This window comes from Mytilus trossulus, chromosome 9 (assembly GCF_036588685.1).
Source record: "Mytilus trossulus isolate FHL-02 chromosome 9, PNRI_Mtr1.1.1.hap1, whole genome shotgun sequence".
NCBI classification, from domain to species: Eukaryota; Metazoa; Mollusca; class Bivalvia; order Mytilida; family Mytilidae; genus Mytilus; species Mytilus trossulus.
This window is the reverse complement of record NC_086381.1, coordinates 42,106,586-42,167,533: the sequence shown is the minus strand read 5'-3', so window position 1 is coordinate 42,167,533 and position 60,948 is coordinate 42,106,586. Positions and strand designations below refer to the sequence as shown.

The 60,948-nt window shown below is 32.0% G+C and overlaps 1 protein-coding gene across 1 annotated transcript; it reads right to left on the bottom strand.

Moving 5' to 3' along the window:
* Positions 1 to 4,749: 4,749 nt before the first annotated feature.
* LOC134684634 (uncharacterized) lies at positions 4,750 to 60,154 on the bottom strand. Its single transcript, XM_063543936.1, has 49 exons — positions 60,130 to 60,154; positions 57,367 to 57,543; positions 56,410 to 56,574; positions 56,058 to 56,177; positions 53,068 to 53,339; positions 50,493 to 50,654; positions 46,881 to 47,229; positions 45,951 to 46,245; positions 43,831 to 43,957; positions 42,369 to 42,593; positions 41,467 to 41,667; positions 40,910 to 41,184; positions 39,581 to 39,704; positions 38,909 to 39,127; positions 35,616 to 35,772; positions 34,937 to 35,217; positions 34,450 to 34,647; positions 34,067 to 34,196; positions 33,807 to 33,841; positions 33,166 to 33,304; positions 32,542 to 32,768; positions 31,985 to 32,143; positions 31,072 to 31,267; positions 30,400 to 30,654; positions 27,475 to 27,695; positions 27,134 to 27,239; positions 26,779 to 26,895; positions 26,136 to 26,271; positions 25,468 to 25,648; positions 23,954 to 24,230; positions 21,934 to 22,120; positions 21,258 to 21,469; positions 20,577 to 20,809; positions 17,711 to 17,864; positions 16,746 to 16,924; positions 16,232 to 16,375; positions 15,593 to 15,755; positions 14,952 to 15,096; positions 13,786 to 13,907; positions 12,399 to 12,541; positions 11,719 to 11,866; positions 11,343 to 11,546; positions 10,072 to 10,278; positions 8,949 to 9,722; positions 8,182 to 8,394; positions 7,445 to 7,540; positions 6,769 to 7,100; positions 6,084 to 6,291; positions 4,750 to 5,318 (listed from the first exon to the last, which is right to left on the bottom strand). Exons 1-49 carry the CDS (start codon positions 60,152 to 60,154, stop codon positions 5,041 to 5,043), a joined length of 9,693 nt encoding a protein of 3,230 aa, XP_063400006.1. The 3' UTR covers positions 4,750 to 5,040.
* Positions 60,155 to 60,948: the final 794 nt, after the last annotated feature.

Below are 60,948 nucleotides of genomic sequence, written 5' to 3'. Positions count from 1 at the left end.
TGTGTGAATAAAAGCGTTTCACACTCGATGCAGTGATATAATTTATATGTAATTAGATGTGGTGAAACTATAATAAAATAGTGAATCTATTATATTTTAGGCAATTATCCTGATTGGCGGAGATTCTTACGAGAAAAGATTTACAAAAATCTGCTGTTCTCTGCATATTGATTTAAAGATAGAGACATATCTAAAAACTTTGTGTTCGGAGTGAACGTTTAGGTATATTGGACTTTTAATATATTTTTCTGTGGTCAGTTTCCTTCTGAAACAGAATATTTTCTCCTTTTCTTAATACTTTGTTCTGTTATCAGAACTTTCTCTTAATATCGCACAATTTTTTTTTAATAAAATCATAACATTTTGAGGTTCTTGAATGTAAGTGCGTTATACCTATTATCATGATTATAACTATTATGACATTTTTAAGGCAAATATCTTAAACGTTCTTAGAAGTTAGTTATGTAATCATAAAATCTATTGGAAGAGAGGAAGTTGTGATGAAAAATGTCTGTACAAATCTTAATCATGTTAACGAAGTAACTGAATGCAAAAGTTAGGATCATCAATCAATCAATGTGTATCACTCCCCTCTTGATTGACACATGAACAGCATTGTACCTCTGTGGGAAAAGTTGCATTACACAATTTATAAACATGAGAGCCCTTTGTTACTTACAAATTCGTTAATAACAAATATCTAGGTATTTCCAACCAATAAATACATATACAAGTCTATAAAAAAGATATTCTACCAAATTTAATAGGTTTAGTTGAAACAGTTATGTATACCAATTGTATATAACCAGCTTACGTATGTATAACTATCACAGAAATCCAGCAAGAGATACAAATTAAAAGTGAAAACAAAATGTATTGAAATCCGAAAGGAGCCAGATCCAATGCGTCGCCCGAGTAGAAGTCTTCTGCAATACATGTATCAACAGACTTTAAGGTTAAGAAGAAAAAAACCGACAATCGCGAAAAGGACACATTTGTTAATTTGAGAGAACTATTCAAAATACCAAGACTTTGCTATCGAAATGTGTTTAAATAATATGAGCTGCATTTGGCACTTATTTTTGCATTTTGTTGTTGAAACGCTTTTTTACAAGTTTTGATTTTGCCTGCAAATGTTTCGATTGATATGTATTGTTGTACACAAATCTGATTTACCACATTGTTAGCCTTGTTTATTTGGTGACTGTATACACATCAGACATTTAATCTGCTATAAAAAGATTCAAATAATTGAAATTGAGAATTATCATTTCATTTTTTATCTCTCCCGTGTTTCACTGAAAAATTATAAAAAAAAATAAATGCATGTTATTGTTAATTATGTTTCTTTTTTTCTTTAGTTCATTACTTTCTATGTGCTAAAAATGCTTTACACGTAGGAAAAGAACAGAAGAAAGAATATGAGTACTGTTGTATGTCTAGTTGTAATTACTGAAATTATTAGAAGTCTATAAAAGCATTTTAAATTAACATTTAAAAATCGTAGACATTATAGTATGGTAGATATAGAAAACTACAACAACAACAACAAAATAAAAATGAGAACAGGGTTTAAAAGAATAATATTTCAACTTTATTTTTTTGTTATTGAAATAATATTTTTATAATGAAGAAACAATTACTCATGTCTGGTGTTCAAAAAATCAAAGAAAGTTGAAATTGTAATATTTATGTTATATTTTATTTTTTCTTCCTTTTTACAAAGTAGTCAAATTTAGAACAGCTGAGTTATATAACATCGTGTGTATTTTAAGATGAGAACAATTTAGAAATATTATAAATATTAAATTGTGCCAGAAACAGAAAAAAAATCCCAAGTTTTCAGTAAGTTATCATGACAAAGCTATCTTTTAATTATTTCATTCCATATGTTTAAATGACCTTATTAAAATATGATTTACATAACGTTTACTAATATAAAAAAGAAGATGTTGTATGATTGCCAATGAGACGACTACCAACAAAAAGACAAAAATGACACAAACACATTAACAAGTATGTTATCCATGTTATCCCTTTAACATAGATCACATAAAGGTTTTATTATAACAATTCGGTATGTCACTCGAAGATGAGAATATGTTCTTAATTGGTCAAACAAGGCTTCAAATATCTAACAAACATTATAAAGTATTATATAACCTACACCTAGCCATCGGTCATGTGATTCAACTGGTATTTTTTTGTAACACTAAAAATTCAATAATTAGTTAATACTGACATCTGAATTAAAAGCGAGGGTATGTAAATGATTTGAACAGTCCTTTTTGTAAGTATTCCTCTATCAAATATTTTCTTGAAATAGAATTGAAAGAAACATATTGTATTGCTATATAAAAAAGAAGAAGTGGAATGATTGCCAATAAGACAACTGTCAACAAGAAACCAACATGATACAGTCATTCTGACATTAACAAGAATAGGTCACGGCCTTCAACATTGAGCAAAGCCCATACCGCATAGTCATCTATAAAAGGTCCCGATATGACAATGTAAAACAATTCAAACGAGAAAACTAACGGTATTATTTATAGAAAAGAATGAACAAAAAAAATATGTCACACATGAAGAAACGACAACCACTGATTTACAGGCTCCTGACATAGGACAGGCACATTCATAAATAAATTTGCGGGGTTAAAAATGCTAGTTGGACCCCAACCTTCCCCTAACCTGGGACAGTGGTATAACAGTACAACGTAAGAACGAACTATAAAAATCAGTTGAATTAGGCTTTACTCATCAGATGGAAAAAAAGGAGACTTATGTTTGATATTGTATTGAAAAAATGAAAAGCAGATATTTTTAAAGCATCGTACAATTAAAGAGTAATATAACTGCAAAGTTGGATACATATTTTCCGCACAAAACATTTTTCAAATCGAAAAATATCTAGATACTTAGAGTTTTCAATTATGACAAACATTATATAAATTTTGAAAACCACGAACGAGTGTAAAAATAGCAAAATGTCCATTTTAGAATACATTTCTTGAATTATAAATGCACAAACTGATTGATATGTCAACATTGTAATAATTTGACTTCAAATCAATATGTTGATGGTTAAAGAACTATGACTATAAGGTAAATACTTGAACATTATGTCATTTGTATATGCACAGGTTCAAATTGAGAATTAACAGTCTGGTAATGCTTAATTCCCTTATATTAGTCGATCTACATTTATTCAAATTTTAAACAATAATTTACTTTACTCTATCGATGTGTATGCATCATACGTCATCTTTGTGTTAAAGTGTCATCCTGTTTGTACATGCTACATGTAGTGAACATAATTAATTTGTAATAGTAGATCCATGCAAATTGGAGAAAAGTACCATGAAATCAAATTAGTTGAGGCGCTTTTTTTCATTCTGTCAACAATATAACAACTTTAATAATTTATAACTTACTGTTCAAAGAGAAACAATCCTTTTATTATTAATTCATTGTATTCCCTTCCTTATTATATTTCTCTCTCGTGTGCATACACCGACTATCCGTTGTTCAATACTAATATGAGACAGGTATTACCTGTAAATGGGGACGAAGTCTGTATGAATAATTTGTTTGTAACTTAAATATTTGTTAAAAAAAAAAGGAACGGAAATACCGTAACGTTTCCGATTTTGGTTCTGTTGTTTGGGATTTTAATTGTGAAGTTATGACGTCATATGCAATGTAAACAACGAAACGCTATCATCAGGTAACGTTTTTTCATATCAAGGAAATATTTAAAAATAAACTTGGTATTCCTTCCTATTCTATACGACACTGAAAAATATATATTTTACTCAAAGTTTCATACAAACGAGAGAGAGAAAGGAAGTACATTGTAGATTTATGCACAGATGGAATTCAAAACATAACCTCAGAAAACATTAACGACTTTGAGTTCATTAGTACAATACAAATTTCCCTGATTTCTTTTTTTTTTTATGATTTTTCTACTGTTATTGGGGACTTCGTCACCATATTATATATCACTAATTGTCGTTAAAACATTGTACTCATTGTTTGTAATTAAGAACCAGCAAAGATGCAAGATTTTTTAATAAAGAATCTTTGTTCAATGTTTTTGATTTTATTAAATACATCTCACCACTACATGTACATTTATTTTAATGATCTTGTATAACTGATCTTTAACTCGGTTTAGTTTCTCTCTATTTTCATTAGTTTTTTCTCTAAACAGAAACGAGTGTAATCGAATACATATTTAAGGGAAATAAGCAAAATTTGACTTGTTAACTAATCTTTCCTTGCTGATCATTTAAAGTGTCTATTTATCTTTTATAATTGAAATCATATTACGCAAAACGAATAAAAAACACTCCTCTCTAAATATCGTAGTTTTAATGATTATTACTATAAAAGGCAACAATGAGAAAACTAAATAATAAAAAATGTCATTTATGGTCAATAAATCCTATTAAATTTGTTTAACAGTTTTGACGTATATGGAAAATTGTTTACATGTAAGCACAATGCTTATAATAATTTTGAAAAAAATAAGATGTGGTATGATTGACAATGACAGAATTCTCCACAAGAGACCAACGACTTTAAAGCTATAAATATAGGTCATTGTACGCATGTCGACAATGAGCATAATCCGTACCGAATAGTTAGCTATAAAAAGGCCACGAATCAACAAACGTAAAACAATTAAAACGAGACAAAAACGACATAATGCATGGACAAGAACAAAAGATAACCACTGAATTACAGCTTTCTGACATGTCTGTGATAGTCATAACTTTAATGTTTGTAATTACATTGCCTATCATGGATACTATTCTATACAGCTATACATTTGCCAGTGATATTTTGCTACAAACCAAAACAATTATTATAATAAAGTTTTAGATAATTTTTTACTTTATTTACATAATTCATTCAATGTATTTGCAAGAATTCATGATAAAAATTACCTTAACAAAAATCAATATAATCAAAATTAAATATATCACAGCAATTATAAAGGACGGCATCAGCATTACACATTGTCAATTATCAGAGTTTAACAGCTGCATTAACTAACGTTGTCATTCCATTGGCGGACACACCTCGAACTGATATGTATCCTGTTAAAGCCTTTACTGATTTGATCTTTGGAGGAAGCTGGAATTCAAGGAATGTGTTTTTGGTTTCCTGCCACTGTATAATGTCAGCGCCCCCTAAAATAGTTCCTGCCGATACTTCATAATATATTGGCTGCTGTGTTTTGAAATGATCTTTCCATGTGGCTGTAATTGTACGGTTATCTAAATCAAGTTGTAAATTTGGGTTCTCTGAAATTTTAAAAGTTTACTTCATATTATATAAATCAATTCATATGAAAAATATAATGAGAAACACACAGAAATAAGCTTATCTAAGAACAATATTTGCAGGATTTTCCATGACTGTGCTTTTCTATTGTATAGAATCTTTATTGGTAACAACCGATTCTTATATATAAATGCGTTAACTTCTCAAAACATATGTACACATTTGCCTATAAATATGTCATGTACTGTAATAAAGAAACAAATGAGACACTTAAAATCTTTAAGTTTAAAAAGAATTGCAAATTGCATTAAACAATCTTAGCAGTACCGTTTTATTATCTAAGTATTAGCACTACTTATAACGTTAAACATATGGTAATGCTTTTAAAACATAATTCCTTAAAATCCCATTGTAAATAAGTTCTCTCTCCTTTTTGGGATGCATTCAATTCCATCAGTTCTTACTTCTATCTAGATTTGTCTCTACTTATAGATTTACGATACGATATTTGATCATTGGTCTCCTAAATTTATATGTTTGTTATGAACTATTGGATAGATGTGATCGAAATATATGTATTCATAGCTAGGTATAATGTCCGAATTAAGGAGATATTCTTTTTAGCCCAAATGCCATGTTTAAGAATATTGATATCTGCACTGCATTATACTAGAAACATTTCATTTTTTGTAACGAATAACAAATTTCAAAGGTCTGATTTGACGTGAAGAAACATGTCCTTTAGGAGAGTTCCTGTTTTTATATTGTAAATTGTTATAACATACCTATTAGCAATGGCGATATTCGAGAAACTACAATTTGTGAGGACACTCGAGTACTCCGTAAGTACATTTTATTTACTGCATTAACACTGGCTGAATAGTTTCCATTTGATATAGCCAATCCCTCCAACAAGCAATAGGACATATCTTGGTTTTCGGCAATGATTGACTTAGAAATCTGTGTAGATTTATCATGGCTTTGAAAGGTCAGCTACAAAAATACAGAGAGTTGTTTTCAGCTAAAGTATAATCAAACACTTGCATCATACGCACGTCAAGAAAATGTATTTATGTATAGCAATATAATATTTCCCACAGAAAGTAACCAAAATGTAACGTGCAATATATTCTAATATTGCACTAGTGCAATAAATCCTCAATATTCATGACGTCATCAACGACAAAATCTTAGTTTAAACCAATGTTTACTTTCAAATATTATATTGCAATACAATAACAGGGTTATTGCATGAATATTGGGGAAAATTGTCCCTCATAGAACATATATTGCACTCGCAAGCTCAAGCAATATAAAATTCTACTCGGGACAATATTCTCCAATATTCATTTATTATTATTGATTTTCATTCTCGAATAGTGACATTGAAATTTTATTGTAGCAAGTAAATAAAACATAATTGATTATATGTAAACTAAGTAACACATCTTAATATATGAATTGACTTACTAGGTAGGAATCTAGACCTGTCAAATCCTCAAACCCTGTCCATTTTACCCTGATAGAGGATGTGTCTCCTTGATAATGATTTCTTGGATTGTATTCCGTTAAGGAATGTGGTAGAATTTGTACCTCGGCAGATGTTGTATGTGGCGGGAGACTTGAAATTTTAACACCATTTGACGACTTTGAGGACTGCAATCCTGCCTCATTTTTACATCGTAATGTCACGTGTATCATCTGCATAGACACTTGGCTGCTTGTGAATACTTTTGATATTATTTTCACTCCACTTGCTAATGACTGGAAAGTTTGAATTTCATTCCCAAATGGTTGATAACCTGCAATTCAAACGTAGCTTATACAAATGTTAACATAACACATCTAACTCAATATGTTATTTTGGTAGCACATCCCATTCGTGGCTATATTTATCAAAATGTTAAATTCAACAACTGTGGGTATTTAAAGGCATTGTGTCTTTTAAGTATTAAACATGTGACAGTCATTCCATGATAAGAAATAATTTAAGCCTAGCCTATATAGCTGAATGATAGTTAAATACAACACATAATTTACGATACAAAAATCATGCTTCAGAGACTAAAATCAATTAAAATTTAAAATACATTCAAGGGATTAAGTGCTTTATTGCCTCGGATTAATTTAAAATGAATGTACTCACCAACTGCCCATTCACAGACATCTATTCCGGATTCAGCGTCATCTACATCCCAGTTGGCAGATACTTCTTCTGTAGTTTGTGCATCAATATCAGAACCTACAAAATCAGATTTGGATTAAATATATTGCAATACAAAACTAAGTTTTACTTTTATAGAATCAAAACAGCTTTAAAAAAAAATTAGACAGAAAAAATGTATTTAACGCTAGAAACTGTAAAACACCTCTCAAACTTTAATGTAAAAAATAATGGTACTACAGTAACGAAAAACTAAAATGTAATAAATATAACATTCAATGATTAAACGATATATCCAACAAGGTCTCCATCTACGTGTGTGTTCATTGTTTCAGACACTACTTTATACTAAATAGTTTACCTCAAATTGTGCCATGTGTTTTTCTTATTGTATATTCACTATTACTCTATCGTATTGTATTAACAACTCATACAATTGGAGGTAAATTACTTCAGGGAAACCTTTATCTTAGGAAACAATTGACAGAAGTGTTTTCAGTATTGGCGAAGTTCTAATACAAGCACAATTTATAATTTATCTGAGTGTGTAAGAGTACAGTTTATTTTTATACACTGTTAACAGGGGCAGATCCAGTCATTTTAAAAAGGGTCTAACCGTATGTCCCCGTTCAAAAGTTTTGATCGTCATTGATTTTGTTTCAACCCCCTCCCCCCGGAATATCCCCTCACTTTATCCGCCACTGGACTATTACACAGACCTATCCCATCATTAACAAATCTTATATCTGGTGCTGTTAAATCCACGAGAAGATCCTCTGCGTGCGCTTCTCTCCGTAATCCGGCAGCATTTGTAGCTATAACAGTGATATGGATGACTGACGTATGAGCTAGACTGACATTGTAATTATAGGCAAAGTTATTCAAACCAACACTTGTAAAACCTTGGACCTCTGTACTTCCCTCTGTATAGCCTAGAAAATACAATATTTTGTTAAAATAATTTGCAGTTGATTACACATCAATATTTCTTCATTTTTTCTTAAAATATCATATGATTACTTTATAAGATTCATGAATTCAGTTTTTATCTTTTATTTGTGATGGCAGCATTTCATCTAATGCTCTAATGCTTTTAAGTGGGAATTGTCGTCGATTTGTCAAAATAGAGTTTCAAACAAGATTTAAATATTTTCCTTTTTCTGCAATTAAGGTCTATAACAATTATTATTTCTGACACTTTGAACGGTGGTATACTCTTGTATCGTTCATACGAGTGTTGTGTATCAAATCTGACATACCACGAGTATGTTTTTCATTTTTGATTAACGAGTCTTCATTCGAATGTCTTCGTCATTCAACAAAAATATAATTTTCTTTAACACGTTTAAGCACATTTCGATTCACCCAGGGTTGATAGAGATTGTAAAACTTAAACTCAGCCAAACATATTCCGGAATCATAGGCAAAATAAAATCGATATTTATGTATTATACAATGGGCCCAGAAAGGGTAAAATCATATTTACCTATAGCCCACATATAATCTACTATAGGACTTTCTAAATCAACAAAACTCCAGGAGGCATGGATTGATGACCACTGATGTAAAGCCACCACGTGAGCGTGAATATGTTTGCCATTTTTTTTGACTTCATCATGATTATGGAGAAAAGTTTCCTGGATTTTCAAGTCATCAAAAAGAATACCAGTATTTCCAGTCATGCTGCCAAGAATGATTGTTTCTGCCGTTCTGAAAGGACGGAAGTAGAATGTGTGATGGTGCCAGTTTAAATCTTTCGACGCACTTCCGTGTTTATCTTGTTTTGTATAGACCATAAAGATGTGCCTTGAATTACCAAATTCTATATATCCCTCTTTATTTGCCAAAACAGCACCAAGAATGGGAGGATGTGCTGTTACAAAAGTCACGCGATATAATTGTCCAACATTTAAATTTTTCAATGACTGTGATATCTGTCCTTCAACAAATATAAATGACCTCCCGTCTATAGCTACATTTTTACCAGATTTTAAAACTCCTACACAACTTCCTAAAGAGTTATTCCATTGTAAAGCATACACAATGTTGTTGCAAAAATTAACATTGGTTATATTATCCCAATCAATTGCTTGACCATTTATGTCTTCAAACGAGGGATTTGCTGCAATATTTTGATCCAAATGTTCCATAAGTGTTGGTTCTGGATGTGTAGTGTCAATCACGACACCATTTGATTTCGATGTTTTGGATCTATATCCAATACCGTCTAATGCATACACTAGACTTTCAACTTCCTCTCCTGTAAAAATGAAGCAACAATAAATGTACAACGTCATTTTCTCATGTCATTAGACATAAAATATATCGTATGTCAAATGATACTTGCTTGGTCTGAACTTCTTGGAAACGGTATGTGATGGTTCCCCATATTATAGCATTTTATTGTGAGTCTAAATACGATATTAATGAGGTCACAGAAAATAGCTTGGTGAGAGCAAAGTTTGCTTATATTCAATTATAATAATAGAAATATCAAGGAGGTAAGAAAATGCTATATATCCTGTACAATTTTATCTTGAGTAGTTTTGGGTTACTCAACAGCTTTTAATTCATAATTCTTACGTCATAGCTTTTCTACAATTATTTACCTGTATGTATGTGTGAACTGTTAATAACCCTGGACACAGAATGGTGAATCCCCACATTTTCCCAGTCTTTAATGTCGCAAGGCACAGAGGAAGATTTAGTTTGTACACACCACATGTAGTTTGTTATTCCTGAATCTCGATCAGAAAACCCATGCCACGAAGCTCCGACCAATTTTGAATTATTCTGATATTCTGTGTCGTGAATCCCTAAAAATCAATAATGTTTCAATGATAAATTCTGGCTTAAACTTTATTATACAAGGCATTCCAGTCAGACTTTAACACAAGATACAAGTTATTTCTGCTAAGATACTTGTTGCAGCCTCACTATGAACTTAAGACAAGGTATTGTATAAAAATGCTGAGTCTTTTGATTTTCATGTTTGGCTGAGCCTTTAATTACTCATTTTGTGTTATGTAAAGATTCTCTTTTTACTTAACTTTTCGTTTGTAATATTTAAAAGACTAATGCAAAAAGATTAAGAAAACCTACTAATCAAATCCATATATTGCCTAATTTTGATTACGATGCATTTTTGTCAATTAGAAATAATGTAGACATTGATAGGCCTGGGCCACATATAGGAAGCAATATTGATGAATATCACAGAAATGTACGTACTATTCATTAAATAAGGATGATAATATGAAGATAATAAAAACAAAAGTAAGTGGCAACTATTCAAGAGAAGCTATACTGTGCCAGCATACATACATATATATATATTTAGTATACATTGTTCAGCATAACGAGTACCTAATACTTCTATTTATAATAATGCAAACATATTGTGTTTTTGTATCGGTACGGGATAATCATATAATTTTATAACATTAGTCCCAACATAATTTTGATATCATTCAATGCGAGGAATACTCAAAATAGTACCTTTTTACTAGAAGTTTAGGCTGAGTTTTAACTAATGTTATTCAGTACACAATGAAATAGTACAGAAAAAGTATGATGATTCATGATAAAACCAACAATAACAGAGATACGAAAGATTCCAAAGGGCATTCAAACAAACTACCCGAAAATAATTTACATTGCCATGGCAATTAACGAGTGATCAGAAATGACAAGAATAAGAATATATATAGTACAACTAAAAATATTAAGCATCACGAAACTAACATAACATAGGTGACATCTCAGATAACAGGTAAAATGAAAAACATATTTCCTACAATAATCATACATGTAAACGACATAATTAAAATGACACTAGATTTGCATTTATAAATTGGTATATTCTTTATATAATACCTACCAATACCATCGAAAACAGTACCAGTTACTGGTGGCTGAGAGTCAACCATTATACCGTCTGATGATTCAGTAGCATGGATACCAGAGTAACTGTATCCTACAACATTACTGTAAAAAACTTTCCCTGGAGATAATGGCACTCTGCTGATGTTATGAGACGTTACTGATCCTGGTAGATCCAATTCTACTTCATGTATATCATGACCTTTAACAAAATTTGGTTCATTATTTCTACTACGTAATATAATACACAAGTAGCTAATTTGATAGTTTTAAAGCATTGGCTATCTTTTGAAAAAGGAATTGACATTGAAATAGATGAATATATGCCAAATTTAGACAATGTAGTGGTAGCAAAATATAGTATTAAATCATACCTCCTGGATATGTACTAAGATACACTTTAAACTTGTCAATGATATTAGCATCATCCTTAAACACATTTGTCCATCGGATTGTGAATGGAGCTCCAGGTTTGAGATAATCAACATCCTTCTTCCAGTGACCAGGTATTTGTTCCACGACCTGTAATGGTTGGACATCGAATAAGTTTGTATATAACTTATCAACAAATCAGATTTTTATCAAATTTAAAATGAAAGAACAAATAATTCAATGTTGGATGCAACGCATCTTCTGATTGGCTGACGTCGTTTGGTTTATCATATCATAAACACAAGTTTGCAATGTGATCATGACGTCATCAACGTTTTTACATGAGTTATGCCGGTTTGAAATGGAATTTAGAATTTAATTATAAGAAATAACTGTAACATTTTGTCAGTCTATTGGAAATAACAAAAAAACATGTAGTGCATCGCGCGTTATTCAGTGTGCACATCAATTTTAATGTTATTTCTTCATAGACAGAAAAAATATTACAGTCATTTCTTAAATAAAATGTAATAAGGGTTTATATCTTAGCGCTTCGATCATTTTTTACATTGATTATTGTCTGCGCAATTAAAATAACTTTCAATCAAAGTACTAAGTTTTAATGTAAGATATGATCTTTTTAAATATTCGGGATTAGGAAATTTGAATTTAATGTACAAACCGCTGATCCTTTGATTTTTCGCCTGGGAAGCGGAGTTGACATAACTAATATGCCATCTGTTTTAAAATCTGCATACGTGTCGTCATTGTACCATACTCTCACAAACATTGCATACGATACTGGTGATTCTTTTAACTGTTGACCTACATTCGTAACATGCTTATAAGTTTATATCACAATTCATCAGTTGACAGTTAAAAGACAAAACCACAGCTTCAAAACGACAAACATATAATCAACAGTCAAGAAATGAAAAAAAAAACATATAGAAAACTGATAGGTGAGGTACAGGAACCCCGCGAAAACCACAGAACTATAACATTAAGGATGATTTTTTTAGATATGATAGAAACAGTCGAATAATAAAAACCTTTATGATATTAACAGATATAATGCGCCTAGAAGGTCTTTCATAAAGATTTTTTCAAAGTCACTTGAACTTTTAATATACACGTATGGACGCTGACATCACAGCTGGTAAATAAAGATTTTACCACTGCATCGAGTGTGATACGATTTTTATCCACCCGAGACAGTAACATTTTAAAATTTTAAACGCGAGGCTCGCTCCGGTATTACACGAGCTTTGGTGGTGGAATCTGTTTCTCTAATGATTTTCAAACATTTTTTCGATTGATCTGCAAAAAGAAGTATTCCTTCTGTGTGACGTTATCAGACATGGTCGCCTTTGTCATGCCGTCACAAAAGGAAATTCAAGGAATCAAGAAAAGTCGAAGAAATAATCGGAATTTAACCAAAGAAGAACTGAGATCAAACAAACAACATGTTGATTATTTTTTTTATACAGATGGGTGCAGAAAGGGATAAAATGACGACAAATTAAAACAAATAGTGATTCACACTACATCATCAGCAGACTTGGTTGGTTTAACCGAGTTATATCAATAGAAGAGCAAAAAAAATTAAAGACAGGTTCAGAAAAATAAACCGACAACGCCATGGCATAGGGCTACATATATATTGATATTGGCAAAATGATAATTACTGAGAACAACTTACATTCACGAATATTTTTTGAATATAGCCCCATTAAAGCAAGATTACTATTGCAAATATATATATACGATTTTTGACTAGATTAATAGCATTCTCATTTTTAGTCTTATATGAAAAGATAATTGTGATGTTAATCAAATCTATGATGGAATTGATTTGGATCCTTTATGTTTATAAAATCAAGACACTCAACGCGCATAACTGACACATCAATTGATATGTAAAACAAAGTAATGGAAAAACATTAACATAAGCACGTTACCTAAGGATACACAATGGTCTTTGATTGCATGTCGTGGTGCAATCATTTTATTTTGCACCATTCTTAAACATATAAACAAATTTACTAAAAATGAAAAATTAAAATTACCTCGTTTAATGTTCAATATTGCTTGGTTCGTTTGTCCTGCATGATGCCATACATCGTCGTTCAAATTATCAAAGATTCCTTCTGGTTCATCTTTATCTGAATATCCTGCTGTCCATTCATACCTTAAACATACACATGAATATATTTGAAACATTTCAATCTGGGCAAGGTAATTATTAAAGCGGTTTGTGGTAAGATCGCAAACAAATATATTTATAATTGTCAGTAGTTTAAAACATTAATGAAGATCGTTACACTTATTCATGTATTTATATACTTATATTTCATTTGCTTTTTTTATAAACTTTAAACTGTTGAAAATAAACCAGAATACTGCTACAGATATAGTATAAAAACAAGAATGTGTCCAAAGTACACGGATGCCCCACTGGCACTATCATTTTCCATGTTCCATGGACTGTGATATTGGGGTCAAAGGTCTAATTTGACTTAAAAATAAGGAATATCATATCACAAGCATCAAGTGTTTTAAGTTGATTGGACTTCATCTTCATCATAAACTACCTTGACCCAAAATTTTAACCTGCGGACGAACGATCGGACGGACGGACGAACGAACGAACGGAGCCACAGACCATAAAACATAATGACCCTCTACTATCGTAGGTGGGGCATAACAATGTTGCCGTTATTTTTCAGCATTACAACAACTGAATATCACATGACGTATTAGAATGCAGATGCAAAGAAAAACTATTAAAACAGACAACAACAAACAACTTTACCATGTTTACAGTAAACAAAAACATGAAATACAAAATAAGCTTAAATTGAAGTATTGCAAAAAACAAATGAGTTATTGTTCACATGAAGTAAAATCAGTAATGATCAATTATATAACGCCAATTTATATACAGTGAGGTCTACATGGAGTGTTAACAATATTTTTTTTAACCAGTTTTGGCTCAAGAGGGTGATAACGATAAATACGAGTGACTTGATTGGTTACGATCTCATTTAAAAAAAAACATGACACACAATTCTAAACATACATTTTGTAGTTAAAGTTATCGGTTTTCGAACCAATCGTAAATCTATTCACTATGAATCAATATTTCATTCAAAGGATGTTATCAATGTATAAGAGGCATTCCGCTGTTTTAATGTTAAGTATTCAAATTATAATGATACCCAAAAACACTCACCATAGAGGCCGCAATCCTTGTGCTTGTATAACATGCCATTTGGCAGCCAGAGCAACATTTGATGGCGTGTACTTCATGTCGCTAAAGGGAGAAGATTCCTGGATATTTGTAATGTCATATATGCCAAGTAGGTTGTTGTTGTTTGCTGAAAAAAAGCAGGCATGGTACTATATTTACAAAAGAGACTTGTATACATGCATTTTGTACTTATTGGTATTATTACATTTTCTTACCTGAGAAATGAAATATGCAAAGAGAAAATATATTTTTCGCATTCTTGAAAGTCGTTTGGAAGCATAAATAGTATGTCTAACATCCACGTTCTGTTTAACTAAATAGTTTTTCAGTGTGCACATTGCATACGTATCTACTCATTAAGCAGAATACTATAAATTATTATGTTTTTTTATTTATTTTTAGCCATGACGTACGTTGTCAGTTTATTTTACACTTACGTGTTTGAATGTTTCTCTGGTAAGTTTTTTTTCCATTCATCTTTTAAAGATTTCTGATGAGTATCCTACTAGAAATTTAGACGTCAGAGTCTCATTGGCACTCATATAACATCTACTTATACTGTTACATCTATTATAAGATTCTGACAGATAATTTAAATAAACATAATCCCTTTTCGACAATACCTTTAGTAACATCATGGCATGGCCTTTTTGAACATCGTTGTCCTTGAGCAGCACATACACAATGTCCCTCACACGTGACCGCTGCACATCTCCTTATCAATTCTAACGAACCACCAGGTACAAGTTTAAATTGAGAATGTATCATTTTACTTTGTAATCCAATCTGTCAATAATGTAAAATATTTCATCAGATTTCTCTTCATGAGATTAAGCTGTTCTAATATCAATAACTTAACATGTATTTTTCGGTGAAATGATCTTGTTGTTGTCGTGGAGATGCTGTGTCCCTGACGTTTACCACACATTACCTACTATATGTATATGTGACTATTAAATTAGTTGTGTGTAGTTTATTTTCATACAATGTTTTTAAACATTGCTGTACGCTATGGATGTTTTGTAAGAATTTAATATTTGTCAACGGAAATCTCGTCTGAACATAAAATTTTCTCTTTATTCAAAGGACCTATTTCCAACCAAATAAGTATGTTGTATGTAAGTAAATTAATCTGAGTTCAATATTATGTAAAATGTTTTCTATACGTTTTCCTGACTATCACTTCATATTTGCTGTATGTGTTTTGCACCATCGTCAATTTACTGTATACTTTCATACACTTAAGGTGGAAAAACTGTTACCTGGTTTACAGCCCAGACGCTTACAAAAACGTTTTCAAACTTTGCCAGATTTTTCGTATCAACTTCGAATGTTTGAACAAATCCTTCATCCTGTTTATCAACTCCTGACTGATTATGCATGAACTCTTGTGGTGAACCAGATATCTAGAATATAAAAAAAATATATACGTAATAAAAAATATACTGTCCCTGTCATGCTTACAATACAGATGCCAACAATATTGTTTTTAAACTTATTGTTTAAAAAGAGATAAAACATACTAATTTGAGTTTAGATGGTTTCATATTATATGTCTTCCCGAATAGTCAAGGGTTGTAATTTTGTATTTGCATAGTGTAGTCTTGATCTATGAATGCTTATTTTCAAATATTTGAAATCCTATATTGTTCTTAAACAGTTATAATATTGTATATTTAGATGAAATGTTTTGAAAAATATGAAACGGCTTCGGAATTTCAACAGATTTTAAATGGAGTGTTAATTAGATATTCAACACATCATGCAAAATGTTACCTTATTAAAATCATCCATCATGTACTTGCTACCGATAGATACAGAGTATTTCTCGATTCCAGTATGAAGATCTGTAAATCCTAACCATGATACCCAAAGCTTATACCTTGACCAAGTCATCCAACCATCTACATGACGATGAAGATTTGCTGCATGGTCAGTTTTGATAGCAAACATACCTAGCATAAAAAAAAAACTATCTTATTAACACTTTTCTACAATAAACTATGAATTGCATTTCAAATATATAGCATAAATATATTTGCCTAATGTGGTAATTATAGGGTATTCAAAGATATTCGTACGGGTTTTTATAAAACAAAAAATATGCAAGCCATTTCAGTTATAATTGTTTTCATTTTCACTCTACGATTCAATTGTTTTTCCTTTATACATGTAAGTTTGATTTAGTGTACAGTATTTATGTGTCAGGAACATGGTGTATATGTTGTAAGTATACTTGTACGTGCGTAATATTATATGTATGAAATAATCAGAGATTGAGATTCAGGTAAATTTGAGAGTAATGTTAAACTATGCCAATACGGTTGTCATTTTGACAGCGTTGAATGTGAAACTTAATTTTTGGGTTTTTTGAAATGTTAAAGGACACCATAGTTTACTACAAATTAATCCGTAGGAATCTATATTTGTATTAGTTTTATTGTGTTTTGTTTTTTAGATATTTTAAAGATAATAATAGGATATCCACTTTGCTGCATCATACATTTGACCAGTTATCGAACCCTAGGCTTAACTGCATACTTATCAATCACATGCACAACTTATGTGTCATAATCTTTTCAATAATTTATAAATTCACAATGCGTATGATATATCCATTATTTAGCTGCTGAATTCATTCATTTCTTAGTCTTGTCTCAATTTTACAATTTAAATAAAACATTACTAGCAGCATTATCTAACTAATGTCCCTGGGTTGGTTTTTATGCAATAATGATTACCTGGTGTAGGGGGTGAGCTGTCTACTATAATTCCTCTTGATTCGTCTTCAACACATACTTTGGCTCCATTACAAACTATAAGCTTTATTGTATAATTCCCACCATCATGTAAATCAAGTTGTGAAAATGTATACTCTCTCACTATACCATTCAACTTAATAAAAGTTAAAAAAAAAAATCAGTGGAATGAATTGCATAAATAAACTCATCATATATACTAAACGCGCGTTTCGTCTAAAAAAAGACTCATTAGTGACGCTCGAATCCAAACTAGAGGCTCTAAAGAGCCTGTGTCGCTCACCTTGGTCTATGTGAATATTAAACAAAGGAAGCAGATGGATTCATGACAAAATTGTGTTTTGGTGATGGTGATGTGTTTGTAAATCTTACTTTACTAAACAGTCTTGCTGCTTACAATTATTTCTATCTATAATGAACTTGGCCCAGTAGTTTCAGTGGAAAATGTTAATAAAAATTTACAAATTTTATGAAAATTGTTAAAAATTGACTATAAAGGACAATTACTCCTTAGTGGGTCAATTGACCATTTTCAGATTTGCTCTAATTGCTTTGTTTTTTGAGTTATAAGCCAAAGACTGCATTTTACCCACATATTCTAATTTTAGACGTGGCGGCCATCTTGGTTGGTTGACCGGGTCACGCCATACATTTTTTAAACTAGATAACCAAAAGATGATTGTGGCCAAGTTTGGATTTATTTGGCCAAGTAGTTTCAGGGGAGAAGATTTTTGTAAAAGATAACTAAGATTTACGAAAAATGGTTAAAAATTGACTATAAAGGGCAATAACTCCTAAAGGGGTCAACTGACCATTTCGGTCATGTTGACTTATTTGTAAATCTTACTTTGCTGAACATAATTGCTGTTTACAGTTTATCTCTATCTATAATAATATTCAAGATAATAACCAAAAACAGCAAAATTTCCTCAAAATTACTAATTCAGGGGCAGCAACCCAACAACGGGTTGTCCGATTCGTCTGAAAATTTCAGGGCAGATAGATCTTGACCTGATAAACATTTTTACCTCATGTCAGATTTCCACTTAATGCTTTGGTTTTTGAGTTATAAGCCAAAAATTGCATTTTACCCCTATGTTCTATTTTTAGCCGTGGCGGCCATCTTTGTAGGTTGACCGGGTCATGCCACACATTTTTTAAACTAGATACCACAAAGATGATTGTGGCCAAGATTGGATTAATTTGGCCAAGTAGTTTCAGAGGAGAAGATTTTTGTAAAAGATAACTAAGATTTACGAAAAATGGTTAAAAATTGACTTTAAAGGGCAATAACTCCTAAAGGGGTCAACTGACCATTTCGGTCATGTTGACTTATTTGTAAATCTTACTTTGCTGAACATAATTGCTGTTTACAGTTTATCTCTATCTATAATAATATTCAAGATAATAACCAAAAAACAGCAAAATTTCCTCAAAATTACAAATTCAGGGGCAGCAACCCAACAACGGATTGTCTGATTCATCTGAAAATTTCAGGGCAGATAGATCTTGACCTGATAAACATTTTTACCCCATGTCAGATTTCCTCTAAATGCTTTGGTTTTTGAGTTATAAGCCAAAAACTGCATTTTACCCCTATGTTCTATTTTTAGCCGTGGCGGCCATCTTGGTTGGTTGACCGGGTCACGCCACACATTTTTTAAACTAGATACCCCAATGATGATTGTGGCCAAGTTTGGTTCAATTTGGCCCAGTAGTTTCAGAGGAGAAGATTTTTGTAAAAGTTAACGACGACGGACGACGGACGCCGGACGACGGACGACGACGGACGCCGGACGCAAAGTGATGGGAAAAGCTCACTTGGCCCTTCGGGCCAGGTGAGCTAAAAAGTTTAAAAGGCAAAGTAATGTACGAAGTTGAAGAGCATTGCAAACCAAAATTCATAAAAGTTTTGCCAAATACAGCTAAGGTTATCTATGCCTGAGGTAGAAAAGCCTTAGTATTTTTAAAAATTTGGAAACAGTTAATTTATAAATATAACCATATATAAAAAAGAAGATGTGGTATGATTGCCAATGAGACAACTATCCACAAAAGACCAAAATGACACAAACATTAACAATTATAGGTCATCGTACGGCCTTTAACAATGAGCAAAGCCTATATCGCATATAGTCAGCTATAAAAGGCCCCGATAAGACAATGTAAAGTAATTCAAACGAGAAAACTAACGGCCTAATTTATGTAAAAAAATGAACGAAAAACAAATATGTAACACATAAACAAACGATAACCACTGAATTACAGGCTCCTGACTTGGGACAGGCACATTTTAAAATAATGTGGCGGGGTTAAACATGTTAGCGGGATCCCAATCCTCCCCTAACCTGGGACAGTGGTATAACAGTACGACATAAGAACGAACTATAAAAATCAGTTGAAAAAAGGCTTAACTCATCAGATAGACAAAAAAATACAAGTGGAATATACCTGTACTAGTCATTGCTAGTAACATGTTGTGATTTTAAAATATGTAAAAAATTAAAGCAGTATACTAGTATGTGTTGTACAATAATGGGTTATATTATCAAATATATCAAATTATAGTGTCCTTATTCCCATATTATAGGACATAATATCTGAATGTTATATAAACTGTTTTTATTTTTTATCTCGAGACGTTTTTCTCTAATTAAAAAATCAGCTTTGATTCTTTTATCTATTGTCTGTGTTATCCTCTTTTTTTTATTTAGGATAAATAAGTTCTTGAATATTGACTTTGCAGTGAAATCATATTTCTCTAAAATTGCGAATGGCTTAAGGCGATTGTGTCAAAGAGAAATCAGTCCAAGGCCATTAATTAGTATATATATATTTTGTTAGTTACCTCAGTGGAAGATGTATTAAATTCTCCTCCTTTATGTGATGCAATTGATAAAAACTGGCGTTGTATGAACGATTCTTTGTCTTCTACCTCCCACTGGATTTTAACAGTACTCCTAAATACAACTGAATTATCTTTTATTGAACCAACATCGGCAGATAAGTACGGTTTAACCTTTATTGACGGTGGTGAGTTATCAATGTAGAACCCGTTTGATGTCGCCTCTGTAGTTAATCCTATGAATGAGAAACAACAGACTCAGACATAACCAATAAAGAAAATATCTATTAATAAATTGTTGTTTCGTCCAATGCTCCTTTTTAAATTGACCTTAATTAGGAAAATAAATAGAAATCAAAGAATGTAAAAAAACCTTAACGTGTCAAAAATATCACAAAAAAAACAAATGCCATCTGAATTGCTTTTCGAAATTTCAGAAATATCAGAGGTAAACCCAAGCCTTTTTGTTACTAGAAACCAGATAATTTAATAATTTTAACCATAATAATACACTAGAGTTGTTCATTTTAATCTGCATTAACAACGTGATGTTTCTCACATCAAATTCTTCAAATATTTTTGTATTCACTTTAACTCTGATAGTAAACATTTTAAACAATAATGTAGACATGAAAGCTCAGATCGATTTCCAAAACAAATAGGACACTATTATTTCAATAATACCTGCTTTATTGTAAGCTTTTATTGTAATGTAAATACGCTGTCCTATTGGCAGTTTCTGTGAAAGATCTGGTTCAACTAGAATATCAGTCTGTGGTAAGTGTGTTGATTTGACAATATCATCCTGACCAGGCTTCGTTCCGGCTCTCCATGTAAATCTGTCTAAACCCGACTGAGGGTCCGTAAAACCGTACCATTTAGCAGAAAGGTAACGCCTATAACAGAAATCAACATTGCGGTACAAGATGTATTTCATCACTTTAAGCAACTCACACATTGATTTACAACCATTTTTTTATATTTTAAAACGCCTTTCAAAAAACATCAGGATGATATGATTATATAGAAAAACAGAGAATTCAATTGCCTATAAAACAGACCATCAAACTCACAATTGTACATTACATAGAAAAGTTACACTTGATTAAACGCATTTCATTAATACACGGGGTATTACTTATTGAATTATATTTATAACGAATGCATATGTGATGTAAACAATTACAGCATTTTAACAATTTCTCGAAAAAATGCAATATGGCATAGTATATGCTTTCTCCTTAACCCCAATACACTTGTACTACGATTCAGTCAAAGACATACACAAAATCTCAATACGTTTAACAAGAGGTCAAAAGTATTTTTCGAGGAATATAAATTAGATTCACGCACTGTTTACCTCAATGACTGATATTCCAAGTCATACACATCTACACCATCTAGTACTATTCCTTGAGTTGGTGGACTGTTGTCAATAATAACACCATCTGACGTCACAGATGTACACATGTCAGCTGTATTACATGCTGTGATAGTTGTATAGTATCGAATGCCTGATCCCAAATGCATATGACATAAGGTGTAATCTAACAAATACGAAAAGAATCTCATTAGCATCTATACTAAACATTAGATATCGGACTTAGAACAGGTGCACGGAATTGTAGCAGGTACCAACATTCGTCCTTATCTGATGCAGTAGAATAACGTCACAACATCATATATGTTTGTTTTGCTCACACATTGTTGTGAATAAGTTAGAATTATATGCGATTGTCATGCAAGTAAACAGTTAAGCTATCTATAAATCCAGGTTTAATCCACCAATGTCTGCATAAGGAAATGTATGTCTAAAGTCAGGAATATGATAGTTTTTTGCTTTGTCATTCGTTTAATGTGTTTGATGTTTTGATTTTCCATTTGATTAGAGACTATTTGGTTTGATTTTGAACTACACCATTAAACGACAACCACTGAACATCATACTCCTGATTTATGACATGTACGAACAAATGCAGTTTCGATGTATGGTACATGTGAAGAGCAGACATTTCCAAAGTCAAGTCTAACGATTTGTTTTACATCAAATATTTCTGAAAGGTTGTGTTTTTATTGTAACCACACATATTGCAAGCAGTAACAAGTGTGCCCCTCTTCTTGCCGACTTGTTTATTTATAATTGTGAGGCTGACTTCATGTAGGAACTTCGTAGGTAGGAAGATGAGAAGTTAGAAATATCCTTTAATTTTACGTTCCGCTATATAGATGATGTTCTCTCACTGAATAATACAACATTTGGTGACTATGATGAACGAATCTAGAGATAAAGGATACTACAGATACAGTTAAGTCTCCTTCAAATCTAGACTTTGTAGTAATTTCGCGCTACATTGAAGACCTGTTGGTGACCTTCTGCTGTTGTTTTTTTGTCTATTGTCGTGTTGCTGTCTCTTTGACACATTCCCTATTTCCATTCTCAATTTTATTACATCTAAAACTCGAGGGTCTGTTGAGAACAAAACTTTACGACAAAAGAGATGATGTCATCTTCCAAATTGTGATCTTTCCATTTCTATGTTGCAACATTCTAGTAGCGCCTGCTTACGGAGAATATATCTGCCAATTGATATGATATCCTCGGGTTTGTATTCTCTATCATGATTTCCTTCATAGAGGATTGCTGCTCACAAGAAAGCTATCAAATCAAGAGTTCCAAATGGTGAAGTTGAATCATTTCTTTGTAAATTGAACGGACGCCATCACAAGTTGGTTGACTCTTATGGCATAACGGTTTTACAGATGATATCAGATATGTTCCTAATGTCGGAACTACAATACCCTTCCCTTTTCCCGAAGGTGACCTACCTCCTACCTAATTAGACTATTTACCAGATTTTTAATAACATAAGCAACACGACGGTTGACACATTTGGGGCAAGATCTGATTACACTTCCGGAACACATGAGATCACCCCCAGTTTTTGGTGTGGTTCGTGTTGCTCAGTCTTTAGTTTTCTTTGTTGTATAGAATTATATGTCTTTTGTACTTTAATTTGTCTGTTAGTCTTTATAATTTTTATCAATGAAGTTGTCAGTTTATTTTTAATCTATGAGTTTGAATGTTCCTTTGTTATCTTTCGTTTCTCTTTTAGAGTAATCAATATGAATTATTTTTCTAGTATATCGTCAATTTATATGAGTGAAAACCAAACTGGTTTCTTTTTGTAAAATCAATTTAGCATGTCAACATGATATACATGTCCGCATGTTATAGTATTATATGTACTAATATTGATGAAATAAATACATCTGCAATGATATTTATAACTATAATAAAACATGTGTTATCTAATATCAGTTATAGAACACATTCAAAAATAATTACTTTTATTATGTGTGTCGTAAAATAATAAACTTACTATACGTTATTCCAATATCCTGGTTGACTAATAAGTCTTCACATTCTGGACAGGTCCCAATGCTGACATAATACGCCTTAATTGTAGAATGTGGATCGTGAAATCCTTCCCAGTAGGCCGAAAGAGTCTTCACATCTGTTTGGTAATCTATATCCTTCATATATGACAGAGCTGATTCAAGTCTTCCATCATATACATGTCCAGCAACTGGGGGTGACATGTCATATATGTAAGCCCAGGACGAGGCTGTACTGATAAGGTTTGCTCTGTTAACAGCCTAGCATTAATACAAACTATAAACTCAGTATAACATAAGGACGTTAATCATTAAAACACCTTCAAACCGAGACTGCTTAACAGCAGGTTATCAGTTGGTTAAGGCGGAATGCTTTATGTTGTCTTGATTTAGGGGGAAGGGGGTGCATACAATTTCAACTGTCTGCGAAAATCTTCAGTTAATTCATGGTATAATTCAGTTCTATTTAAATCTCGTGTTTGTAGTGTGTGTCAACAAACATAAGTCTGAAAAGGGTTCATACCATTTTTGGTCAATATTCTAATGAGTCTTTATATCATTAGTACACAGTACATAGTGTGCTAGTGACCTAATATGATATATACTGGGTCAGTAAATTTCATATTGGGCGATAGCGAAGCTCGAACTCCATTTGAAATTTACTGACCCTGTGTATATTATATTAGGTCACTAGCACATAAAATATGTAATGAATTGATCTAACCGACTACCTCTATTTCTTGAATTTAGACTTTGTATCAGTTGCAATCATAACACATCTTCTTATTTTTATATGAAAGTGTTCAAGTGTTGAAATTAAAGAACCCTTTTCAATTGGTTTGCACTAAAAACTTATGTATACAATAACTATTTAATTTCAGCAACCTTGATATACCAATATTAAACAGAACTTTCAAAATTTTCAAATAATCAAACAGTGCCTAGTGCGTGACCCTATATTGAATATACACTGTCTACACGGGGACGCTTGTAACCAATCATATTCCTTGAAATGTATATGAGGTAAGATAAAATGAGTTCTTGACTTTTTATTTACCTGGTGAGATTTTAAAAGATCAACGCTTTACACGTATATCTAACTATATATAAAATATGGATGTTCATCATTTCATTTATTGATGATTTTACCTGTGGCCATGTTGAAAGGTTGTTTAACTCTTCTGGTTTTAAAATACGTTTGGGACGCATTGCTTTATACTGTGGTGTTTCACATTTTATCAATAATCTAATTAAAAAAAGATTGTTTCATGAATTCTACTTTGCTATTTAATCTTTAATCTTTACATCAATAGTAAAGACTGAGCAACACAAGCTTCATTATAAACTGGAGGTGATTGAATAAAAAACGTTTATACTATTAAGCTCATGTTCGGCTACTAAAATAGTTTGGACCCGTGATTTATATAGCAAGGTAAACGATAAGCATCATAGAATATTCATTTCAGTTATTGTAGAATAGAATCATAGTACAATTTACCTTAACGGTGATAAAGTAAGCATGACCTTCATGAATATCAATTGTTGTGTCTTCAGCTGATACCCCACAATCTAGTGTAGTCTTTGTAAATGGTATAATATCGTCATGTCCAGGATGAGAACCTACTGACCAAAGGTAATGATCAATTCCACTATCCTTATCTAAAAAGACATCTCTCCAACTGCAATGTAAAAAAAAAATAAGATTAGACCATCACAGTTTCCGAATGCAATGCAAAGCAAAATTTATAGATGGCTATGAGTCACACACATTCATTTGCATATTAAAATTATCTATAAATATTTAGAAAATGAAATATTTATATACATCTCTCTTCTAATATTAAACTATATATTGAAATCGAATTTTTGGTTAGTGGTTTTTGTAGTGACGAGTTTGAGGTTAATGGACATAAACATTTTCTGTTAAAATAAAATCCCCTCCTGTTACGACAATATCATTTTATAAAGTTTAATCGTTTTGGTATTGCTCCATAAATCATTTTATTATTTGATTTAACAGAAAAGCGATTAAAATCATCACGTTATAGATAGTGACCAAATAGTACATTTTGTGATATTATGGTATAGTCACAATTGAACGAGTTAAGTTCATAAAAGATTTAAAAGTTACATCAACCGTGATATGAGGTTTTGAAGTTTATATACCAAGCATTGATTTCACTCATATCAGACATATGCCGCCCCTCAATAGTTATTGGTTTGTCAGACTTTTCTGGCGGTGTGGCGTCAATTTTCACTGGATGTGAATCTGCTATCGCGCTTCGAGTTGCAAAGTCGAGTGCTGAAATACAAAAGAATCTGACTTTAGATTAATATAGTAAGATTGTATTTATCGAACATGTATGTGTTAAAATATCCCATAAAAACAGTTCGGTGGCAATAAAAAAAACAAAGAACGTGTTAATTACATGTATCTTGTAGTCTCTTTACATTTATTAAAGACTTTGTGCAAATTAAAAGATAGACATGTTGTGTAGACGCTTGATTATTGATGGTTTTGATACCACGTATTGACCGCTACATTTCTTTTAAGCATGTTAGAGAAACATTTATCAAAAGAGTTGACGAAAACAGAGTATTTGTAACAGCTATGGTTGCAATGTTTAAAGGTGAGAAGTTTTTAAAAAGAACAGCCTATTACCATGATTACTATTTCGTTAGTTTAAAAAAAATGAATTTAGGCAGATTGAAGTAAATAGGTTACCAGAAGAGCGGCGAGCGGTTGCGATTGATTGCATTTTATCATCATTGAATCTTTTGTTGAATGCAGTTTAAAATTCATTGATACCTTTAACAGTGGAATAGTATTCATGCCCATTTTGTAACCGCACATCATGTATTGTGTAGTGGTTGACAAGTCCGACTGTTGTATATGGAAATACATCTGTTCCTCCTTTCGTTGATCCTAGAATTTAAATTATACAACAACTTGTATTTGTTTCAAGGAAAAAAACCAATTACTCCTGGTTATGCATGATATAAGGGTAGACCAACTTAAGTGTTGAAACCAGTGGGGAAATTAACCGTTTACTTCCTTTGTCTTTCTATTAGTATAAAGAGTTTAATTTATACTCACAATTTCATAAAATCTTATATACAAATCATGTTTGTTTATAAGATTTTATGAAATTGTGAGTTCTTACCTATTCCAATTTGATATTCTTTAATTCCCGAACTATGGACAGTCTTTTTATATTCTTCCACATCTGTAAATGCATCCCAGCTGACGAAAATATCGGATGACGATGACTTAAAATAATAAAAATTTAATTTACAGATATATATTTACATGTTATAATCGATACTGTACTGGTATGACAGGTCCATTTATTGACAACTCATTTACCGTGATAGTAATATCCAATATTTAGTTTACTCTTGTATGATTTGCCTACTTTGTTTGTCTTTACCGTGCGTCGTAGTATTGTCTGTCATTCATCTTAGTTGGTTAAAAAGCAATGGTACAATGTTCATAAATTCTTACCTGATATTTCCTATCGGGATCAATACCAATCCACACGTGACCTGGAGTAGGTGGTGTTAAATCAACCGTAACTCCATCACTACAGGTATTTGTTTCTTCTAAAACCTCTGTCCATTTCTCGTATTGTATCTCTGTTCTTGGTGCATGAATACAAACAAGGTATCGTTTTCCATGTTCTAATTCCTCGTTTGAATTGAATATAACGTTAACGTATTCTTTGTCTAAAATAAATATATAGTTCGAAATGTAAACTAGAGGCTCTAAAGAGCCTGTGTCGCTCACCTTGGTCTTTAATCATACTTAACAAAGGACATACATATATAATAGATGAGAATAGAGTTCATGAGAAAACTATGTTTTGTTGATGATGATGTGTTTGTCAATCTTACTTAATTGAATATTCTTGTTGTTTACTATTTTCTCTATTTGTAATGAACTTGGCTCAGTATTTTCAAAGGAAAATATCAAAAAAGTTTACAAAAATTTACGAAAACTGTTTAAAATTTACTATGAAGAGCAATAACTCCTTAAGTGGTCAATTGACCGTTTTGGTCAAGTTGACTTTTTTGTGGCTCTTACTTTGCTATACATAATTGTTGTTCACAGTTTATCTTTATCTTATATATAGGAAAAAAACAAAAACTGCAAAATTTTCTAAAAAAATACCAATTCAGTGACAGGAACCAAACACCAGGTTGCCTGATTTGTCTAAAAATGTCAGGGCAGTTAGATCTTGACTTAATAAATATATTGAAATGAATGACATTTGCTCTAAATGCTTTGAATTAAAAGATAATAGCAAAAAGTTGCATTTGATCCCTATGTACTGTTTTTAGCCATGTCGGCCATTTTGGTTGGTAAACGAGGTCATTAGACAAATTATTGAAACTTCATACCCTTAAGGTTCATGTGGACCCTTTGGATAAAATGGCCGTATTTTCACCTCGAAATTTACTCTGAATACAGACAAACCTGAAAAAAAAATCAAGCATAGCATGCCCTAGATAAATAAATTTCAAATATGTTTTACGTTTTAGAAAAATAAAAACTTACCAGGATTTTGCAGTGCACTTTTTTTCTTTTTCCAGAAGGTGCCAAAATAAACTAAGTTGGGAAACAGGTTTGAGAACTTTCCCACAGGTAATAATTGAAGTGAGCGATATTGACTGACATCGACAATAGTTGGACAATAGATACCTGACAATAATTGGTGATTTAAACTGTGTACCTGAGTGGACCATATCAAGGGAATCTCAACTGTTTGTTAATTTTATCACCTTCTGCAGGAACAAAAAAAGTGCACGGCAAAATCCAGTTAAGCAATCAATTTTCTAAATCATACAATGTATTTTAAATCTAATTATCAAGGGCATGCTATGCCTTAAAACTTTTCCAGGTGCACAGGTTTGTCTGTACTCAGAGTAAATTTTGAGGTGAAAATACAGCCATTTTAGCCATAGGGTCTACATGAACCTTAAGATGATGGTTGCCAAGTTTAGTTAAATTTGTAGAAAAAGTTCCCGAATAGAAGATTTTTTTAAAGATTACTAAAAGGAGTAGGTCCAGTAAGAGCCCTTTTTGGCCTCAAAATATAGCAGTTTTTCAAAATTGATAAAATGTAAACTTTTAGTTATTTATTGAACAGTAGAGTGCTTCTGCTACATAAATATGGGCTATTGTTTACTATACAACGAACATATCTCGGGTACTGGCACCTTAAAGTCATGCTAAATTACTGAATTCTTCAAGATTCTAGCATTTTAGTTAAATTTTAGACGGTTTTCGTGTAAAACGAAAGTGGCCGCATTCGTGTTCATCCTTAATATTGAAATGGAAGTTTTATTTTATGATAATACATAACATATATAAAGTTTGAGGATGAACACGGATGCGGCCATTTTCATTTTTGATCAAAACCATCCAAAAAGTTACATTTTTCGGCATATTTGGTTGACTTTTCATAGTTGACCTTGAATCGGATCGTTTTTAATGACTAAATCAGTTCAAATCTTTCACATAAACTAATTGATTCAAATGAAATAGACACTAAAGTTACACTAAATGTTTACAAATATATCACAAAGGTTTATAACTCCTTAATGGGTCAACTAACATTTTTTGTCATGTTAATTTATTTGCAGATCTTCTTTTGCTAAACATTATTTGTGTTTACATTTTATCTCTATCTTTTATAAAATTCAATATAATTACCAAAAACTGCAAAATTTCCTTAAAATGACTAATTCGGGAACAGCAACCCAATATCGGGTTGTCCGATTTGTCTGAAAATTTTCAGGGCAGATAGATCTTGAACTGATATCCAAGATTTTTTCAAAATTCTTTAGTTGCACAGATATAAGCCAAAATCTACAATTTACCCCTATGTTCTATTTTTAGTCTTGGCGGTCATCTATGTTGGATGCCCAGGTAATCGGACACATTTTTTTAAACAAAATATTCCAAGGATAATTTAGACCAAGTTTGGTTTAATTTGGACAAATAGTTTCAGAGGAGAGATATGTTGTAAAAGTTTACGGACGACGGATCACAGACGCCGGACGACAGATCACAGACGCCGTACGACGGATCACAGACGCCGGACGACGGATCACAGACGCCGGACGACGGACGCCAAGTGATGGGAAAAGCTCACTTGGTCCTGTTGGCCAAGTGAGCTAAAAAAGTTGACAACATTCTGACTCAAAACATAGTTTTTAAACGACGGAGAGGGTACGTACATCTTTTAGCCATTCTTTATATTTTTTGATAAAACTCATTTCAATAACCATAAAATCGTATCCCAAAAAATCTCGTACATTTTATGTAATCACAATATCAATATATACGACATAAAAAGAAGAGGGGGTGATATGTTTGAAAACGAGACAACTTTCTACCAGACACACAACGAATGAAGAAGTTCACCTGTAAATCCGCATTTAATAGAATCAGGATGTGAACAGGGATCCTTCAGTTGTAGCTTGTCATCATCTTTATAGTAACTTGTGATATCTAAATTTTCAGAGTCGATGACAGCCCATGTGTAGTTCTTGTGACGTAATAATGGCCACACTCCTGAGATAATATTTTTATACGGTGTATAGTCGACATCAGACTCGTCCCATCTGCCATTCTCTTGTAGATAAATATCATGCCCGTAGCTATCCCGCTTTGCTCCATCTAGGTAAATAAAGTTATATCATAGTGAGCATATCATATCGGATTAACATTATCTATCAAAATGCAAATTTTATGAACGCGGATGTAATAGTACAAATAGATTACTAGTATTGTGTTCTATCCTTAAAATACAAATATTCTTATGATTGCATTCCTTCAGAAAAAATGACAACAGCTACTTTTTGATATCGATATATCATGTGTCGAACGTTTTTTTCCTGATTTATTTTCATTAGGAAAGCTCAAAGCAGAATATTTTTTATAGCTAAGGTTATACACGAAATTAAACAGTTAAACCAGTTATTATTTCTGAATGTTTCAACAAGTTTCTTATTAATGTATTGTTGTCTTAACTAAGCACTAAATGGGGCTATGCAAACAAATAAAATTTGTTAGTTATACGATAACATAACATACCCATTGTAGTCTCTTGCTGTCCAATCGCATCAATTACAACATTTGATACAATGAGAGAATCACCTTCATCGACGCGGCATGTTTTAATCTCTGTGGAAATTGTAGACCAAATGCCAGCCTTATTGTAACCCCTGATGAATATCTTGCGGCATTTTGAAAAATCCAAACTATAGTTCAATGGTACAATGAATTGTATCTGAAAATGTAAAATTTCTAAGTAAAGTAGTATTCAATTAAACAACATATAAAGGTATTTATTCTAACTTTGTGTTCAAGGAGCTTTATATATTTATTTTTTTTCTGCAATTTACATTTTTTAGGAATAGAATTAAGTACTGGAAACGTTGTATGTAATATGCGTATACAATTATACATACGTTTAATTTACTGTTGTAAACAGGTCAAATGTGAATGAAACATATTGATCACTTTTAATAATTTGTTTCTTTTTGGTAAAAATAAAAATAAATGAAAATATAAAATAGCACTATGTTTCAAGTCAAAATACTTTATAAAATAAATCAAACTACAAATGTTATGCTTTTAGAATGTTTTTTAATCCTGAACACATGCAGTTTTAATTGATGGTCGTAACTCTCATGTGTTGGCTTTGTATTGTAATTCATATCGTCAATATTGTAACTTTGCACATTTTGATATTCTTATGTTGCTTTTTAGTATCTTTTGTCTCGCTTTTACTGGCAGATTCATTTCTATTTCAGATAACCTTAAAAGAAAGCCATTGCGTTTTATTAATCGATATTCAATAGCTTTGTCTATTTCAGTATGGCTAGGATTAATTATCCGCTCTTTCAGTAGAAAGTTATTATAAAAATAATAGGAAAGCACAATTGTGTTCTTTAGTATAAAACTAAATCATTCATTTGCGACAGAATTGGAAACGAATACTTACATGCTCCATATCAACGACAGTAGCATTGTCAATCTCATTCCATATGGTATGAATACCAACGTTGTCTCCTAATGCCCATTCATAATAATCAACAACACTTTGGGCCTCGGTGTGGTCTTTTATATCAGGGTCGTACATTCTCTCAAATATTACTGAAAGCTATACGAAAATAGATATTTAGAAAATATATTCGCCATGTTGCAAAACATTAAGATATCTCTGACTATTTTTAAAACTAACATCATCTAATCAACACGTTCGTCAAATGTAAAAATTAGAAAAAGTTCGGTAAAGCATTTTTTTTTTTTTAAATATTGTGAGTAGTATCTAAAGAAGTTAGTGTGCTGTATATTGATTTACAGTTAACATCGTAGTGTAGAACAAACTATACACAATACTTGCTTTTAATGTTACAAGTTACAATTGTGTGTGACTTTTAATTTTTAATGTACATGTGTTCTTCATTAACATAAAACCACTAAACTCTTTTAATATACTGTCTTGCATAAAAACGTAATTAAGATCTACGAAAACTTTTGAAACTTGCTATAAACTACCTGGTGAAGGTTTGGTTCATCAACCTGGTGAACAGTGATGATGCCACTAGATGGAGAATTGACTATGACAGTAAGACCATTGCCATATACTGGCGGGAAACACAAGTCCTCTGCACAAAACTTAACAACAGCTCTATATGTCTTTCCTGGTTCCAAATCTAAATTACTTAACGTGATATATTGGTGTTTTCCTACATACTGAAACTCCCTATTTTCCTTCCATATATCTGTTAAAGAAAGAAAAACTCTTTAGAAATGGAATACAAGTTGCAAAATATTTCCGTCACACATTGTAGTTACGTCTGTCCAGACTACAGAGAAACACAGTTTGTTGCTATTCAATATAAAATTGACAAATAATGTCGTTTAAACAAAACATACAGCTCTTAGTAGTTCTCCTGAAAAAAAAGTTTTTGTTAAAATAGATATTATGCGTTCTATATGCTTTGACAATTGGTTCTGTAATGTATTGTTAATAACAATTTCCTTATGGATTTGTTTCCATGACTAAACACAGTTTTTATTAATTTTAATTATTCTCTCAGTTAAATAAAAAAAAAATACAGCAATATCATACAGTTCAAAAAGAAATATTTATACACAATCAAAAGGTAAATAACGAACCTCCAAATACTCGTTCTTCAAGTTGAACAAATGCATCTCGTATGTAATCCGTATACATTGATGGTATCGACCAATACACATGTAAACTCGTTGTTGAAGATTGAAATTCTACATCCTCTACACAAGTAGGCCGCGTATCCTTGAAAAACAACAAATAGAACATTAACAAATGTATAACTTGCAGTAAATCTCATTAACAGATGACAATGAACAGATGGTTTTATAAACGCATTATATAATTATTTGTATATTACTCCTCTGTGCAAAATATGGGGTCGATAGCCATCTCTTGATCTAGTTTGCAATATTTTAGTTTTAGTGCATACATGAATATGAATTGTGGGTTATATATACCTAATTAAATTATTGAAGCAATATAATTATCAAAACCAGGTTATAGGTTCAAAATGAAATTTTCAACAGTAGAAAGTTTTCTGAACACAATAATACACTCTAAATCAGTAATAGGCCCTAAAAATGTTCTATCAACCCAAGATTATTTTCAAACTGTTAAAATACCGATAACAAATGCTGACGAGGTTTCCGATTGAGATCGGCATCTGTAAATCTGATTGGTAAGTATCAAAATGTAACTGTTTTATGAATAATTCATTACTCACTGAATCAGTTTGAGAACATACCTTGCTATGATGACTCAGCTTTAAGTCTGGTGCCACTATAATAAATGTGAAGAATATATTTAAAGAATATGACATACAGGTTTTTAACATATTTTCATATTATACCATATATTACTCAGACATTAAATTAGTTTAACATTTTTCATTTTGGAAAAATATGTAAGGAATTTGAACAGTTGATTCAATTATTCAATTTTTGTCTTTTTTACATTGTTTTTAACATCTCTAACTGATATTGTACTCATTAAAATAAAGATTACCTGAACAGTTGTTGCCATCTCTTATAACAATGCCTGTTAAATTTGTGTGGATATCAAGGACTCTAATACCATCTGAACTGACTTTTACACTACCGCCTGTTGTACCTGCTTCTAGGGTCACATAGTATTTCTACAAGACGTTAACAATGCATAAATATGAAACGAATAAAGCATGAAACATAGTTGAAGGTATCCATAGCCATGAATTTTCATATCATATCCATCATTGAAAATAAAATCCTTTAATAGACTTATTTACATTTTATCAATGACATATTTTCATACTTTTTAGAGTTAAAATACATAAAACAAACCGTTGATAATAAGTTACTATTTGAACAGCAAAGATGATAAAACATATAAATAAGCAGACTACTTGGTACCTGAAATGGTTGAAGATTAAGACCTGTAAAGGTGTAACTATTGTAAGTCTCCAATGTTTTCATTGCCGAGGTATCACAGGAACGGGGAACTGTTCCAATACAAGCACTGTAATTAACATGTTGGTGAGGGTGTACAAAACCTGACCATCTCACTGCCAGTGATATTGTCTCTTGTGTGAAATCTCTGTCTTCGATATCCTTAAATTGAAAAGATGTATTCACAAATGAGACTGCACACTTTCAAATTATTTAAAAACAATGTATTTAATTCGGAATTTAATTCTGTACACATTCGAAGACAAAAACCATGAAATGTACGTTCTTTTATTAATCAAACTGTAATTCTTGCATATACTGATATCATTATTGCTCATTTATTCAAAAGGGTCCATTTAAACAGAATTTTTATAAGTCTTTTACACTCATCTACAGTACCACAAACATAAATCATTACAAATATTTAAAATTCTATCGAATTATATCATACCTTGGCCTCGTTTTGAAGGTTTGAAGTGGGTATAATATCCATAACTATTCCTTCAGCAGGTAACTGAATATCGTGGGTATATCTTGTTGATGAATGAATAACGGATAGCCCTGCCAGATTTGTAGCTTTGATGGTAAAGTAGTAGTCATGATGACCATGAAGTGACCATTTCAGGTGTGATACAGATAAGGCTGTGCACGTGGCTGGTACGGTTCGTTTACATGGTCCACCAAATTGTAAATTTTGAAAAGATTGGATGTCGTACATGTTCGGTCTATGTCCTTTGAAATATAAGTAGCTATCATATAATTAATGTACTTTCTATGTAAAGTGCTGACATATCAATACAAATACCAATACTCTATATTTCGGTATGCAGGAAACTTAAATGACGCAAAAGGAGCAATTTGCATGTAAATAAATAAATATTTACTTTACTATGTGGTGCATTATTACTGATGTTTGGCTGTTAGCTTTGTCTAATATGAGCATGGTCCTATATGTTTTTCCTCGTCTTATGAGTGTTACCTTATACGTGTTATTGTAATCGAAGCATGTCCTTCTTTTTTTTGTATTTAATTATATGATGCTCATCATAATATGTAATACCAAACGTTTCAATTAACATTTAACTTTTACCTAACTTTGATTAAATGGCATAATTTCTTGTATAACTTACCAACGGCATACTTGAAATACATTGGATACGGGTCGTCTGGGTCCTCGAAAGCGTCTGCTGTCCAGTTTGCAATTAAAAAATCGTTTATCAAGTTAACATCTATGTTAGAGCCAGAAAATTGTGGCTTTGTTGTATCAACAATAAATGGACCAATACTCTGAAATATAATATACAAACCGTTTACTCGGTTCTGACTTTGATTTGACATAGTTATATGTACTCGTTATAAAATCATTAGTTTAGAAAACCCTGCTGTGGCTAGTGCCTTCCTTACTACACATTTATAGAAATATAAGCCAATATCATTATTATAGATTAAAATATAATAATAGTATAACGGTTCCATTTGTACAACCATACAGCGTACCCCAAAAATATGAACGTAAACATATACTCAACAATTAACATTTTAACAAATGTGGATAATACTTGTGGTACATAATAAGAAGAAAAAATAACTGTATCCGATTCAGGGTATTTCCTGCAGCTGCTTCGATATATCATTGAAAATATTAAACAAATTGTAATAGTATAAAAGTGTATATTAGTAGTTCGACATTGTGTTACAATGTAATGTATGTACTATCAACTACAATAAAGGTTAAAGTTAGTTTTTTGTCAGATTCATTATTATGTTTGTTTTAATTTTTAAACGTCGCATGTACTATCAATAACAAACATTGTTTGCGTCTTTGTCATTTTTTTCTGTATATATATTAAAAAGAAGACATGGTATGACTAACAATGAAACAAATGTCCACAAGAGACATAGAATGAATTTAATACTCAAAGTAACAAAATTATTTGCCAAAAGACAGCAAAAAACGTTTTTGTAGTTTTAGTATAAGATAGTAAAAACACGACATAATAAACAAAACACATTATTCAAATAAATCTTACAAAACGTTTTAGTCATTGCTAGTACATACAGTAAACTACAATTTTATGTCCTATGACTTTCTGTCCGTAATTAAATTTGAAACTGGAGTAAACCATGAAAAAACTTTTTTTTAATAAACTGAATGTCATATTGATACCAAAAACTTTTTGTTGGCGTCTTCGTCAAATATATTTGTGTGTTTGTTTTTACTTTCACGTCATCCATGTACTATTATTGACAAAATCTTTTTTTTTGCCGCCATTATACATTTGAAGGCATTTGTTGTATGTCGTTCCGTGATGCACGTTTAAATATTTTTTGCAGTAGAGCCACATTATTTTTAAATCAACAAAGTATGTCTGTTTTTGGTGCCTCCCCAATCTTGTCAATATTAACGAACTATGCAAACAATTCCATACGAGTGAGTTACGTATTAAGTGTTTCTAGTACGGCATTATATTATAATAGGTAAACGGACTGACTATGTTGTTGTGTTATGCTATTGTTTCAGAAAAAGGGAAAAGGTTTGGATCCATTAAAACGTTTAATCCCGCTGCAAATGTTTGCACCAGTCCTAAGTCAGGAATCTGATGTACAGTAGTTGTCGTTTGTTTATGTAATATATACGTGTTTCTCGTTTCTCGTCTTGTTTATATAGATTAGACCGATGGTTTTCCCGCTTGAATGGTTTTACACTAGTAATTTTGGGGACCTTTATAGCTTGTTGTTCGGTGTGAGCCAAGGCTCCGTGTTGAAGGCCGTACTTTAACCTATAATGGTTTACTTTTTAAATTGTTACTTGGATGGAGAGTTGTCTCATTGGCACTCACACCACATCTTCCTATATCTATGAAAGACAACAAATGGAAGTTTTTAACGACCTTGACTGGCTATACAGCCCTTGCACGGTCGGTAAATGGATAGAAAATCACAGGACATACAGTTTTAGTATACTGTATGTACTGGCAATGACAAACACGTTTTGTTCGAATTGAACAATGTGTTTTGTTTATTATATCGTGTATGTACTATAAACTACAACAACTTTTGTTGGTGTCTTTGGCAAATAATTTTGTTACTTTGAGTATTAAATTAATTATATGTCTCTTGTGGACATTTGTTTCATTGTTAGTCATTCCACATCTTCTTTGGTTAATAATTTGGATACTTTTAGTCTTAAATTACAGTTAAAGCAGCTAAATACCATTTATTTAAAAGAGGACAGAAAGATAGCAGAGGGAGAGTCAACCTCATAGATTGAAAATTAACTGACAACGCCATGGTTAAAAATAAAAAGACAAACAGAAAAACAATATTACAGAAGACACAGTATAGAAAACCTTATACTGAGAAACAGGAACCCTAAAAAAACTGGGGATGACTTCATGTGCTCCGGAAGGGTAAACATAAACTGCTCCACATGGGCCAACAATCGTGGTCGTAGTTTTCATTTTATTTTTATAAAAAACAAGAATGTGTCCATAGTACACGAATGCCCCACTCGCACTATCATTTTCTATGTTCAGTGGACCGTGAAGTTGGGGTCAAAACTTTAGTTTGGAATTTAAATTAGAAAGATCATATCATAGGGAACATGTGTACTAAGTTTCATGTTTATGTAACTAACTTCATCAAAAACTACATTGACCAAAAACTTTAACCTGAACTTCACACTATCATTTCTATGTTCAGTGGACCATGATATTGGAGTCAAAACTATAATTTGGCAGTTAAATTAGAAAGATCATATCATGGGGAACATGTGTACTAAGTGTCAAGTTGAATGGACTTCAACTTCTTCAAAAACTACCTTGAGCAAAGACTTTAACCTGAAGCGAACATACGCACAGACGGACGCATAGACGGACGAACAAACGGAGACACAGACCAGAAAACATAATGTCCCTCTACTATCGTAGGTGGGGCATAAAAATTGAGCTACTAATAAGCGATTGTCAAAATGTTAATGAAATGATTCAGAGTTAAGGTGACGACATACGATGTCTGGGAATTAAAGAAAGGAATACAATTATTTAATAGCACTTCATTTCTAAATATTTTGGTATATTTAATGATTTTTTTTTTTTTTATAATAGAATTACCTTTTATTTGGGGTTACATTCTAAGTATTTTATGACAATCAGACTGACAACGTTGATAACTAAGGGGAGACTATTCTGACAAAATCGTAAAAAAATATCTGACAGCGACTGACAAGGCACAAACAATCACAATACTTAATCTGAATATCTGTTTCATAGTTTGGGATTATTAGTCCGTTTGTCGATTTAGATATATGATAATGGTGTTTAAGACAGAAGATGTTTCAAACAGTGGAAACATTATCAAGCAAAGTAAATTTGTCAATCGATATTTTGTTTTCAAATCTGCCACATTGCAACAAACGACTTACCTGTAGTCCTTCAACTCCTGCTTTACTGATAGATTTAATTATGATATAAAACTCCTTTCCATCCGGGACATCTGGGTGATTAAGCCGGAAGTGAGTATGATGTTTTGTTGTTCGAAATAAAACTATATCTGGAGCAATGCTGTTTTCTGTAGATGACAATCCAACTTCATAATCGTGAATCAAATTGGCATCAATAGCTGGTTTCCAAGACATTTTGAACTTATGTAACAAAAAGACAATATTTATAAATTTCCTCGATTAAATGATCACAAGAGAATAAAACACATTCCTAATTAGGCAATGCTAAAACACACGTAATGTATTACGGTAAAAGAAATTAAAGCCTCAAAACATGAGCTTGCACCTAAAATTAAATTCATCAATGATCGGTATTATCTTGTTATACTAGTAGACTTATAACGTATTTCTTCATAGCTTTTATTTTCTGTTCAAATTTTCGAAAATATAACGTTCAGATGTAATATGATAATAGCATATAAGACAATGCACTTGATTTGCTATGTTTCTGAATTTGCTTTACATGCATATCTTCTTACTTGTACTAATTATATCTGAAGTATCCTTTGATGATAAGTAAACATGTATCTATACTTTGTTTAGTTTATAATGTTGTTTTAAATTTAACATTTAGAAATATAACGACTTCAGTACCTGAATTTCCTTGGATACGACAGCAAGTATATGAAGGTTATTTTTCATGCCACAAAGCCGAACTGCATTCTGCGATACTGGTTTTCCTAGTGGTAAAATGGTTACATTTTCGAGGTTCGTCACTCTGAAACAAAGTTTTTTATCAACAAAGTAAATTTAAATTGTGCAATTTTTCTAATTATGATTATCATTGTGTATTACGCTACGATCTAGTCAATTTGGCAGTTTGTGACAACTATAAACACTCTCACTAAATCCAAGCATGTGCCGAAACCAGCTATATGCTTCTGGGAACTAACGTTGTTTACCATCTTTATAACGTGTTATAGTATCCTTTTATTCATCTTTATAAATATTACGCTGACTGTTTAGTCTGATTTTGGTAATGTCCATTTAAAGTAGCTTTGTATACTTGTACATTTCGTTATTGTGTTATTGTTCTCTTGTTATATAAATTTGGTGTTCTTGTCTTTCATTTTTGCCTGATGTGCTTTGTCGTATGCCCTTTTGTTTTTCATTGATACATATGACGTGACCCTGAACTTACACATCCCGTCATTGTGTTATTGTGCTATAATAGTAAATTTTCGTTCTCGTCTTTCTTTTTCGGTAATGTTCTTTGTCTATATGCTTTTTTGTGCTTTTTTATAACACATTTGTTTGTTTTCATAGAAATTTAGATTATAACACAATGATGAATGTTGTACTATTTTGTTTTTTATTGTTATTCGAGTGAAAGGTCTAGCTAACTATAACCAGGTTTAATCCACCTAATTATTTGATTTGTTTAGATTTTACTTTTTTCGTACGTCTTTTCTCAGAGGATTATCTTGTTTCTGTTTGACGTCATCAAACAAAATAGTAATTTGTCTAGCCTTTTTTATTAAGTATATCTACATTAATGGTCTACAATGTTCTTTGTATAGATCATTAGATTAAGTCTCCTTCGATAAAGATCCATGTATGAACCTTTATTCATGAGTTTTCGAATTTAATATGAAATCATTAGAACTTTTGTAATTGTTTTCATAATGAATATACATGATATACTCATGTATAATTCTTTTTAAAATACAACAGACGCTTATGAACAACATAAATTATTATATGGAAAATGACAAAGTACACTGACTTATACTTAAAAAAACTGGTGCAAACTGACAGCCAGTTATCATACAGAAATTTCAAATTTACTATCATTAGCTTAACTATAGTAGTCAATGGCGTCTGTATGTAGTATTCACCAGAAGCAAAAATACTCAGACAAAACAAAATCAACTTTGGAACACATTAAACATTTGAAACTAATACTTTTAAGATGTCTCTTACATGCAGCTAGAGGTTATGTTCTGTACAAAATGTCTCTGTAGAATATTATCCAAGAACCAAATATTTCCATCATTATCTCTTATTAATCTAGGTCTTGTTTTAGCACCTGACATCACAAAATCTTGTATATATGGCGTAGTTGTCATTATAGTAACACCATCAGAGCAGACAACATTTGAATTTTCTTTCGCTCTGTTCACAGCAACCACAGAAACGAAATATGTTCCCTCTGTAGAAGCCTCAAATGATGCAAACATATTGTAGGTTTCTTTTGTCTGAAATACAAACAATGTAAGTCTTGTGGGTTACGGTTTTGTTCAATGCAGGTTGTGTTTCAAGTATGTAAATGCAACAGCTACTATTCACAATGCGTTTGGTTTTTATTTGGTCTCGTTATGTCCCTTTATCATGTTTTTATATCCAAATTAAAATTGTATTACCTTTGATACTTATATTGGAACTATATAGAAATACTAAAATTTTATTTGTAATGAGTCGATTCTTTCAGAACAACAGACGGTTTAACAAAAACATTCGCGAAACAAATAAATCAATACCTCGTTATTAGCTTTGAATTCGTCGTTGTTTAAGCAGTGACCACAAAAGATATATTGATAAAATTCTACACCACTCTCCCTGTCAAAAAATCCTTCCCAATGAGCATCTATATGTAAATCTTGTTGGAAATCAATTTCAGGATCTCCTCTAATACCATCATGAACATACCCTTCGTGTGGTGGGGAAACATCTATTGTTATCTGAAAAATATTGCAAATTTTCTTTACTACAAAATATTGAATTATCATATTAAAGTGCTAATAAATATGATAGATTAATCATCAAATAACGACAAATGAAATCGTTATGTTTTAACAGTTTGCTTGTTGAAGGATATATTTTTTATCTAAGAATGCATGAAATATAATATCACAACAGAGTTTGTAGATGAAACCTATATTTTTTTTCAACAAAATGAAACTTTTTTTTTTATTATTTCTTAATGAAGATAACTCGAATGTTAGAGCATATTGTAAGTATAAATTAAAAGGAGAATGGATTTTGTTTTGTCGAGACGGATACATGAAATACAATAACAGATAACCAAATATCCAGAAATGCATTTAAAGAATACGCTTATGCTGTCAATATATGCTGTACTACGTGAATGGCATAATGTACTGCATTACAACTGCATAACAAGAAGTTCATTGAAAATAGCTCCACTCCTTTAAAAAGGCCATTTACAAATTAAAAAATCTGAAGTGTCTCTTCCAACCTGGCTTTCCGTATACGGCTCTTTCTTCATAGGACAACTTTTTATTACCCTTTTTTTTTAGATCATTAAAAACAGCATGTTTTCGGGTTCTTTGTTATTTTATAAAATGTAAAAACGTAAACATGCATACATATCTTAAATATATTGACTGTAGTAATTTGCCTTATTTTTCACAAGTAGTACCTTCTTCACGACAGTAGTTTTAAGCAATGCCTTGTTAACAACAGTAATTTCGATGTAATAATCTGAATCATGAACACCTTTGTCTTTCCCAGTAACCAGACCAGATAGTTTATTTATCTTAGGTTTGACGTAGAAATGTTTATGAAAGCATCCATGAAACGATGTGCAGTAACATGATGGTCCTCTTGGTGCATCGCCATATTTGTATTGACAGTCTGTTATATTCTACAAAAACATTTAAATAATTTTACACCAATAAACATATTGGCGTATATGGTTTTCATCAATTCCCGTTTAATAACCATAGAGGTTTATGTTTCAAACTGCAGAAAGGTCGATTTGATGATAATTTTTCAGTCGATATTGATTTCAAAATTAACAAGATGATCTACGTGACTCACCTTCATCTGCAACAATGGCCACTGTTAAGTCAAAATTATTGCCATTAGGGAGGGGGGGGGTCTATTAAAAGCTTAAAACTTCAGTCAAGTTAACGTATTTCTAGATATGATCCTTTGAACATTTTTCATTTTGAAGTTTCTGTTCATCAATTTTTCTCCCAGTAAATGGAATGATTAAATAATCCTTGGAACAGAATAACTCCAATATGAATCGTCTAAAGAAACCCCCTATGCTGGCTTATATGTAGATCTTGTCTTGCTGATAATTTTTGGAAGTTTAAGTTTCCTATCTATAATATTTATGAAGACAAATGGCAACAGATGCATACTCAAAAATGGGCGAAAGAGTCAATAAAGTTTATCAAATTCAATGAAGAGTCAAACATTCATTTGGGTCATACAGATTTGTTTTTTTTAAATATTGTCTTGCTAAATGTTTTTGCTTAATTTATTTATTTAATATAGTTTCCAGTTATTCGGCAAACACTCATAACATTTGGTAAAATGTGTCGCGTAATGTCGCGTAAGGGACCTCTCTTTCTTTATCTATTACAGTTCACAAGACCGTAACAATATACTTGCATTCTACCTCTATGTTTTATCTTAGCCTTGTCAGTCGTGTTTGTAAGGAGGCGGGGTCGTTAGTTTAGTTAGATTTTGCCCAGTAGTTTTCGAAGATCTTTGTGAAATTTAACGGGCGACGAATGAAGACAACAGATAATGGACACAAGATGACATACCTCTTCACGAATGACCGGGTTAGTTTATAAAATTACGACCTACTTTAATGTTATGTACCTATTCATATATTCACTTATACATACACGTACTTGAGTTACTTTTTAGATTGACCCCAAACCATAGCTTATTTCGATTTTGCCTTTTGAGTAGGGACTTGAATTTTCCTTGGAGTTCAGTATTTTGTAATTTTGCCTTTTTTTATACGTTATATACTCCACGAATATAACACAAACAGTTCAAACTGTTTCAACAGACTTATCAGTAGCAAAATAAACCTATCTTTTGTATAAACGTCATATAAAATAAAATAATCTCCTTACTTCTGAATTTCCTTGTGAATGTAAGCTTGCGTGACCATGGACAATATCAGTTTTAGTGTAATTGTCATATAATCTCCATTCTAGATTGTCTATTCCACTGTGATAGTCAAACGCATTCCATTCGATCCTTAAAAAGAGAAAACTTTTGTCAGTCATTTTTAATATAATGTAGCGGTTGTTCATTCTGTTGAATAAATGTTGAAATTAAGTGTTACTTGAGATATAGAAAAAACTCAGTTTTGAATGCTTTGGACATACTATGTTAGTATATATTAATATGGGTACGTTCAGTTTTGCCTTTAGTTTATATTGCTTGAATACTGGTTGAATTTGATATTGAATATGTAGAATAAACATTAAACTTGACATTGACTACATTGATTTCCAAAGTGTATATAGTTATCAAAGGTACCAGGGAACTGTAGTAACGACGTAACGATATCATTTGTGAAACGGTTTTTCGATAACGGTCAACCAACTCGTAATGGCCTCCGTAAAATATAAGTGATAATTTCAACTTCAACCTTTGGAACTCTTGGTTTAATAGCTTCCTTGTGAGCAACAACCCTCTGTCACGAACATCATGATAGGAAATGCAAGCACGGGAATATCGTATCAATTGGGAGAAATATACACCGTAGGCAAGTGCTGCTGGAATGTTGCTACTTAGAAATGGCTGAGATAATTAAATCTAGATATATCACCAGGCATCGCATTTACATATGCATTTTGAATGTTATCTAGACAAGCAATACGTTTTGATCACTTGCACGGAGATTTTTTTATCCTAAATTTTGAGTTTGATAAAGATACCGTTCTATTTTATATGACATATAAAATTGGAAATGGAAATAGTGAATGTGTCAAAGAGACAACAACCCGACAATAGAAAAAACAACAGCAGAAGGTCACCAACAGGTGTTCAGTGTAGCGAGAAATTCCCGCACCTGGAAGCGTCCTTCATATATTCAAAACATTTATTGAAGTCAACAAATCAACAAATATTACGGAACATTGTTATTAAATATGGTATGATAATAGTTATCAAAGGTACCAGGATTATAATTTAGTACGCCAGACGCGCGTTTCGTCTACATAAGACTCATCAGTGACGTTCAAATCAAAAATATTTATAAACCCAAACAAGTACAAAGTTGAAGAGCATTGAGGATCCAAAATTCCAAAAAGTTGTGCCAAATACGGCTAAGGTAATCTATGCCTGGGATAAGAAAATCCTTAGTTTTTCAAAAGGTTCAGAGTTTTGTATACAGGAAATTTATAAAAATGACCACATTATTGATATTCATGTCAACACTGAAGTGTTGACTACTGGGCTGGTGATACCCTCGTGGACGAAACGTCCACCAGCAGTGGCATCGACCCAGTGGTGTAAATAGTTATCAAAGGTACCAGGATTATGATTTAGTACGCCAGACGCGCGTTTCGTCTACATAAGACTCATCAGTGACGCTCAAATCAAAAGTATTTATAAACCCAAACAAGTACAAAGTTGAAGAGCATTGAGGATCCAAAATTATATATGTGGTCTATTTTTTTTAAACACAAGAGCATTCAAAAAGCGATGTTTGGCAAATCCTTTCACTGCTTCTTAACTTCGTACTCTATTTGGTCTACTTTTTCGGTTAGATGATGCTGATATTTTGCTGATATTTAGTAGACCAAACATAGTCAGGCGTATACAATTTTGATTTTAGTATATATTATTAGTTTATTTACATAATGATCTCGTCCCCATAGAAATCATGTGAAGAAGTCGTCTTTGAGCAGTCTGATAAAATTTTAGAAAATTGTACTCAACTGTGATCTTTGATTTCTGTGTTGTTGTTAGTGCATGCATGCTCAGAAATATTTATACTTTCAAGATATCATATGTTAACGTACTTCTTTCCATTTAAATGACTTAATACTTTCATGACTGTGTGCATATATAATATGACTCGAATGATTGTTACATTTACAAATCAGTAACTTCTGTCCATTTATATTTTTAAAATGCAACTATTTAAATTTTCAGCGTATTAAGGAATATGATTTAAAAAAAAAGATGTTTAAAATTTCTGTCATTTGAGTTGTTGCATAGACTATAAATGTGAACCTACGTCATTTTTGCAAAATCTTCAAAACTATGGACGGAAACATTTACTCGGTCTCCATTGGACAACCAAAGGTTTTCTATTTCAGGTGGGCTTATGTCCTTGTATACTGTTACCATGTCATCGATGTATACATCAAAGATATCAAAAGCTCGAACGGTGATGTCTAACTTGTCACCATCATTCCATGATACTGATAGTGATGTAGCCTCCTCCATGACATTACTAGTACTGACAAAACTAACTTTCTGTGTGATTGAAGGGGAAAGAACTATAAATTGAGTTTCATATCTAACAATACCTGCAAAAAAAAACAAGTAATAATTCTAATCTTCATGTTTGATTGAATGTCAAGAAAAAAGCTGTAAATTAGAAAAAAATGTGTGCGGTTTTTCGATTGTTAAATATAACAAAAACATTCCAGATTAGCAATAGTGATGTAAAAGAATGCTAAACTTTTACTTTATCAATTTAGAATAGGTGTTTTTAAATTTGCGAATTTATTCCTTCATAGTTCATGCAAAAATGCAAATATTGAAAATATCTATGATTACTTCTTTTCTACTTTATAAAAATATGCAAGTAAAAGATATAAATATATGGGACACTATAATAAACATTTAATTTTTTGTTCTTATATATATTATATCCTATTATAAATGGTGTACATCTTGTCGTCTATCATGAGTTAGCACTGTATTTATATTTTAGTTTTGGGTATTTCTTGTGTATTCGTTGTGATATAAAAAGCATCATACTTCATTAATTATTTCATAACAAGTGATGTTTGCAGTAAAACAAAAACCACCTACCCTTCGATCTATGAGTTTGACTCACCCTTTAGTGTATTTTTTCCTTTTTCTCGACCAATCTGGTCCCGTTTATTGCTATATTTACATCTCTAAATCAATATGGTACAGATGTGCAAGAACATACCTTGACGATGAGGAACAGTTGTTGTTTTACGTTTACCATAATGATCGTCATACTCAGGGTCAACATGCTTCCTTGGTTTTACTGATTCTAACCACAACTGTTTATAATGCATCTCATTTGTAAATCTTCCAGGCCAGTTCACTATCAGTATAGGATCATCAACATCCACCCATACATACTTTGTATCTTTCGTTGACTGCTGCACTCTTATAGTTTTACCATCCTCAACTTCAACGTGGGAGTTGTCATCGTAAAGGAAAAACGTTCTTGCTGATTTTTCATTTCCAGCTCTGTCGATAGCCGTGAATATTACAGAGTACATTCCTATTTTTGTAACTGAAAACTCACTCTAAAATTAATGTTATATTGTATTCTATACACAAAGAAAAAAGTTAAGCACCGCCCGATATATTGCATGATATTTTTTTTTACCAAAATGTTAATTTGAATATAAATATTGGTTTTAACAAAAACAATGTTCCTTTAAAGAGATGGGATCATACAGGTTTGACCGGTTATTAAGATATCAACGTATCATGCACGTAAATTAACTCTTCATAGAAACCTGGACTAAATTTAGTGTACGCCAGGAAGCGCGTTTCGTCTACAAAAGACTCATCAATGACGCTGGAATCCAAAAAAATTAATAAGGCCAAATAAGGAACGAAGTTGAAGAGCACCATGCTACCATGCAAACAACATAATGCAGTTTCCCCGCACTTCAAATTTGAGTAATTAAGTTCGGCGATTTGAAAATTTTATTCAGGCTCTATGATGATATGGGGAAACATCTCTCATGACTGCAAAATGTACTTGGTCATTATACGAAGAAACATTAATGGCGATCAATACATTAGAGACGTTCTTCGGGCAGTAGTTGTACCTCATGTTGATAGCCACCCATTGGGTGCAAGACCTGTGAGTATGGATAACAACGCTAGGCCGCATCGATCAAGGGCGGTTATCGCATTTCTACAAGGCGAAGCAGTAACTGCTCTTCCATGGCCAGCAATTCGCCCGGATTAAATCCGATAGAGTATATTTGTGACACGTTAGGCCGTCGGGTACATACAACCGAAACAACTGTACAAAATGTACGTCAGTTGGAAGCAGCGTTGCATCGAGAATGGCGGCAAATACCACAGCAGAAAATCCGACGACTTACTGTAGGGATGAGACGCAGAGTTGAGGCCTGCATCCAATCACGTCGTGGTTACACTCGATATTGAATACTGAACTATTGATAATTTTAACAGACTTATCATGGACGTTTTCATAGAGAATGACATAAGTATCATGCATAACGAACTCAGTAGGTGCATACTCAAAATGGACACGTTTAAGTGTTAAAACTGGACTTTTTTCTCGCAAGTTAATAGAAATATCAATAATAACAATTATCACAATAGTAATGATACGACTGCTGTTCTATGTTTTGCAAGGTTGTTTCCTTTCAAATTAATATTTGCTCTGTGTACAAGTTGTTCTGTATCCTTCATATAACATATAACGTGATAGGTTGTGACTTTGAGCCTCGTTCTTAGTAAAGTATGTTCGACTTTGATTCTAATTAACAAAGATTGTCAGTTATATTGCCGTTGTCGGTTGTTGTCTTTCTTGATTTCGGTTTCCTCAACAATGAACTATAGAGACATAACTAAGTTTAGTCGCTTTACATAGGGCTGAACACAGTAAAAATAAAAAAAAAACGGCACGAAATTAAGGAGATGCAATAAAAATTGTTAAGAGAGATTTTTTTCTATGAAGACAAAAAAGGACAAGACTACTAGAATTAAATTATTTATACAAGCATTCGCATTATGTCTTTAAGTTTCGTTCACACCTCGTTGTCAATATAAGGAGTTTAATGCGAAAGCATGCAGTGAGAGGTTTATCTATAAAACCATGTTTAATCAATCATTTTTTTACGTAAGAAAATGTCTGTACCAAGTCAGGAATATTACAGTTAATTTTCCAATTGTTTAATGTGTTTCAGCTTTACATTTTGCTATTTGATTACGGACTCTCCGTTTTCATTTTACCTCGGAGTTCGGTTGTTTTGTTATTTGATTTTATTTTAGCAATAACACAGAAAGTGTAAAACGAACTATTCTACCGTGTGAAACTACAAATACCTTTCTTTTATTGGTCGATACATGCCAGTTTTTATATTTTTATCAGAACATTAGAGAACCCTTTAACAATGCACAAAAAGTATAACAAGATTCAGTTAAACGTAGGAAAGGTATCAATTATATTTTTACTATATAGGGTGAGATAATTATTATTATTTGTTAGATCATTTAAATACATCTATTCAAGCATAAAATTACCGAATCACTAAACATATGACTACTCGATTTTATTTTAGAATGTTTCATAAAATTTACTGTTTACAAAAGTATAAATTATTCTAAATAATAGGTATGTTCTGGTACCTAACAGAAAATCCTGGCCGTTTTCGGCACAACTTTTTTGAACTATTGGTCCTCGATGCTGTTCAACTTTGTACTTCTTTCGGCTTTCAAACTTTTGTTTCTGGGCGTCACTGGTTAGTCTTGTGTGGACAAATTGCACTTCTGGCGTATTGGAATTTTAAACTTGTTGCCTTTTGTTAGCTATTATTCGTGTGTTTCTTTGTCAATTGTGTTCTCCTATTTATTTATATTGTAGTCTTGTAATGTTGTGTTGTCATTTTAAAGTTATATTTCACATGGCCATTAAAGAGGAAGGTTTGGCATTCCAAAAAATCAGGTTCAACCCACCTGTACCTGTACCAAGTCAGGAATATGAGACATTGTTATATTATAGTTCGTTTCTGTGTGTGTTACATGTTAACGTTGTGTTTCCGTTTGTTTTCTCTTATCTTCGAGTGTGAATTCACATTACTATAATACGTGTCACGGTACTTATTTATTCCAAATTCATGTATTTGGTTTTGATGTTATATTTGTTATTATCATAGGATTTTGTCTAATGCTTAGTCAGTTTCTGTGTGTGTTACATTTTAATGTTGTGTCGTTGTTCTCCTCTTATATTTATTGCGTTTCCCTCAGTTTTAGTTTGTTACCCCGATTTTGTTTGTTTTTTGTCCATAAAATTACCGAATCACTAAACATATGACATAAGCTGACGGGCGGAAAACGAATAAAGGGACGAAAGTACGTTCAAACACAACATTGTTAATATACCACACCACATTTTGACTTAGTGGGTGGTATTAAAAAAGGTTTAAAGAAATCAATTGTTTCAATCACGTAATGACAAACGGTCAATGAAGGAAATCTTTGTATCCTACTTAACTACCCAATGTACGCAAAAAATGTTTATCAAAAGAAGTGTATACGAATACACTTTAAAACATGATAGCATTAATCCCTTTTATCTCTAAAAACAATAATAGTACTGATTTCGTTATGAAGTGATATTGACTTAAACAATCATTTAAGACTTTCGATATTTACCGTTTTACTTTTACAAATATCAAACAAATCATTATCAATGACAAGGTAAGAGTATACTTAACCTTTAATATATACAGGTATCTAAAACCCTTATCTAAAAACCCTACTCATATTCGTATAGGCATGCTTATAAATCGACACAACTTACCGATAAATCTGTACGTGATAAATTTTTTGCTTCTGTAATCTTCGTTCCTTGATCTTCTGACAATGACGTTCCATCATTACCAAGTTCAAAAACTTCATAGTAGTAACTCCCTATACCAGCTAAGTCATCAATCCAGTTGTTCCATTGTAGTTGAATTGTTGACTTCAATATAGAAAGACTTTTTATTGTCAACATAATTTTAAATGAATAACTTACCTTTTTCTTATTTGTTTTTCAGATGTGCCGGGTTGATAGGTTGTAAAAGTCACGTAGGAAAGAAGTAAATAAACCTCAAGAGTACATACAATTGCTAAATTGGGTTCATATGAATGCTAATTAAAAAAAAAGGAAGAGAAGTAATGTTGTTAAACATTTAACAATGACATTTGTATATAAATAAACTTATAAGTTTATAATTCAGACAAGTGCACGAACGACAAAACAAATATGCCCCTCAATCATACTGACTTATACTACATTACTATTCATACATTCACTTTTGTACAATTACAAACAATTCATCACTTACGTTCGTTGTTACATCTGGAGCAAGAACTGGCGGTACAGTGCATTTTATTCCGTGAGTTTCAACACATTGCTGGGCAGGTTCGTCCAAGTCCCAGTGAAACACAAACTGACGTGAAACAGTTCTACCTATTAAATCTACACGCTTCCTCGGAGCCTTTTCAGGATCAGTAGGATGCGCGTCTCTATCAATGTATTTCAAATGGCCGCCATTTGTTATGTCAAACGAATATATTACCCTACAATTAATGACAACGACCGTCCAATCATTCTCTAATACTACTTAATTAGACTGTTCGACATTATTACAATAGAACTGAGTAAACATGTTTAAAAGTTAATCTGATCAAAAAGAAGTCTCTTTTGTTAATGTTTTAACTTTAAAATGTATGATTCAAAGAACAGAAATAAAAATTCACAGATGCCTCACCACATTTGCAAAGTGGTCATTATTTTTTTTTAAAAAGGATCACAATATCTTCCATGTTATCGTCACATCTGCTTATTTTCGTAATTTGTATAGACAATTGGCAAGAATAAAGAGTTCTTCCAAGGTATTATAAAAGCACAAAAAAAAACACTTAAAAAACTTCAAAGGAATACTGTATAAGCTTTTGATCGATACGAGTTGCAATATCCAAAAAGTGGTGAAGATTTTATATCATTATCTTATATAGAACATTTTGCTCAGTAATTTCTTCTTAATTTTTAATTTGGTTTTAAAATGCCTATTTCTATTTTGTTCATTTTACTTGATTTTTTTGATACAATTCTAATACTTTCCAAACTATACATACATTTGTATATTCTATATTCTATGTGTTAGTTCAGAACTTTAAAAAAAAAAGACCTACAAACGTTGAAAAAAGTAAGGAACCTCGTAGTAAATAATGCAAACGCAGTACATAGGCTATTACCAATTTCTTTCATCATGTAAATACTTCAAAATCTTATTTTTTTTATTATTCATGTTTTGATTAACCACTCATTAAAAAGCATGTGTTTCTATATTTCTTGACAAAAATACTTTAACAGTTAATGTCTTTCAAAGAAATATAAACAGTAGTAGTTACCGGTCATCATGTTGAAACGGCAAGAATTTATGCCAAGCGTTTAGATATACCATTGGTTCTTTGCATTGATATATGTCATTTGTAGGCAATTGTTTCTCTACATGGCATAATTTTACAATAGGTGAAATAGTGTGGTTGGTATCTAGAAAAGAGGATTAAAAATCCAGTAAAATATCTATAGACCTTAATATATATAAAAAAAATATACAATATTCGCTTTCAATGCACAACCGATAAGATATAAAATATATATCACCTTTCCTTTTTTGCATCTCAATACAAATGCTTTGCAGAATTTTTTACTATATGAATTATTTTAAAAAGTATTGAACAAATGCATCTGTATCTATTAGTTTCATGCTATAAATTTGACCAACCGCTTGCTTGGAAAGAGTGAAGATTTCAATCAATGTTTATTTTTGCTGTTTATAGTTGACTCCATCATTTTTTTTCTATTTCGAATTAATGAGATAAGTAGAAAATGTTGATTTGGGGGCAATACCTAATGAACAATTTCTTTAATTCGAACTCAGCTGCACAGTTCTGCAGTTTCTGTCTACGTAATTAAGTTTCTGTATACAAATTGAACTTGAAAAAAAATCGTCTTTCATCGCATATTAGTTCTGCAAGAAATTAACGGAGAATTTTGACACGTTGATTTTAATATATGTCTTACTTTGCTGAACATTTTTGTCATTTGGAGTTTCTCTCTGTCTATCCTAATTTCTAACAAAAATACCTCCAAAGTAGTTTAAAAATTGTTCTACAATTTACCAACAGTTAATTGAAGAATCGAATTAACAGAGAATGTGATTAAATTGTACAAACAAATGAGCAAATATAGTTTTGAACTGTGTGGCTCAATATTTTAAGAATGGGAAGATTATCTTTTGTTCAGTTTACAACGACTAACGGTAATTGGTGTATGTAACTTAAATTCAGCAGTGTGTTCGCCTTAGTCCTTATCTACCTCTGACTAGTGTGAGCTTCATCGTTCCAGCGAGAACTCCGTATTTAAATTCTGTGATAAAATGATTTCTTCCTGTTTGATCAGGTGCAGGTGGCGTATCATTAACCTTGAACACAGCAGTAACCTCTAAATACGCTCTGTTTATCATAATATGATTTGTCCATTTTGTCTCACGTGGTATTGGGTCATTCGGATCAATGGGAGTTTCAACGGGATCGTCACTTGGATTTGAACTATTCAATTTAGCAGTAGCATATGAAATAGTTGAATCCCGAATTACTGAAATGGTAAAATGTAAATTTATTGTTACCCTATCTGTAAATGTTACAAAAATCTGAATCGATCACACAGTACATTTTACATGTATTAATAACGCAACATTCGACTTTCTAAACGAAGAACTTTGCAAACTTACATTACACTAATGTCTGAACTGTATTCGATCGTTTAAAAACTGTACAGAAGTAATTTTTAATCATTTCGCAGAGAAGTATCTAACTGTACATACAATAACTGCAATACGCTTTTAAAATGATCACATAGTTTAATATGCGTTGTGGTCTTATTATTTAGAAAAAGAGGGAGGAAAAATACAAGAGGGACAGTCAATCTCATAGATCAAAAATAAACTCACAAAGCGCCATGGCTAAAAGTGAAATGACAAACAGACACATAATAGTACAAAAGACACAACATAGAAACCTAAAGACAGAGCAGGTGTTCCGGAAGGGTAAGCAGATCCTATTCCACATATGACACCCGTCATGTTGCTTATTGTATTACAAATCTGGTAAAATATTTAATTCGGTAGATCACATTCATGAAAAGGGAATAGTAATGTAGTGACGACATAAGGAATGGTTATTCCGTATCTGACAACCAAGTCGTGATGGCGTCCATAAAATTTACGAAGGGATGATTTCAACTTCATCGTTTGGGAAATTTTAGTTTGATAGCTTCCATATCAAGGAATTCACAATAACAAATACAAGCCCTGGAATATCGTATCAATTGGGAGACATATACTCCATATGCTTGCGCTGCTGGAATGTAGCTACATAGAAATGGAAAGTTCACAATTGGGAAGCTGTCATCTCTTTTGTCGTAAAGTTTTGTTTTCAACCGACCCTCATTGTCAATTTCTAGATATTAGTCAAGATACGAGGCACATTCAACTGTATCTGTAGTATACTTTACATCCAGTTCGATGGGATAGATTCGTTCAACATAGCCACAAAATTTTGAATTACTTAGTGAGAGAACATCATCTTTAAAGCGGAACGTAAAATTGAAGGATATTGGTATCTTCTTATCTTTCTTCCGGAGGAGATCCTGTAGGGTGTAACTTAAGGTAAATTGAGCCCTATACAGATTGGTAAATTAATATTTAGTTTAGGTTAGTACGAAAAGTGATTGTTATCCAATGTATCGGACAATGTATGAAAAAGTCATCCAAGCAGAAACGGTCTCGTAACACATACATATCCAAATTAATTAGATAGTACACTCTGATGATGTCTTTTTATGTCATATAGATCCTCAATTATATTTTGTACTGTGTATTTCTTTTGTACTTGACTTGCGTCCATCATGCGGGTTTATCAAAAGGAAGCGCTTCGGACGCACCAAATCTTGAAATATTGATTACATTACAAAATTCCAAGTTCTAGGACATCCAACCATTCTGATTTATAAATTAAATTTTACATATTGTTAGCTTATTTTCATAGACATTTAACCTATATCAACTTACTAATCGTTTATCAATGTTTAAAAAAGTCCAAGAAATTGTTTTACAATGAATTAACTCGCTATGATTTTTAAGAGTATGTATCATGCGTAATTTAGACCTAATCTGCGCACAATATATTTTATATCTTTATCTTTATGTTACGAATTGTATCTCTGATCTTACTGACTGACGATTTTCTTACTCAGCATAGTAGAGTGATATCAACATTAGCGCTAGAAAAAAATAAGTGCGAACTTGCCGTTGTCATTGAAATTACAACGTCGGCATAGGTAAATTAGTGATCAACATATTATCATTGGTAATCTCAACTTGATTGCTTTTCTCACTTTTGCCGTACCGACTCAAAGGACAAAGTCAATCTATTTGAGATGCCCAACAATAAGCTATTAAATATCATTTTATGAGCATAACATGGCATTCAGAATTAATAGTATAGCTAATTATGGTTGGTCGTTATGTGCGCCTTTTATATTTTTTTTTATCTCAAAAGACTTCGTGCACTTACTCTGCTTTATACAAATAAAGACAAAATAAATTTTCCTTATCCCTTACGTAACGGAGATGTTTTTTCAACGCTAGGATGAGACACGAATTTGCACGTGCACAATTGTAGGCATGGGGGATAAGTACATTATACGCAAAGATAAGATAAATATATAACCAGACATGCATTTGCAATCGTATAACGTCGATGTTCCGAATCTGTTTGATACATGTAATAGATTTAGAATTTAGAAGTCATCGTTTTTACCTTATAATAACGAATGGTGGTAAATAATTGTACGAGAAAGATTCTTACTGACTCTCCCTTGTATCACCCTTCATATTGACATTATTTTCCTTTTAATAACTTATATCAAATCAAGCTTAACTCATTGGTACTTTATGTCCGGCTAAGGGAAAAATAAAATATTGAAATAAGAGGCCAAAATATATAAGGGATGTTTTTAAAAGCTTAGTTTCACAAAATTGATCCACATTGACTGATAACATGGAAATTTGTTTTCAGTATTTCTCTTTTACAAAATTCTTATTCTAACATTTGTCTAAAACGTAGATAACGCCCCTCTTTAAAGATAAACATATATAATAGTATAATTAATATTGATGTATTTCCAATTCAGTCTCATAAAATTGAGAATGGAAATGGGGAATGTATCAAAGAGACAACAACCCGACCATAGAAAAAACAAACAACAACAGCGGAAGGTCACCAACAGGTCTTTAATGTCATGTATACTTACTATGATCGCAGTTATGATCAGGACCACCGAACCCATCTAGACATTTACAAGACGTTGATATTTCTTTGCTACATGTTCCTGGGTAACATCGTTTGCTGTCTGCACGCCATGAACAAGTTTCTAAACAATAAAAAAAAAGGAAAGTATAGTCGAATTGAAATGCCAATTGACACATTACTTGTTGACCGACACACATGATTGTTTTTATAATATGTATTCAAATACCAAAGATAAAAGAACATAAAAAGCTCCTCAAGTGTGTTTATTTCATATAAATCTATTAATAGAATATTTTCATAGTTTTGGAATGAAATTATTCATAGCAATATTTTCATATATGAACGTCACTTACGTATGCAATTCTTGAAATGTGGATCGCTGTTGCCATTAGCATCTCTATGTCTGGTATACGCTCTCCAGTACAGTTTGTCTACAATTTCCCCGTCACAATACTCGCAGTGGTTACTAGGTATACTAGTACAACGTCTGTGTTTACAATGAGTTATAGGTGGACACACTAAAAGCAAACATATTGCATATTTCAAACTACGTAGATGAGGGAAAGCATATACAATATTTCCACCCACGTGTTTTATCTCTCTTTAATTTCAGATGTATATTATTTGGTTTTATCTTTATAAAAGATAGATGATGTTTATTGACTTGTACTGAGATTCGCAACATCGTTTAACAGGGCTGCGTTCAACATCGTAGCGGCTACATAGGGCTACGTAGATTTATGACTCTTGAACGTTTAGCTAGCCTAGCTGCTACCTAAATATTGATAGCAGCTAAGCTAGTTTATCGTTCAGTAGACAAACATCTACGTAGCACTACGTAGCCGCTACGAAATCGAACGCAACTCTGCTTAAATAGTCTTACAAATATACATTTGTTTTACTTTTTGAACAAATGCAATATAGTTTTCAATATATTTGTTGTTTAATTGATAGTTATTGATGGTTGATTAATGTCTAGTTATATTTTTTGTAGCATGTTAAGGATCAATATTAATGCATTTGACATAACCGATTCTGTATAAATAGTTTTACGTCATACGGAAATATGGAAAAATAATTTAAGATTTACTGGCTGTTGTTTCCTTATTTTGCCTTTTGATTTTTGATTTTCCTTTTTGAATTTTCCTCGGAGTTCAGTATTTTTGTGTTTTTACTTTTTCCTTATCGTGAAGTGGCTTATAAATCGTGCCTCTTCAATTTTTTCTCATCTTCTTTTTTCACAAAAAGTTTGTGTGTGAATAATATGGACACAAATACCTTTCTATTTATCAAAAATATTAAAGACTCACTACGACAGTAAGCACGGTCAGCATAAAAACCATCGTTGCAGCCAGCACATTGTTCAGGGGTTTGACAATGTCCCCCACTGTTACGCTGTGGATTTCCGGCCCCCGGTCTGTAGATAATGACATCACTGTAATAGTATTTATGGCATGCCGATGGATTGATTTTTCCGGCACAAATTGCTGCAAATTTGCAAGTTAATTAGTAGAAACAAAATTTGTTTTCATCATAGTAATCAATTGTAATAGAACTCGGTAAGTGAGTTGTAAACAGTTATTATTGCATAGAAATATGCAAATGTGGTACGATTGTCAACGATACAACGTTATAAACATTATCGATAAGGGGGGAAAGCCATATCTGTGTACAAATACAGGTCACCCTTCGATCATCATTAATATTCAAAACCCATACCGTAAAGTAAATTATAAAAACTTCTGTAAGGCAAAATCTGACACAAATCGAAAGTAAAAACCATTTGCCTTGTATTAACTAAGACTACAATATTAACAAATAATCAAACGATAAACCAACATGACACTCAACATAACAGGTTCCTAGTTTTGGATAGGTACATAAAAATAGAACATGGCAGAATCTAATATATTTGCGTGTGCCTTATACAAAGTTTTTAAACTCAACATTAAAACAAATTTAAAAAGGCATCATATAGTAAGGAGAAGATTTTTGGTAAAGTTAACGACGACGGACGACAGACGACGGACGACTGACGACGGACGACGAGTGATGAGAAGACAATGAGACGACTACTTACAAAAGACCAGAATGAAACAGAGATTAACAACTATAGATCACCATACGGCCTACAACAACGAGCAAAGCCCATGCTACATAGTCAGCTATAAAAGGTCCAGAATGACAAATGTTAAACAGTTCAAATGAGAAAAATAACAGACTAATCATTGTACAAGCAATAAACGAAAAACAAATATGAAGCACATCAAGAAACAACAAACACTGAATTACTGGGTACTGACTTGGGACAGGTACATACATACGGAATGTGGCGGTGTTAAACATGTACTTATACATAAACCATGTTCTCTCAGACTAAATTATCAATCAGTACACTTCCAACTGATTGAACGTAAATTCATAATTAGTAGTCTTAAAAAAGTGATTTTGTGCAAATCCAAATTATAAATATTGACAGTTCGTTGTATTGTCCAAACTGTAAAGCCATTTTTAAATTGCCCCAAAAAATACAAACAAAAATTCAAAACGTCGCACTGAGAATAATAACTGGCTAACACAAGTGTTGTAGAAAACCGGATATTAATATTATATATGACGGATACTTGTATAATAGTTTGGATAATAGATTCGTTAATATTGATAAAATCATTTATATAAGCATTGATTATAAATTTTGTTTAATTATTGGTTACCAAGGAGTTATTCTACCGGAAGTAATTTATACAAACTGCAAACTAGCATACATGAATAAAAACACAAGAAAAATAGGTTGATATTTTAATTCGAGGAAAAGGTCTGTTTCTTTAAAACATTGCGACAATCCCTAAAACAGTATACACTGTTAATAAGAAAAACATTCGAACGTGAACATCAAACCAACACTGACAACTATAGCTTGAACTTTATTAATGTAAGAGAAAATCCTTTCACACATATATCATTCATGTTTCACTGTAAGACCTCTTGAAAACGGATACAAGTTGGAGTTGAAAACAAAACTTATTAATAACTTAATACCTTTTAAAACAAAATCAAAGTTACGAATGTCTCAGAAATAAAAGGAGCAAAATAAAAGCGAAATTCTCCATCAGCAATTCATTGTCAATAATATTATATTAAACTGGACAATCTGAACACAAAATAAGAAAAAGAAGATATAATAACTGATACTGCGTAGTTATACCAATCTTTAATTAAGCGTATGTGATCTTACGAAACGTAAATACTTATTACGAAACACGACAGTATTATTTTAGAAATTTTGTTTTAGATATAAAACTCAGAATGTATATTGATTGATTCCTTTTGCAGGTTCTTGGTTGGTAAATCTTCGGTTGTTTAACAGATAAGTGACATATAGAAATATTTATTGTTAAAATATAACTTACGGTCTGGACAACTGTATCCATTACTTCTGTAACCTGGACAACATCTCAGGTAGGAATAGAATTCACTTCTGAAAGTGTACCGGGTAACATTTAATCAAAGAAGTGGTGAAAATAAAAACAAAGACATGTATTTGTATGAATGCAAATAACTTTAAAAAGGTATATATCATGTATATGTAGGACTCAGATTGACATCCAATCTTGCATCATAAAAGAGTACGATTAAAAGTTAACGATCGATATTAAACAAAGTATTGGTTTGCTCTCTAATCAATGTCCACTCCTCGGCTATTTTTTAAAGAGGGTTTACAGCCAAGGATATAATGAGGGGGCGTTTCAACCAGATGTCTCAATTCAAACGCATAGATCGTCAAAACATTCTCTTCTTTCATCCGGTTCTGCTCCTTTATTCCTAGGATTCAACTTTCAAACATCCGTCTATATTGGTGCATCTTTCTGTAATCATCATGATCTTTGTGTGTTGGATATCTGTCTTATTGTTGTATACCCAAAACCCCATTTATCCATCTGACAATGAAAGTATGTAAACAATGTGTATACAGTGGAGCAAAGTCTTCCACACAAACTATTGTATGGCCGTGTAATATCTTGTTCATGTTGTCGTTTAACCATGGAAATTCTCTGGAATCAGATGATACATACTCTGTTTTTCTATATCATTTGTCATTTTAATCCCTATGATGTTCAATGAATATAAAAAACATTAAGTCTATTTACGACATATTATACAAAATAAAACGATCACTTCGGAGAAATATGAATTAAGAAAAAATCAAAATAAATAATTCAATTGTATTGGACATCGAAAAGAGGAGACTACATCCAATCGATCGGACATCGTTCTGGTTATACACGATATCACGCTGGGCTTCATCAGTTCTAGAGGGCAACAGACCTTGATTGAATCGACCATGTTGCGTCGTATTGGACGTCAGTTTGAGGATGAGACGACGATCTGAGTCTTACATATATATCACATAAACTAGAGGCTCAAAGGAGCCTGTGTTGCTCTTATGATTTTTTTTTACAATTAATGCATGAAATAATGTAACCGTTATAAAAGTTCTTTTGCCTTAGTTTCAGAGAAAAAAGTCAAAAACTGCATTTCCCCTAATGTTCTATTTTCAGCTATGTCGGCCATATTGGTTGGCAGGCAGGGTCATCGGACAAACATGGTTTTTTTTCTTTAAAAAAATGAATACCCTAATTCTTGCTGGTGGCAAGGTTTGTTTAAATTTGTATCAGTTGTTTCAGGAGAAGACTTAAATTTTGTAAAAGATTACAAACAAAATACGAAAAATTGTTAAATTTGATTTCAAGAGCAATACCTTCTTATGAGGTCAATTGACCATTTTGATCATGCCGACTTATTTATAGATCCCACCTTGTTGAATATAATTGCAGTTTATCATGTATCTCTACCTATAATAATATTAAAAAAAATAACCAAAAACAACAAAA

Bases quoted from the DNA above. Each gene is read 5' to 3' on its own strand.
- LOC134684634 (XM_063543936.1), bottom strand. From the start codon at position 60,154: ATGACAAATGATATAGAAAAACAGA. The intron at 47,230-50,492 runs GTAAGTTGTGTC...CATTAATTTTAG, and splicing joins TATCACGTACAGATTTATCG to AGTGAGTTTTCAGTTACAAA. The intron at 27,240-27,474 runs GTAAGAATTTAT...TATTATTTTAAG, and splicing joins ATCCCGATAGGAAATATCAG to TCATCGTCATCCGATATTTT.